Source organism: Papaver somniferum, chromosome 8 (genome assembly GCF_003573695.1).
Source record: "Papaver somniferum cultivar HN1 chromosome 8, ASM357369v1, whole genome shotgun sequence".
In the NCBI taxonomy this organism is placed as follows: Eukaryota; Viridiplantae; Streptophyta; class Magnoliopsida; order Ranunculales; family Papaveraceae; genus Papaver; species Papaver somniferum.
The window spans coordinates 95,106,578-95,178,666 of NC_039365.1; the positions used below are offsets into that span (position 1 = coordinate 95,106,578).

At 36.8% G+C, this 72,089-nt stretch overlaps 3 protein-coding genes and 1 pseudogene across 4 annotated transcripts; 2 read left to right on the forward strand and 2 right to left on the reverse strand.

Moving 5' to 3' along the window:
- The first annotated feature begins 18,467 nt into the window (after positions 1-18,467).
- On the forward strand, positions 18,468-25,908 carry LOC113302134 (annotated as a pseudogene).
- An 11,098-nt stretch (positions 25,909-37,006) lies between these two features.
- Positions 37,007-39,335, forward strand: LOC113303611 (seipin-2-like). The gene is made up of 2 exons (XM_026552652.1): positions 37,007-38,497; positions 38,602-39,335. Exons 1-2 carry the CDS (start codon positions 37,397-37,399, stop codon positions 39,097-39,099), a joined length of 1,599 nt encoding a protein of 532 aa, XP_026408437.1. The 5' UTR covers positions 37,007-37,396; the 3' UTR covers positions 39,100-39,335.
- Positions 39,336-44,971: 5,636 nt separating this feature from the next.
- LOC113302135 (aquaporin NIP1-1-like) lies at positions 44,972-48,155 on the reverse strand. Of its 2 annotated transcripts, XM_026550982.1 has the most exons (6): positions 47,887-48,155; positions 47,578-47,776; positions 47,004-47,228; positions 46,008-46,208; positions 45,523-45,584; positions 44,972-45,434 (listed from the first exon to the last, which is right to left on the reverse strand). In XM_026550982.1, the coding sequence occupies exons 2-6, from the start codon at positions 47,758-47,760 to the stop codon at positions 45,227-45,229; spliced, it is 879 nt and encodes a 292-aa protein (XP_026406767.1). In that variant the 5' UTR covers positions 47,761-47,776; positions 47,887-48,155; the 3' UTR covers positions 44,972-45,226. The 2 variants fall into 2 exon arrangements, with proteins under 2 accessions (XP_026406767.1, XP_026406766.1); XM_026550981.1 differs by having other exon boundaries at positions 47,578-48,154.
- A 205-nt stretch (positions 48,156-48,360) lies between these two features.
- Positions 48,361-52,071, reverse strand: LOC113305796. The gene is made up of 4 exons (XM_026554797.1): positions 51,039-52,071; positions 50,277-50,930; positions 48,984-50,190; positions 48,361-48,721 (listed from the first exon to the last, which is right to left on the reverse strand). Exons 1-4 carry the CDS (start codon positions 52,069-52,071, stop codon positions 48,361-48,363), a joined length of 3,255 nt encoding a protein of 1,084 aa, XP_026410582.1.
- Between the last annotated feature and the right edge of the window lie 20,018 nt (positions 52,072-72,089).

The following is a 72,089-nucleotide window of genomic DNA, read 5'->3' on the forward strand; positions in this document are numbered from 1 at the left end:
AAGGAAACTACAGGAAGGGGTTTGACAAAAGATGATAATGTCCTAAACACAGAGACAGGTCCTTCAGCAGCCAACGAAGGACAGAAACATACCAAATAGCAATCAAAGAACGTCACAGTCCTCGGGGACCCAAAGCCGGTGTTAACGCCAGTAGAGCCCGTAAAAGAAATCAATATAGGAACGGAAGAAAACCCAAAAATGATCAAAGTAGGGACCATAATGGACGAAAGAAGGGAAGATTCTCTAACCAAATTACTTAAGGAATACGCGGATATATTCGCCTGGAAACTAGGAGATATGCCGGGGATTGACCCGAAAGTAATCCAACACGAGCTACGCATCAAACCAGGCACGCCCCCATTCCGGAAGAAAATTAGAAAAGTTGCACCAGAGTACCATAAGGCAGTGGAAAAAGAACTTCGGAAACTACTAGACGCGGGTTTCATCAAGGAAGTCAAGTACCCTACATGGATCTCCAACATGGTCATCGTTCCTAAGAAAAATGGAGGGGGTTAGAATATGCATCGATTTTACTAACCTCAACAAGGCATGTCCAAAGGACAACTATCCCCTGCCAAGCATAGATCAGCTGGTGGAAGCAGTAGAAGGATATGAAGAACTGTCATTCATGGATGGACATTCTGGCTACAACCAAGTAGCCTTGGCAGAAGAAGATCAGCCACACACAGCGTTCTACACCCCACATGGCCTTTATTGCTACACTAGAATGCCCTTCGGACTTCGATACACAGGGGCAACATACCAAAGAATGGTCGATACTATCTTTAGGCCATGGATTGGTAGTACCTTAGAAGTCTACGTCGACGATATGCTCATCAAAAGTAAGATGCGAAAAGATCACCACCAAAATCTGAGAGATATCTTCGAGGCAGTGAGGAAACATCACATGAAAGTAAATCCAGAGAAATGCACTTTCGGTGTCACCTCGGGGAAATTCCTCGGATATCTGGTAACAAAAAGGGGCATTGAGGTGGACCCAGTGAAGATTCAGGCCATAGTAGAAATGCCATCCACGAAGAATTTAAAAGAAGTGCAGAAGCTCAATGGGTCCATAGCAGCCTTGGGCAGATTTATTGCCCGATCCTCGGACAAATGCAAACATTTCATCAATATTCTCAAAAAAGGGAGCAAGTTTGAATGGACCGCAGAATGCGAAGAAGCCTTCCAAAAAATCAAAGAACACTTAGCTTCAATTCCGATCCTGCAGAAGCTGGATCCTGATGAGGTTTTGGCATTGTACATAGTAGCAACAGAAGACGCAGTTAGCGCAGTGTTGGTCAAAACCAATACGAAGATAGAACATCCTATCTATTATGTCAGTAAAACCCTCAATTCTGCGGAAAGGAACTACACGAAGATCGAACAACTTATCCTAGCATTGGTATGGGATACTCAAAAGCTGAGAACCTACTTCCTAACTCACTTCATCCGGGTCCCATGCAAAGCACCACTGGAAGCAGTCCTTAAAAGCGCAGGAAAAGTGGGAAGAATAGCCAAATGGAACACCCACCTGGATCAGTTCAATATCATCCATGAAATTCAACATTCCCGAAAATCCCAAGTTTTGGCGGATTTCTTAGCAGACCTCCCCCTGGACGACGAGGAGATTGAGGGAATACCAGAAGCCGAGGAAGAAAGCAAGGATTCAATGGATATCCTCGAACCCGCGAGTCAAAGACAATGGGAAGTCTTCGTCGATGGGTCCAAAAATAAGGAAGGAGCAGGAATAGGCATCGTCATCACCACCCCAACCGGAGAAAGGATCGTACAGGCACTCAGGTTAGAATTCAAAGAGCATACTAACAACATCGTCGAATACGAGGCAGTCGTACATGCCCTCCGTTTAATAATAGAAATGGGGGTAACCGATGTAAGACTGACAAGTGATTCACAGCTTGTCATACGGCAAATAGGGCTCGAGTACAATGTGTACGACGACACCCTCTCAGCTTACATGGCCTTGGTCCAAACATTGGCATCACAAATTCCAAACATCAAGTTCCGGCACTTATGCAGAAGGGATCTCAGGCACGCGGATGCCCTAGCATATATATCATCCATGCTGAAGGACAAAAGCGTCGAAGCTATTAAGATAACAAGGGTATACGAGCCTTCGATTGCATCACAATTCTCCTTCGCTACCAATCAAGATACAGTGGAAGAAAATATCGAAGACCAGGTAGGAGAAGACATCCATAACGATTTTGACGAAGAAGACATCCTGTCAAGAGCAAATCAAGACGAAGATTTCAGCAACGAAGATGATTGGAGAAAGGTGATCCATGCGTTTCTCCAAGAAGGAACTTTACCCGCGGATCATAAACAAGCCAGGAAAATACTCTCCAAAGCAGGAAGATATGACCTTCGGGATGGAATCCTGTACAAGAAATCCTTCCTCGGACCGTTACTACGCTGCTTGTCCAGAAAAGAGGGGCATCGAATTCTAAACGACATCCATTATGGCGACGCAGGGAATCATAGCGGCATGAGATCACTGGCCGACAAAGCAAAAATGCAAGGATATTACTGGCCCACAATGATACAGGATGCCGCAAGAATGTCCCGACGATGTGAAGAATGTCAGCGTTTCGCCAAAAAGATACACGCGCCAGCAACAACGTTAAATTCTGTAGGTAGCCCGTGGCCATTTGCAAAATGGGGCATAGATATCGTCGGGCCTTTCATCGAGGGATCAGGGAAAAGACGATTTTTGATAGTAGCCACGGACTATTTCAGTAAATGGGTGGAAGCTAAAGCCTTAGCCAGGATCAGAGACGTGGATGTGTTTACTTTCATATTCCAAAACATCATTTGCAGGTTCGGCATACCAGCAGAAATCGTGTCCGATAATGGTAAGCAGCTACAAGGGAAAAATATAGACATGCTCTTCGATACTTTCAAAATAAGGAAGAACAAATCCACCCCCATATACCCTCAAAGCAACGGACAAGCGGAAGCCACTAACAAGACCCTCGCCCTTATCCTCAAAAAGCAATTAGACGAACATAAGGGGCGATGGTGTGAACAGTTGCACAATGTGTTATGGGCATACAGGACAACACGAAGATCTGCCACTGGGGAATCCCCGTTTCTCCTCACTTATGGAGCTGAAGCGGTCATCCCAACAGAGATCCTCATGCCAACCACAAAGACTGAAGCATGGGAGAAAAATCTCACAACAGACATGATGTTGGAGAGATTGGACGACCTGGAAGGAAGAAGGGAAGCAGCATTGCAGAAGATGGAAAATTATCAACGAAGACTAGCAAGGGAGTACAACAAAAAGGTAAAACTTCGAAATTTTGTAGAGGGGCAGTATGTGCTAAGAACAATCCCACAGTATCAACGAGAAAAGAAATGGGGAAAGCTAGCACCTACGTGGGGAGGACCTTTTATAATACACGACATTGCGGGGAACGGTTCCTACCATCTTCGCAATATGAAAGGCGAAGTTCTCCGACATCCTTGGAATGCTAAGTGGCTCAAACCATACTACCCATAGGTGCAACGCAGCTTTGCATCTGCGTGAAGAATCCCAGAAGAAGAAGGCAGCGTAACCGCTCTACATGTTTCTATCTCTGGACGAGGAGTAGCAAGCCTCAACCTATCAATCAAACAAGCCTTCTGAAATTCGAGTAAACAAAACTAATCAACAATATTGGGGAAAGTAGTCAACCTACAATCTCTCAGGGCTCTCCCATCAGTGTCCATAAGTGTAAGACCGGGGAGAAGGCACCCAGCAGAAAGAGATACCCAACCAATCTTAAGGCAACGGGTCGACGGAATGGGTGTATGTAAATATTTTTACCCCATATCCTAGAACGTTGCCTCGACCCCCACCGTCTGGGAATCCTCTGGCCAAGGGTTCGCCAGCGGGGTGACAGGTCTCAAGACGATCACGAAGGTACCTCCCTTCGGTATCGCACCCAAACACTTAAAAAACTCTTCTTTTGTTTTTAGTGTCCTTCCTCACAATGCTTAAAATAAACAACAAACTGATATTGCAGGTATATCAAAAAAATGATCCATTTCATAAAGGTTGGTTACAAAAAGCGGCAAGGCCAATACAAGGAATACACATCAAAAATATTCTTTTTACAAAATACTAGCAAAATCTAACGGAAGGCTAATGATGCGCGCGGTCTCTACTTAGATGATGCCGCCCCATCGGCAGGGTTGTTCCGAAGAGTTGAAGGGACGCTCCCACCGGATGAGGGTCCCGAGGAGCCAGGCAAGGAGGAAGGGACGGACGACCGGATAGCTCTTCACGAGGCCATGCTCGGTCTTAAGGCCAAGCTCAATCTTCTCCAGCATCTTGTTTGTCTCCTCAGCCAATTGACACCGAGCCTTATGCATAATAACTGTCGTCCGCTGGTGGGCTTGAGATAACAACGAAGATAGACGATTCACTTCTTTAGAAGCAGCACCAACGGCCTCCTCGCGGGATGCCGCCAAACTCTTAAAATGATTAGTCTGTTCTTCCTGCTGCGCTAAGGAAGATTGAGCCTTTTCAAATTTTTCATTTGCAACGCGGAGTTGTCCCTCGAGCTCTGAAAAAGACAACACAAGGGAGTTAGCACAGAAAAGACACAATCACACTCGACGAAATAGGGTTATACCTTCGACACAAGCCGAAGCCTCTTCATACTCATTAACAACCGCATCTCGCGCTTCATCAAGATAGTCATATTCCTCGGATAATTTCTTATAATCTAGTTGAAGGTTGGTGAGAGTAAATTGACTGGCATCTAATTCTACCTGCTTCATCGAATCCATGTGACGAAGGTGGTTGACTTCGTTGTTTATCTCTGATACCCCTTTGCTAAGTCTGTACATACATACTTCGAGATTTCTCTCAGACTCAGCCTGGCGGGCTATTTCAGCGCGAGACGCAGCAAGGGCTTTGCTTAGAGCCCCAACTTCGGCTCTGGCATCGTCCCTTTCTCTGGTAAGACACAATGCTCTCCTTAACTCCCGGAAAAGGAAGGGAGCGAGCCTTTCGTAATTCCTCTTCCAGAAGATGTATTCTAGACTCCAACAATGAAGTGCGCTCACGGGATTCCCGCAGATTCTCACGTGTCCACAGCAGCGTACCATTGAACAAAGTACGGTCATGGTTATACAGATTCTGCATATCAACCATTTGAACATGCCTTGCGCGCCATCCCTCAGCCCGAGCGTCCCACTTTTTGGCTTCGCTCTTAATTTTCTCGACCAGCTCTTTGATACGAGATTTTTGCCGTGCCCTTTCGTTTCGAAGCCATATCATCTCAGGGACGCCACCCACTGAAGATAGGGTGGGGAGACTCAGACAGAACAACAAAGTAGTAGAGAGGAATTACGAGAGAAAAAATGGAGAAGAACCAAACCTGTGAAAGCTGAAACTTGGCCGCGGGTTTGCTCTAACTCAGCGCGTACGGCGGCAAGCTCTGAACGAAGACCAGTCTCCGCTTCACCCAGCCTTTCTTTCTCTTTAAGGCTATTCTTCAGTTCTTCTTCTCCACCTCAGCCGCAGATAAGGCCTTTTCTCTGTGACGAAGCTTGGCCTCCAGCTTCAAAGATTTCGCTTTAAAGAATTGATACAACACATGGTTACAATGCTCACTCCTCATCATCTACACATCAAATGGCAAACATTATTACACCGAAGAGATACGTCACGAAGAGATATGTACGAAGACTTACCTCCAAGACACGCTGCTGGGGAAAACCGTATTGGTACCCATCGGCTATGGCCATCATGTCAGCAACAGAAGTGGGAGGCTCCGATACGAGGGTAGCTTCGGGAACACTCAAGCTTTTCCCCCACATCTCAGATACACGCGCCTCGGAAGATAGTTCCATCATCCGACGGGTATAAGCATCGGAATCCTTCTCACCAGCAACCACCGGGGCAGGATGGGGGACAAACACAGACCCTTTTTCTTGAGCCAATCCATTATGGCATCCTCACCCTCAAACGTCAGCGAATGAGGGAAATCCTCGGAAGGCGAGTCAACCACAGACTTCCCCTTTGCTGATATTGCCCCATCCACAAGTTTCGGCATCAACATGCGCATTGCGATCATCCGCGCCCTCATCCTGAACAACATCTCCCTTACCAGAACCCCCGAGCACATCCCAATCATCATTGGGGAGAGCAAAGAAAAGCCTTCGGGAAAATCGAGGGCATCGTCAAAGAGTTCCCCTGCGGAATAAATCCTGTCAAAGGAGAACTCTTGAGAAATGGTGGGGAGAGTTTCCGCAGCCTCACCAGCAGGAGCAGACATGTCCGCGATAACACTGCCGTCAGCCACCGCGGTATTATTTCTCACTTCAACACCATCACAACCCGCACCAATCTCTTCCTCGACATTAGGAGGGGAAGTATCAGTGCGCTCTTCCCCATCAGAGATTTCCTCATCCTCGGCAAACTCTTCGTTCACCGGACTGGTAACTTCTTCATGAACCTCAGCCTCACCCGTCACAATGGTAGAAGACTGCTTGGGCCCAATCTTCTTCTTTTTCGACACCTTGGCAGTAGTGACACTCTTCGGTGGAAGTATAGCACCAGAACCTTCCTCCTCATCTCCTTCAACGACGTCGAGAGCATAAGGAAAGTTCATGCCTTCGAAGTTTAAACGCCAGGGACAGAAATCTCCATAACGAGCAGGAGGAGATTCACGAGGCCTGCTACTCTCAGAAGGACGCCAACCGCGCGGACCGGGAATCCAACCATACGCCCAAGGACCAACAATTTCAATAACAGTGGCGTGCCACTCGTAATCATGGTCACGTTTGATCCTTTCGCGTGCGGGAAAAAGTTTCCGCTGACTCGACCCCTCGGTGCCCGGAACGTATTTCAGTTTGGCATCGCTCACCTCACTTAACAGACGAATTTCGCCCCAGGAGCAGCAAGGTTTCGAAGGCTAACACTCCACGGTTTACGGTTCCTACTATTGACATAATCCCCAAAGGAGTTGTTGAAGTTTTCAGGGTATACCACTCCCTCTCAGCGGGATTTGGAACGTAACATGTCATCGTCGTCTCCCCCTTACTCCGCAGATAACATTCCCTCAGTGCACGGAGATAATTCCCCGATAGTTGCGACACGGAACGACTGTGAGTATTGGTGGAAGAGCCTTCACGACCAGCCAGCACATCGTAATAAAAGGAATCACCAGACTTGTACAACGGCAGCATAAGACCCGCCTCGAAGGCTCCAACCGTAGTCAGCAGGTGAAACTCATCAAACTGATACTTCGAGATGAGCTCGTAAGTAATATCATCCTCAGGGGCATAGAAACGAACCTCGAAGGCTTGAAGCTCATGCTTTTCCTTGAAAACTTCAAGGTCAATGTGCTTGAACGTAACTTTCTTCTTGCTGACCGAAACGCTGCGTATCACCGGAGAAACCTCATCCTCTTCCGCGGGATCGAACGAATCAACAAAAGCTTCGGAAGCTCTTCTTTTCAAAGGAGGATTCTTAGAAGATTCAGCTCTCGTCGCACCACCTTTGGAGTTCTTCCCTTTGAAAGAAAGTACTGGAGGCGGCGGCAGAGGGTGCTGCACGGGCACTATGGAACGAAGAGGGGGAATATCGAAGGTACCACCGCGAGGACGTGTCTGCGTACACCCCGAGTCATCACGAGGGCAAGAAGCAGCACGACCGGCAGCGTTTCGAGACCCGGAAGGACTCTTCGATGGATCCCCTTTCCTAGGAAGAGAGGCCCTCGTCCCAGAAGAAGATGCAACTTTATTACCGCGGGGATCCATTTGAGATAATTTAGAGAAATCTCCCCCAGGTGGATATCTATCAGACTCTCTACGTGGAGGGGATCTCGGTAGACTATAAGCCGGAGCTTTATATGGAAGCCGCGGACGGTCAGACATGGCTGCAAAGAGGAACAACAAAAACAAGTTAGAAGCAAACACGAGGGAATCAACAAATATCAAAAAACAACAAAATTACCAGTTCATTTCAACAAACCCCAGAAAACCCCAAAACTAGCACACATACATGTACACCCTAAAACCCTAAAACCCTAAGCTTAAAAGTTCAATCAATACAAATGCAACAATGGCCTCCTTGACTTGAGAAGAAGAACAGAGGCAAACTAGCATACATACATCAAAAGGTGTTCTTCATCACAAACAAGGTATGACAGCAGCAAAAAATTTTGTTTCAGCACAATCAACACAACTTAAAACAACAGAGACGAAGAAAAGAAACCTTACCACCACAAATAAAATCCCAAAAGAAGACAACAAACCAGAAACAAAGAAGAAACGAGCGTGATTAATGCTAGGGCAGAGGGAATTTAATGGTTGAAGAACAAAGAATGAAGACTGACAGGGAGAATGAAATTAATTTTTCTCTCCTCCTTAATATACTCGAAAGAAAGAGAAGGAAGTTAATGGAGGAATGGGAAACGTGCCCATTAAATGAGCAGTTAATGAACGAGTGAGAAACGTGCCCAAGTATCTAGGAGAAGTTATTAGGAGAGAGGAAGAATATGTAACGTTTGTTTTCTTCAATGCTTCCACTAAACACTCAAGCCCAAAGAAAAGGGGCAAATTGTGTGTACATATTTCACCATCAAACACGTGTATGTAGGAAGACACGTGGAGAGCATGCGGACCAAGTCATCAAAACATGATGACACACGCCCACAGCCAAGAAGCCCATCCCGTGGACGTCGGATCTTTGCTCGAACAAATCCAAGGGCAGAAGATAAGAGATGTATCAAAAACACGATCTACTGCGGAGCACCAAATAACTCCCGAAGAGTTACTTTATCTCATCCCCAAAAGAAGCCAAGATCAACGGTGAAGAAAAGGTCGACTGACACTGACGTGACAGGGGCAGAAGACACTTGTCTGACACGAGCATGTGTCTCAACTACCCGCATTAAACACTCTGAGCAATATACGTGTCGATCAACCCCGTGGAATGAACGAGGATTACTCTGCGTGATTAAGTAATGAACGAAGACCTCCGCGTGATGGACACAAAGCACAAGAAGATAAGGTTCCAACGGCCCTCAGAAACGGGTCCCACAATCTAACCCTATAAATACCCCTTCTCCACCAAGAGTAAGGGGGATCGGAAAAAAGAGTGGAGAAAAGAGAGAGAAGAATTGTAAGTGTAAGTTTATCTTTTACAATTCACAAACCAATGTAGACTCCAAAGTCATTCGACTACCTCTGTAATCATCAATGCATAGTGAAAACGACAACCCCGTGGATGTAGGCCTTAGTGCTGAACACGTAAATCCGAGTCTTATTTACATTTCAGTACTATACGTTCATTTGATACTCCACGGATTTTACTTTTGTACCACGTTTTCTTTATCTTCCTCTATGTGAACGCCTCTAGTGATGATATTAGATGAGGCTATGATAAACCCGAAGGTTTTGAGCCAAGGAATCAGTAGTCATTTCATCAGTCCGAGTGGGCACATAGAGTGAGAACATTGTTTGTGAACATATAGATGCCTTCGTGATTTACGTGTTCACACATACAATGGAGTTACAACTTCATGAATTCTCAAGAAAAATGTATTCATTTTTGATTCTTTTGTTTCTTGGGTTAAATTGCGGGGAAGAATGCAAATCCGAAGCGCAAATTATACCAGAAGATGAAGGTTAGTGAAGTCTGAACTAACAAATGAACTGTTCTTTACTTCCAAGTATGGTATTTATGAAAACCGCTCGTCTCTTCTCTTCTCTTATCTTATCATCTGTTAACTTCTCGTCGTGATTATAAGTAGCTTGCTAAAGATTTGATGCGACTTTGCTTTACAATTCAACATTTTTAGTATAATACTCTCCTCAGACATCTATGAAGTATGAACCAACTTAAGAAACGTTAAAAATCTTTGTAATGTTGTCTTGATGTTAATTAAACTCAAACTTTGATGGAAGAAATAAATCCTGCTTTAGATATTTTATGTTAATCAAACTAGTCATGTCCTAAGTATTCCATAATCGGGTTCTTAATAATACTAATAAGATATAACTTAGCTACTACTGTTCTTACGTAGCTGTATGCTACTGGTCATCCCCACAAGATAGAAAATGACATGGCACTGACAAATTTTTTGATTCATCATGCGCAAGGACCAGGGTCTCTCTCACCTTTACTATCCTCGTGTGTCGTAATCGGAGTTCAATTATTTTTACACGGGTGATTCTAAACAAACCGAGAAAACAGACCACGTCAAAACAACATATCATTTTTCGTCTCACAATTATTTTTTGGTGTAGTACTGGTGGGTCCCGCAGAGGATAAGGGGTCCCATTTTTAGGTTTTGTTGTGTCTAGCGGTTTTACTGTGGTCTGTTTTCTCGGTTCGTTTAGAATTTTTGTTTTTACAGATACTTTGTTGTCAAAATGAGGATTCAATCATTCTTAGGCTGAGTCTAGTGGAGAACTTGTGCTCTAAAACCAAATAAAAAAAACCCCGTTCTCTCTCCTCGAAAGTAGGTAACATGGGAGGGATTCAGAAATGGACGAGGAATGAATTCTCGCCGGGAAAAAGGAGGAAAGCGAGGAAACAATTCTCGCTTTTATAAAGGAAGAAGGAAAAAAAGCGGAAAAAACTAGACGATGCATGATTTGAAGAAAATGGTAATGCAATGCCCACGCCAAAAGTTGTATGACAACATTTCACTTATACAAAAATATCCATAAACATCTTGTCAATATCAAACACAGATAGGCATTTTTATATAAGTGGGATCTTGTCAATGTAACTTGTGATGGGGGACATTGCGTCACTATTTTCTTCAAACCTTGTATCGTCTAGTTTTTTTCGCTTTGTTTCCTTCTTCCTTTATAATGTTTGCATGTTATCCATAACACTATTTTATTAACTAAGGTAGACACCCTTTATTGAATTTCTAACACAATCAACTTTATTTTTTTGTTCAATGCTTCCTTGAGTTGTCATTTGAGATATGTATTTTCTTCTTTTTTTGTTCAACGCTTCCTTTATAGTGGATATCAAACACAGATTGGCATTTTCATCTAAAACTTCTTTGACACTTGAACCTCATAACTCCGGTGGGGTATCCACAACACCATCAAAAGTGCCTTCATATTGCATCGAAAGACCAATGTTAAGATCCACACACATCGAATCATCTAACCGAGTGCCCAAACCCATATCCATATTTCCTTGATTTCATCTTAAACTAGCATATGATTGCTCTGCTTCATTAGCTCTAGCAGTATTTACCTTTTGTTAAACTTTATTATATTCAAAGCAATTTAAACTGGTTAAAAGATTTATTGCTTAGATTCATGAAAAACCAAAGTTTTGTAACACATTCAAGGCTTGCAGATTATTTCTCACCACTATGCCAAAATATTTCTTCACTTGAGTGCAACTTGTTTTAAATTGCAACTTCCTATCAGATTTGAAACTATCATTACTTCTATGTTCTACATCAAGCTAGACAAAATCTCAGTCGTTGTCATAGCCATAACCCACTACAATTAAAAGAACCACCAAAATATTACTCCCATGCTTCTTTATGATTATAAAGTTTCCACCTAAATTGAAAATTTTAAAAAATAACTCAAACTCTCTATGTTTCATCAATGGAACCCTAAATATAATTTGTAAACTTAAACATGAAATAAATACCAAAAAATATAAAAATCAGTGACAATTTATATGCATAGAGAGTTATCAAGTTTCATCTAAATCTAAATTGAAAAAAACAACAACAACAACAACCAATTTTATATGTTTCTCCATTGAGCCCTAACAACAATACCAAATCAAATCAAATTTATCATCAATCAACCCTAACAACACAAAATACTACGACAACATACATCAACAAACCTTCATCATGTAATTGTAAGAAAAAGCCAACCAATAATTAATTAACAATAAAATTATTACAAGGTTTTTGATTCCAAAACATACCTCTTTTAGTTAGTATTCTAAATCAAATCATTAAGCTACCGTATCCTCATGAAAATTGCATTTACAACAAAACCCCTTTACCGGATTCATGAGCAACATATCAATAAGCTCCAATTGATCACATGTTTAGTTTAATGTTTTAGGGTTAAGTTTTCTTCTGTGATATAGTGGGAAAGAAAAGATGGGAAAAAAAATAGTAGAATGGAGAAGGAGAAACCGAAGTTGGGTTTCTGTGTATTAATTGGGCGCGGATTGTCTCCTCGCTTCAACGGCATATTGACCAGTAAAGCGAGGTTGTCTTCTTCGCTTTTCAGTTTTCTGACAGGAAAGGACCGTTTCCTCACTTAGGCAATGATTACATCCTCGCATATATCCTAATCACATCTCTCGCCATTAGACTAAGACCTCCCTCCTACCTGACGTGGCGCGACTGTACAAATGCCCCCTTACCTCCTCCACTAGACTCAGCCTTGGAACCCATGGCTGCTAATAGGGGTACCAGTTTGCTTATGGGTGTACCATTTCAAAGGTATAAAAAGTTTTGTCTTATATAGAATTTGGTACACCCCAAGTAAACTTATACCCCTCATCAGCAATCTTGTTACAACCGACGCTCATACTAATTGATATTTATTTGTTAAAATATAATCCTTTTTCTAGAAATATTAGGTGGGAAATAGAGCGCGTAAGAACCACAATTGATTAGTCATAAAATGTAAACCAGGATATAGTCTAAATCAGACTATGTTCACAAAATAATATCACATAAAAACGTAAGATTTTTCCCGGATGAGTGTAGAACTATTGTGAACTGAATGCAACACATGCTGCTAAATTTTAATTTTTTTTAAAACAATTTCTATTTGATTATTTTTATTATTTACTCTCTTTCTTCTTTTTTTTTAGTAAACAAAGGCAAAAAAAAAATAGTGCAGACTGTTGCAATGAGAAAACCAATTGAGCAACAAAAAGCCAATGCAATAGAAATGTTGCAACCCAAAACTGCTAATATACACGACGCAAGTTTGTTGCTTCACGAGTAAATAAAAGGATTCAAAACTAATCCTCCTATAACTTAATGAGCAGTGTTATCCCGCACGACTTTATGGGATGGTTTCCCGCTCAAACGGCTTCTAAGACGTTATATTAGATATACTCCACAACTAAAACTCAGATCTGGAATCCTTGAACCCTTTAGGACCGTGGTGGGTCCTGAACTTAATGCGAATAATCAGTGCGAAAATATATAAAAAGTCCAACGTCTTAGAAGCCGCTTGGGCGGGAAGCGATTTGCAAAGTCGTGCAGGATAACAATTGCCTAACTTAAAAGGGGAGGATCCACTCATCGACATGGTTGATCTCACATTATCTCATAATTTCGGCACCAAAATGATACTGAGTTTCAAGCTAATTTTTGTGTGGTAAGTTCCTCTTACAAAGCCTTATATTCCTACCATTTTTTTCTTCTTCAAAATATCAAACCCCAATATCTATCAATTTTCATTTTGATCGTTAATTTTTTATGACTGGTTTTCAAAATGGTAGATGATGGGGTTTTACATTTCGGATTGTACTCCTTTTTGGTAAGAATCAAGAAGAACAAATTACCAGAATATAACTTCGAATTCATTATCGTTTGGGTTTTATAAGAAATTGGTGCCTAATTTATGAGATAATATGAGATTAACCAAGCTTCAAAAAAAGAAAAGAAAATAATCATGTGAACTTATGCTTTCCCTAACTTAAGAGGATTACTAAATTATAACAAATCGTGGTTTTGAAGAGGGAAAAAACATTATACTAAATGAACCGGTACATAGTTGGATATTAGTAATTTAAAATTAATAATCCATGAGTATTTTTTTTACACCGATATTATACCTTGCATATTATTTGTAAACATTACTTTACATGTGTTGTTTTTTTCTTAGCGGCCAGTAGAGTTGTGTCTATTATTTTCCAGGTGTAATACATGTCGACTCTCTAATTCCGCTTGTAAGAATTTTTTCTAAAATATTATGTCTAGTTTTATCTATTATCTTAGCATCAGAGGGAAATCCTAGATATAGTCCACTCCATTAATGGAGATTCTTCTCTTATCTTGATTTCTCACATGGTTTCTTGAATTTTTTGATTATTTGTTCTTTAATTCATTTCAATCTCACAATTTCTTTAAGTCTTGAACTATATTCTCTGAGAAATTTACTATTTTCAATCTTAAAGAGGGTAACTATCTTACTTGTAAATCGTTAGTTTCAAACTTTTTTATAAAATTTTGAATCACCGGGTACCTTGATGGATTTACAGAACGTCCAGTTTTAGTATACTTCTTGACCAAATAAAACCAACAATGTTATTGATCCAACATATATCAACTATAATTCTTCTTCCTTAGGATATTTTTAATTCCATAATTCCTTATCTCGCTGGTGCATTAACTTCATGCAATCTCTGGACAAATACCGCAACATGATTTATCAGGTTTCTGCAACTCGTACGATTCAATTAAGAACCAAGAATCAATCAAGTAAACTTAGCGATGATTCCATCACCACCAGTTACTTGAATAAAATCAAGAATGTCGTTGATGCTTTAGCTGATCTTGGATTTATAACTAGCGAGAGCGAATCTTTTGTTACAACTCTTTCTAGTTTATCTTCTGATTATGATTCATTTGATATATAAATTTGCATTAGGAATCTAACAGTGCCAAACTTTGAATTATATAATCTGTTTTCGGGTGAAGAAATTATCACTTCATCTAGATTTCGTTTCGTTGCTTCTGAGTATGAGAATAAGGCCTTTCCCTCTCAGTTTTATAGTTCATTATCTATTCATAATTATAGAATGCCTAATCCAATATTATATGAAGTCTTAACTATAAAGGAAATAAGTCATTCAATCCCAAATTTAGAGGTGGTTATACGTTCATTATGCCAAGATATGGTAGTATTACTCTTAAATTTGTACCTCCTCCAACTTATTTGACTGATGGCAAGCCTGAATATTAGATTTGTAATAGATTATGACATTTTTCTCACGAATGCACAAATAGGCTCAACTTTTCTTAACAAGGTCAAAATCCATCACATAATTTGTAAGTTATGCTTGGAAAAAAAAATCTTTAGTATGTGATAGTGGGACAAATCAACATATCTTTTCTGATGTTTATATTGTTGAGGACTATACATACTTCTTATGATGGTTATGATTACATTCAAACTATCAACGATGAAGGTATGTTAATTTCTCATGTTGGAAATTCTGATATGCATAATTCTATAAAGGAGTTTACTATTCAAAATATATTTTATGTCCCTGAGGCATCCACAAACCTTCCATTAGTTCATAAGTTCACATCAAACAATGATTCTACTCTAACCTTTTTTTTTCTTCTTCCTTTTTTCTTGGTTAAAATGTGTAAGATCTTCGTACTGGGAAGATTCTTTTACATGGACCACATTATGATGGCCTTTATCCAATTATCTTCAACACCAACCTTCATTTATTTTTTCTTTCATATTATTAAAATTACGATATCGGTATAGCATAACATATTAACTCATCCATGTTTTTAAACTCTTCGAAGGTGTAAAACTCTTTTCCTCATAAATAATGTAATAAAAATCCTTTATTCTCTGAGAGAAGTCAATTAACAAGATCATATAAATATCCTTTTCCTTTGTCTTCTGGTTGTACTACCAGACCATTAGAGCTTCTGCATATAGATCTTTGGGGTTCTTCTCTTGTTGCTTCTAATGGTGGTTATCTCTATCATGCAAACATCATTCATGGTTTTATAAAGCTCCACTGGCTTTTACTATAACATGTTAAATTTGATTTTAAGTCGTCTTCTTTAACTTCAAAGCTCAAATTGAGAATGCATCGTGCTTTAAAATTACTACAATAAGAACTGATGGTGGTGGTGAATTCATGAATTTCCCAGTTTTATCACTTTTTTTTGAAGGAAAAAGGTAGTGCTTGATAATGTCATTGATATGAAATTTTCGTTACATGATCAATTACATCAGAAACAAATGGAAAGAAATAACTAGTACAAACATTACAGATTTCAAAACTTAACAAGAAAACCATGTATTGTACTATTTTTCATTCCAATGACTTTATATCTTTCTAATGGTTATAGTTTTGAACCATTGTGATTTTTGATCTTTAGATTCTTGATCATCAACATCATGTATGTTATATGCTTCCACGGTGAAGAAGTAATAAGTCGAAATCGACATCATCACATCGATATTAATTTCCTAAGTAGATCGTCGTCTTCCATAATGTACTTGATAATAATGCAACAACACCATCAGAAAAAGCCATTATGACTATCATATAAAAAATCTGAATGGTATTGAAACACAATCAGATCTATACAAACAAAGAGAGAATCCCTAAAAGTTGTTGGAACAACAATTACTTTTATTGGATATTTGCATAAAACTAAGATAAATAACCTTGATTTTCCCGGAAAGATTTGAAAAATCAAATCAAATCCGAGAAAATCAAGGAGTTTGAACGATAAAATATAGTTAGTTTTTTTTTTCTTTTCTTCCTGTGAGTTTTGGGAGAGAAGAGAGAGAAATCTTAATATGTTTTCTGGTTATGCGAGTTTGAATTCGAGTTTACCACACATGGTATTATTACTTTCTCACACACATCTGAACAAAAAGGTGTGGTTGTGTCTAAGCATAAATATGTGTTGGATATTTGTATGTCTTTTTTGATTCAGGAAAAATTTCCAAAATATTTATGGGTTGGATCACTATTAACTGCCAAATTTATCATGAATGGGCCTCCTACCAGGTAAAATTAACTTTGTGTCTCCTTTTGAGATGCTTTTTGAAAGAAACCAAATTACACCATTCTTAGAAGTTTTGGTTGCTCTAAATAAGGTTTATGTATATAGATTCTAGACATGTTGTATCTAGAGAGAATTGTTTCCTTGCTTATTTCTCAACCTAATCCTATTACACACAAGATTCATTCACCTGTGGAAACACTACATTGCCAACTATCACTACCACCTCACAGCTTTACCAAACTATAGTATTGTTGCAGAACCTTCTGAAACTTCCACTGTTACTTCTATACCAACATCTATCCCTAATGAGCACAAAGTGAAGACTGGGGAAAAATCTGGTAATTTTCATTCTAAAGATATTTCTAGACTACCTGATGCTCACTTGTATAAGAAAATTCCTTCTACTTCTACTTGCGTTACAAATGCTAATTAGATACAAGCAATGACAAATGAGTTCAATGCCATACTCTCTTCTAGTACTTGGTCTTCGGTACCACCTACTTCTTCTCAGGACATTATAGGTTGCAGCCCAGTCTATAAAATTAATTAAACATAAGGCAGATGAGACATTAGACATGTATAAATCCAGGCCGGTGACCAAGGAATTTCATCAACAAGCTGGGTTAAATTATAATGATATTTTTAGTCCAGTTTAAACCTATTATAATTAGGCTTATTTTTACCTTATTTGTTCATTTTAACCGGAAGATCACCCAACTTTATGTGAGGAATGCTTTCCTACATGAAATATTGGAAGAAGAGATATCTTCATGACTTAACCTCAAGGTTTTGTGGATCCTTCTCATCCAGATTAGTATGAGCTTGATATGATAAGCTTCACGTTACACTCTCTGAACTTCAAGTCTTTTGTTGCCGATACTTCACCATATGTGCAACGTTCAATCCAGTACATTACTATTGTTTAGTTTATGTGGACGACAGTCTCCTAACTGGTTATTCCGCTTTTCAATACACGTGCTCAACTTCTGGGAACTTTAACTGCTCAATTTCATATTAAGGACTTGGGTAATCTGCACGTTATCCTGGGTCATGAGGTCGGAAGAGATGTATCTGAGCCTTTTTATATGTCAAACTAAATATGCTCTTGATTTTTTCACAAAAAGAATTATGCTTGGTGCAATACCATTCTCTATTCCGATTTTCCACGGTAGAATGAAGTATACGGCCCTTGTTCTCACTCTAAGGGCACTTATGATCCTAAGTTATTACTTGTTAAAGGTAAGTTTGTATGTGTTTGGTTGGTCTTCTCATCTCAATCAGCTCAGCTTGAGGGTGTTACTGTGGTTAGCTTTCTTACACCTGGTCATTTGTTAACAATTATTTACACGTGTTGCCTGTCTAGTGGTCTGTGGAGGTGTGTCCGGCCAGGTATAAATTCCCGTCATCTCTTTACTCGCAAAAATGATTGACGCACCGAAAATCTGCACCACAAGATGTACCGAGGTGTACTTTGTGAGAGGGGAGTGGGGCCCACTCCTCCCCACTCCTAATCCCAATGTTGAGAGATGCTCCCAGGATCATTGGATTCCCCCGAAGTGCACATTAAAGTGCAAATCTTCGGTGGGTCTATCATTGCTGCTTTACTCGAGTCTGTGAGAATCGTTTCTAAAATTCTCTACTAAATGAGATCCTTTCCTTTTATCAGGTAATCCTCTCGCGCATGTTTACATAATGCTAATGGGTTGGTGATTGTATGTATACACAGTGCGAGCACTTAATCAAATATCTACAAAGTTAAAGATCACATATTGGAAGAATGTCGACAAAAACTCTTGCAGTCGAAGTGAGGACCTAAACGTGAACATAAGTTACAATGTTTTCAGCAATGTTGTTTGCGACTGTTCTTACAATTCGTCCACCATCTGCCATATCACAAACATGTAATGTACCTCTTTTCTTCTTTACTTTAGACTTTAAACTTTCTTTGCTATTGACCAGTGACTACTCAGTCTTTCTACTCAGTCTTTCTGACAACGAAGAAAACGTTTTCTTTGAAAATGCAGCCTGCTTAAAGGCTTGAAGTTAACAGGAGAATTACCCGGTGAATTTGCAAATCTTCCTTATCTGCAAGAAATGTAAGTGATGCCTCACTCACTCACTCTTCTGTTTGATAATATGCGCCAGTGAGTTTAGGCTCTGGCCAACTGAGTAGTATTGAATATTTGACTGTTTTTGGTTAAACAGAGATTTCAGTGTCAATTATCTCAATGGGTCTTTTCCTAAGACTTGGAAAACTCTTCCACTGGTCACTCTGTAAGTTATTGATCATATCATTGGTTGCTTTTACAGTTCTGAATGCCTTCCTATAGATTAAGGGATATAAGTTTTGTTGTTATTGGCATATTGCAGGTCTCTCTTGGGAAACAACATTAAGGGATTAATTCCAAAGGAAATTGCTGACACTGTTACTTTAGAAAATTTGTAAGACGTGCAAATATTTTTTGTCTAGTTCATCGCTAGATGTATATGTTTCTGAAAATTCATTTGTACCTGTACATTTGTCTGTTGCAGGATCTTGTCAGATAATCAGCTTGAAGGACCCCTTCCTCCAGAGCTTGGAAAACTTACCAGATTGAAGAGATTGTAAGACAGTTTTCTATTCTCATTCACGTGATATTATTTGGAATGTATTTATTTTTCTTCTGTCAGCTTCTTGCTCCAAATAATACAGTTCATTGGAGTCTATATTTTTTCTTCAAAGCATGTTAACAATACTAGCATCATAAGCACAAAAGCTCAAGGCATTACCGTGTTGGTGTGCTACACTTTCAGCAATAACGCCAGTTAGGATAGTATTTCAGGTCCAAGTTTTGGCCTCTCTAGCATATTACAAGTATATATATCACCATTATTTGCACATACTATAATTTCACTATGTGCGGTTATCAGCCATCAGTTTTTAGTTTTTCATTAAGTGGTAGCTATCTCTATGCATGATCGTGTTCCCTCTTGGGTGTAATGGTTACTCCCTCCCACATTGCTCTACAATCAACTACCTTCAACTTGGGTTGTTTTCTTTCTGCTGCAGACTTCTTTCAGGGAATAATTTCACGAGAACACTGCCTGCAACATTTGCTAATCTGAAGAACTTGACAGATTTGTATGTAATTTTTATTTGCCAAATCTTATTTTGGTTACTATCTCTCCACAGATGGTTTTAGCATCTGCGTCTGTTATTTGAAGTAAGCAATATCTGATTTAGTTGCTTTCTGCAGCAGGATAGACGGGACTAATATCTCTGGTCGAATACCTGATTTTATTGGTAATTGGACAAAAATTAATCGATTGTGAGCATCATTCTCAACTTTTCACTCATTAATTTATAACTTCTAATTCATTCCTAATTGATTAATGCACTTCTTCTTAAGAGTATCCTATAAAAGTTGTTCAAACATTTGCAGAGATATGCAGGGCACATCAATGGCGGGTCCTATTCCTTCCACCATATTCCACTTGAAGAATGTGACAGAACTGTTAGACCACTAACCTCTATTTTAAAATTTTACACTTAAATGGTGGACTTCACTTCACTTCAGATGTAGCTTTTTAGATTATATTGCATACACAAAAAGCATGCATTAAAAAGTAGTTAAAAAAAGACTTCGGCAAACAAAAAGAAAATCACTTTAACTTCTGTGGAAATAAATTCTCCTCGAGTTCCATCCTATCTGTTATTTTTACTTTTTTTTTGTTTCTGTTAACATTTGGTTTGGGCAATTTTATCACTATACAATATCCCCTAGTTTAGCAAACACTAGAACCGCTTCTACTTTAATACTGTCAAAGTGTTTTCATCTTTTTGTCATAGGTACCATGTAAATTCAAACTTCATAAGTTTTGGCTGATATGTGTTTTGTTTCAGGAGAGTGTCTGACTTGGTTGGTCCAGACATGCCTTTTCCTGATTTGCGGGATATGAGCAACATGGTGCAATTGTGAGTTTAAACATAGTTCTGGTTCCCTGCATTGTGTAATTTTAAAAACACGCTTGTGATTTACTCATGTATAAAAGCTTAGCTTTATATATGTACTACAGGGTTCTAAGAAATTGCTTGATCACTGGCTGAATCCCACCGAACATTGGAGAGCTGATGCCCGGACTAAAGAACCTGTAAGTTGCTTTCAATGAATGATCGTGCCTTAGATCCCCTCAATCTCTTCTAGGTTCGTTAAATATGTAAACGGTTGGTTTTACTTCTCTTCATTTTAACGGATTAATACCGAAAGCAGATAATTAATGAGTTGATCGCAGATGATCAACAAAAGTACATATACCATAACCATCCTTTTGTGTTTGAACTGATAAATGATCAGCTCTAATACTTTCATATAACCAGCACTTTGTGATGCCTGTACAACTGAAACAAGTGGGTGGCAGAACTTGGATTGATATAATCCTTCGTCAGACCGCATTATACATGTTGTGGAGACTATTTTTTCTATATAATTAACTTAACCTTTCCTTTTTAGAGACTTGAGCTTCAATAGACTCACTGGTGATGTTCAAAGCCTTCAACAAATTCCATCTCTGTTATTCCTGTAAGTAGATGAGCAATATACAAATTAATAATTATAGAACAAACACAATTTTAATACCCTCGGAGTTCTGGTCATCTGTTTCTTCTATTATTATTGGTTCATATCGCGTTCCTCACAACATATTTTTTTTTTTTAATGTTTTGTTTATAGGTATCTCACCAACAACTCACTTACTGGACAAGTACCCTCATGGATAACAAACACAAAACATAATTTGTACGATTAGCATATTGATTTCTTTATTTTTCTTTCTAGTGCGCACCTCGACTTTTTTGTATATTTGTTAGTATGACTCTGTTGTTACTCTGTCTTGCAGTGACCTATCTTACAATAATTTTACTGGGCCATCTCAAGATAGTTGTCAGGATTCAAACTTGTAGGTCTTTTTTAACTGGCAGTATTCAGTTCTGAAGTTTTTTGTTTCTTTGATTTTTTTCCTACAAACCTTCCTCTGACTGTTGAACAGGAACAAAATCTCAAGTTACTCAACTGAAGAAGACCAGTCGTAAGTTCCTTGAAACTTGGGTTCCCTCTTCTCCACATAATACTCTAAAACAATTTGAACTAAAAAAAGTCGTATGTAGAATTGCTTGGTGCTTGAAGAAGGGCCTGCCCTGTTTCACAAATTCCAAATGTGAGTATCTAAACTTTCCGATAAACTGAGTCATAAGGTGTTATACTTAGACTATGTCTTACTGACAGCTTAATATAAACTGACTTTTCATGAAACAATGAATGATGATTTATGACCATTACATTGTAGATTATTCCCTGTTCATCAATTGTGGCGGTCCGGTGTTGATTATCAAAGGAGAGAAGTATGAAGCGGATTTATCACCAATGGGGCCATCATCATTCTTCTCGTCCAGTGACAAATGGGCATGCAGTAGTAGCGGAGACTTTGTTGGATCCCGGAGAGCTAACTATTATACTCAAGCTAGTCCAAACATGACAGATACATATTTATACTCGACAGCTCGTATTTCTCCTCTTTCATTCAAATACTATGGCCTCTGTTTACATTCAGGAAATTATAAAGTGAAGCTTCACTTCGCTGAAATAATGTTTCCATTTGAAAGAAGGGCTCGCGGCATTGGGACACGCATATTTGATGTGTCAATCCAGGTGAGTGACTGGTAAAAACATCAGAAACTTTTATCCTACTCGTCAGCAGTTGATTAGTTTCATATATCAGTAACCTTCCTGATTTTGGATGATAGTTAACTAGTTTTTTGTACAATGAAATTTCCTATGCCATTGTTTTGCTCCCTTGTAGGGTAGAATATTTTTGAAGGATTTTAATATCGAGGAAGAAGCCAAAGGTGTTGGTAAAAGCATTGTTAAAGAATATGATGTAGATGTTACTAATAGCACTCTAGAGATTCACTTATACTGGGCGGGCAAAGGAACTACTTTCATTTCATCAGACATTGTATATGGACCTCTTATTTCAGCCATTGCAGTCACACCGAGTGAGTTAATCCATACGATTTAGTTTCTCCATTATGGTAATTCTTTCTTATTGTTATTCATCACTTGTATTTGTCTTGTTTCCTCTTTCTTTTTCAGATTTTGATCCTAATACAGGTCATATTTCTGTTGGAGCAACCACCGGCATTGTAGCTGCTTTGAGTGCTTTACTCTTACTGGTCCTGGCAGTTCTTTGGAAGAAAAATTGCTTATGGAAGAAAGACCTTGAAGACAAAGGTTAGAAAAATGAAAAAAATAATTTACTCTATCTTGATATTCGCTATGGAGACAAAACTAAATAGGAAAACATTGACCTTGAAAAGTTACACTCTGCAATCAAAACTGTAACATTTCATCATATCTGGCACATTGATACCGGTTTGCTTTTTTTCATATTTATAGAAGTTATAGAAAATTGAATATGTGCAAGTGATTTGCATTTCTCATCACCTAAAATGTACAACAAAACTAAAAAAAAAAAAAAAACGAATAAAAAATGTTAACATTGTCAAAGGTATACTACAATGTTTGCATATGCATAGATATCACTATCGATATTCATGTTCGTAACTCGATAAAAAAAAGGTGATATTCATGTTGGTGATCATAAGCTTGTTTGTTGTTAAAGGATAAGTGTCTAAAAACAACAATAACTTGGTATTAAAGCAATAAAAGAATGCCTGAAAACTGGTGAATGAGATACTCAATTGTATCCAAATCTCTCGACTCTCATTATGGGACTAACATAAAATTTACATCTTAAGTTTTCCATCACAGGGTGTAATATTGCTTTCAGTTCCTTTGTAGTTCCGAATATTATTTTGCACATTGCCCCTCTTCAACAGAACTTCGCGAATTATTACAAGCAGGCTACTATACATTAAGACAAATTAAAGCAGCAACCAAAAATTTTGCTGTTTCAAACAAGATAGGTGAAGGTGGGTTTGGTCCGGTTTACAAGGTAATTTCAAGATTTTGTGTTAAAGTTTCATTTGATCATTTCATGCTCTGGGCCACTTTGGTTATGCACACGACAGTATCATATGGAACTATATTTCTAAACTTTTTCTGTATATGGGTATGTCAGGGCATTCTCCCAGATGGTTCAGTAATTGCTGTCAAGCAACTCTCAGCCAAATCAAAGCAGGGCAACCGCGAATTTGTTAATGAGATAGGCATGATTTCGGCTCTAAAACACCCTAATCTGGTGAACCTTTTTGGATGTTGTGTTGAAGGAAACCAGCTGTTACTTATATACGAATACATGGAAAATAATAGTCTTGCTCGTGCTATATTCGGTAATTGCCACTTAATCTCATATCTATTCAATTAAAGTATCTCTTGAATCAGTAATCTATCTTTTCGTTTCCATTTATATAAGTCGAGTAGCCAACTATTTTACCCAGCTAAATGTAATCAGAGATGTCACAATTTTAGGCAGTGAAGAGCAAAGACTGAACTTGAATTGGCCGACAAGGCTAAGGATTTGCTTGGACATAGCCAAAGGGTTAGCTTATCTTCATGAAGAGTCAAGGCTAAAGATTGTTCATAGAGACATAAAACCAACTAATATTCTTTTGGATAAAGATCTTACGGCGAAGATATCTGATTTTGGTTTGGCTAAACTTGACGAGGAGGAGAACACCCACATCAGCACACGTATAGCAGGAACCATGTGAGTCAATTTGATCTCTTTTTACCTTTTCTTTTCCAGCAATAACTTGGTAACAAGAGGACTGGTTAACATAGAGTAGAATGTGAGAGAGGGATATTTTTTCGTAATCACTAAACAACAATCTTATAAATTTGGTGGTTTAGTTACATATAAGCATTTTCACGTAGTGCTAATAACAAGTGAAAATTGCTTGTCTTTTTGGACGATAATTTATAGACCGATACGTTGTGTCATGTCCTACTTGTAGAGGTTATATGGCTCCAGAATATGCGATGAGGGGTTACTTGACTTACAAAGCAGACGTTTATAGCTTTGGAATTGTTGCTTTAGAGATAGTCAGTGGAAAGAGCATCACAAAGTACAAGCCAAAGGACGAATTCATTCATCTCCTTGACTGGGTAAAGTAATCAACTATATCTAGCACTGATACATTATGATGGTATACTTTTACCGCTCATCAGCTCTGTTTTGTTTTTATAAACTTCGGGCTGTTGATTTCTCATAGGGTTAGTACTTCCCACAGGAGTTCAAGGGGGGTTGGACTTTTCGTTCTCATCTCCAGCTGGGACAAGTACTACTCTCCTTGAATGCCCCGCATGTTAGGGATTAACTGCACCTTCAGTGGAAAATAGTCACATGCCAAAAAGATGAATATTTTGGGGTGAAAAGATCATCCAAAATGCACAAGGATATGATATATATCACTTGATTCACTTTTCTATTGGAGCTTATGAAGATTTGTTAACACATTCAATTTGCTAATTTACCTTATTAGTTAAGAAAAGCATTTACATTTTGTGTTTATATATGATATATAAATATGCAGTTCTATGGAATACAATGACCCATGAGAGTTAACTTTCTTCTTGGTGTAACTGCAGGCTTACGTGCTGAAAGAGCAGGGAAATCTTCTTGAGCTCGTTGATCCAGTTCTCGAATCAAACTACTCAACTGAAGAAGTTTTGAGAATGTTAAACACAGCTCTATTATGCACTAACCCATCACCTAGTCTTAGACCATTAATGTCTGCCGTCGTGGGCATGCTCGAAGGTCAGATCCCTGTCCCAGAACCCCTTGCGAACCGTAGTTCGAGGGCTGGTGATATGAGGTTTAGGGCATTTGAGGGAATCTCATATGATAGCCAAACACACACGTCAATATCTTTATCGCCAGAGACTACTCAAATAGAGAGTAAATCATTAATGGAAGATCAAAGACACGTTAATAGCAGGATGTCTCTCTGTAGCGATCAAGAAGAGCAAGAAGAGAAAGAAATTGCTTGAAAACATTCCTCAAGTGGATAACTTCTGCCTTCTTTTTTTCAGTCGAAAATTTCTGCCTGCTCTCATTGCCATTGATTTAAACTTATTACAAACATTATGAACATGAGGTAGGAAAACTTCCCTACTTGGAATTCTTCTGTCAGAATATGATACACAACCACATTAATATAACTTGCATTTGTGGATGTGGTTAGCAAATTGTTGATGATCATGATCATTAATATAACGGTGATTTTTAAAATATAAGCTAGATTCTAGTCACAGGATACTTATTCCAGTGTCATTGCTCAGGTGGCCCTTGCCACATTAGCAGCACCACTGTATTACTACTTAGCTCCTCTATTTATCTTCAATGACCTCTGCCTTCATGTTGGTCTCGTCCCATGACTACATTTATTTTCACCGCTTTAACACTACACCAGACGGTTATTTTCACGGGCAACAAAGCAGTGACTATAAAATTTTTCAACCTTAACATTTCTTTGGATTCTTGAAACCATCCCTACTACAATTACATATCGCATTTATTGATTGCCTACTAGTCAAGTTGGCCGATACCCCCACATTGGTTTCTATTCAACGAATCACAGCACTCTAATCCCATACACTCAGCGGGCATGCATGCATGCATGTAATGTTCTTTGTTTTTCAGAAGAAGATGGAATATTCATTACCATATACCACAAATAGCAATGAAGAGAGGAAAATCTCGAAATGAGCACAAAAATAAAATTCAGACATGATTGTCTGTGAAGGCACAAAAAAATGTAGATGACAAGTTGATGATAACTTATCCTGACATTGGTACGTAGTTCTAGGATCCTAATAATAATGCACATTGATAAAGAAAATAGAATGTGATAAGCCTTCAGCCATTCACCGTTCATATACTACTGACGTTCCTTTCTCTCTCCCACTATATGGCTCCGCGGACCCCACACTCCTAAATCTCTTGAAACGGAGAAGTGACAATCTGGATCCTAGCAGGTTTTGAATCACTAGCGTCGCCTGGGAGCTAAATTAGTACTCCATTCTCCAAGTTATACAGGTGAATATGAGATTTTTACTTGTCCAACTAGATAGACAAGTTCATAATCCAAGGTTATTTTTGACATATATGCTTGTATTGATGTTGCATGGATATCTTTTAATCAGTCTAGTATCCGGAATATATGAAGGCTAAATTGGGAAAAATGATAGAAATGTATGAAATCTAAGTTTTTATCTTTGTATAAAATATTTGAATATCTTAGGTTGGATTGACAGTTAAGATGTATATGTCAAAAGCCTGAATTGATTGGCTATTTTTGACAGTTATTCTTTGGAAACTTGGATTTCGTACTGATTGATGTACTATGATTTTAGAATATATTTGTACAGTCTTTGCATATGTTCTGTTTGATGGTTCACCATGTCATGTTTTCTATCCTATGAGGGGGCTTAGACAGGAAGATCCCTTGTCTCCATATCTATTTTTTCATTGTAATAGAGAGCTTATATATCTAGATTCTTGATTAAAGCTAAAAATGATAGAGTGTTATAGGTTATTTCTACAACTAGTTCAACTACTATTCATTTTTTTTTTTTACAGATGATTGTCTTCTATTTGCTAGAGCTAATCTTCAAGGAGCCAGGCAGCTGGACAAGATCATTAAAAATTTATGTAAATATAGTGGGGAATCTATTAATCTTGATAAATCGGTATGGTTTTCGGTTCTAAGATAGATAATCAAATTAAAAGTCAAATTGTAGGCATTCTTAACATTAAGACTCTTTGGACTGAAAGATAAATACTTAGGTGTATCCATTCTTATATTCCCTTCGTACCTATAATATAGGCGGAGAAGTAGTATTCTCTTAGAATAAGAAAATGTTTAGTTTTCATAAATTTCCTCTACTTTCCAAATTTATCCTTACCTTGTTCCAATACAAATATTATTTTATATATCTCTATCTCACATGTAAAATTAGATTGTATGATACCCATGCATCATTAATAGGGGTGTATGTGGAAAAAACAACTTTGGAAGTGGAGCTCCGCTTATCTAATGGTACTACAAAAATTTTAAACTCTGCCTATATAATAGGTACGGAGGGAGTACAACAAAACAAAATGGAAACCTTTGGTCATCTACCAACAAACTTTCAGGGTAGACTTGCTAGTTGGAAGGGTAAGAATATGAATCAACTTCTAGGACTATTATTGTTGAATCTGTACTGGTTCTCTAGGTTCAAAACATATAGCTATATTCCTCATGCCAAAAAAACTTACAAATGAATTATATAGCATTCAAAGGAATTTTTGGTGGAACAAGAGACAAGGTGAAACATGTCTGGTTTTAAAATTGGGACTCTGTTGCTAAGTCTAAAGCTCCAGGAAGTCTTAATATTAAGAAAACAACTGAGTTAAATAGTGCTCTTCTTACAAAGCTTTCTTGGGGAATGCTTACCGAATCAAAAGCCATATGAATCAAAATCCTAAGTCATAAATATTTTCATGATTATGACCCTCTCCATATTAGCAATAACAATGGGAGTTGAGTTTGGAGGGATATATATAGAGGACTAGACTACTGTTGGGAGCTGGATAATGGAAAACGTATATATGTTTGGAAAGATATTTGGGTGCCAACTATTTCCAATCCACTTTCTTCTAGGTTCAGATATAGCAATATAAAAACATATGATTAATTGATGCATCCTAATAGTAACAAATGGAATATAGAGGTATTGAATGTCCTACTTGATAGTAATACTATTACTGAAGATAGGGGTATTGAATGTCATGTTTATCCTGTTAATAGTGCTTAAAATATGTTGTTGATGTTGGAGGAAATATCCAATCTTCATCTGAAGAACCTACTAATTTTCCCTGAAATCAGTTCTAGAGAATGAATCTCCCTCCAAAAATTCTATATTTTCAGTGGAAATAGATTCATGGTTGTCTCTTAGTTATCAAGAGAAAGGATTGCTAGATACATACCTAATGTTGATCCAAAATGTGCTTTATGTAACAGGGAAATGGAAATTATAGATCATTTATTACTAAATTGTAGTGTGTCCAAACGGATATGAGTAGCTATGGATGATCCTATGGAAGAATAATACGTGGCACTAATTTGCTCGATTGGATTAGCAGTTGGTTTAACAATAGTACTGGAAGTAATATGTCTTCTAATCAGACTATGTTGATAATTATCAATCATACATTATGGCATATCTAGAAAATGAGGTGTGCAATCATTTTTGATAATGTCCAATTACAGGTGAGGCAATACTTAACATATTAAGAAATTTTATCCAAAACTAGAATGAGAACGTAACTAGACTCATTTCTAGACATGGAAAAGTTGCAAGGGATAGAGCTTGCAGTTTAATGGCAGACCCCATTAATTAGAGGGTTACAATAAAATCAATTTGATGGTTTTTTTTTTGGGTAAAGAGAGTAAACGCATGCGAACTGGACTAATTATAATAAATAATGTGGGTTCTTTCAAAGGGGCATGTTGTTTGCCAACAGTAGCAGATGATACAGAACAAACATCACTTGAAACAATACAGGTATCAAAAATGAAGGAAATTACAAATATTCACACTGAAGGAGATTGCACCAATGTTATCAATACTCTGAATGGAAGTGTTGGGCTGTTAAATGGAAAAACAACTATATTGTTAGAGATTGTGTCGAGTTTCTTAAGTATTTTAATAAATGGGTTATCACTTAACAAACTGTCCATTAAATTTATTAGCAAAAGATGCAAATAATATGGCATCAAGTATCAGTCGGGAAAATGAAGCCCCTCTTTGACTAGACTCTCTTAGAAACTCAATGTACAACTGGTTTAATGATTAATATAATTCTATTTTTCTATTAAAAAAGATGTTTGAGTATTTCGCTAAATAACTTTGATGGAGAGAGTACGGAAGAACGATAGCTTGCGGGAAATTCTACTTAATACAAGTTCTTGTACAAAATTTTAGAATAGAACTTCGCTAAGGAAAAAGGTAACATGAGTTCGAAACTCGTCAACACCAAATTCTTTACCGAAAAAAAGGCGTTAGGAAAAGAGAAGAAAAAAAAAACAATAAGCAAAGTCAAGTTACCGTGCAGATTTTTTGGTCCTGAAATTTTTCGATCACAACGCTAATTTTGTGTCACGTGGCAATGATTTTAGTTTGTGATGCAAACTTTCACTACACGAAATCAGGGAATTTGCAACGCCAGATATTCTAACGGTTATTTATTTTGTAAGTAGTATCGACATTGGTAATTTTGTAACGTTGAATAATCGTTGCAATAATTGGAATCTGTTACTAAGTTTCGGGAGGGTTATGGGAAATTACCTTCCTATCCTCAATTTAAATTTCCAAGTTACCTTGTTACCCTGCATTACCCCTATTAGCGTCTCTATTATTACTATCAGCTCTCAGTTTCTTCTCACACTCAAGGGCTACCCATCCTCCCAACGATTCTAGTTTTTTCCTCCAACATTTTCCCTCATTATAACTCTTCTTTTTAATTACCGAAAATCAAAAAACAATATCAAAATGAATGAAATTAGCTTTTCATTTTTTTTAAAATAAGGATGAAAATAGAAGAGAAAAAATATGTCGGGAACAAGTGAGAGCCTGAGACATTTCTCCATCCATTTCTCATTTCCGCTCTATCAATTTATATTCAATCGACTTGAGATTCGGAAACTTCGAGATGCAGCTGTAGAAAACTTCATCAACAACAATGAATCAATCAATTCTTTTGTGAATCATTGATTTAAGCCTAGATTTAAGTTTAATTGATCTCTCATAGAAGTGTTGACACTAATTCATAATCTTGGAAATGAAAATTTGGTTTATCTTCGTCTAAAGTATTTAATTCATTTTTCTCTAAATCGAATTTTTTTCAACATTTTGAGGTTACAAACTATTGATTTTGAATGTTGTTATTTCTCATGATGATTATGAACATCTTTATCTTTCTGATCTGTATCGGATTGTAGATTTTAGGTTTATGGTTTTTGTTTTTGTTGATTGTGATTGAGAAGATCCGTATTTATGGTTCTAGATATTGTTGTAAAATCACACTCATATATACTTAAAATGAACAAGCGAGACGGTATTGGCCTTACAAAGCTGTACAAGCGACGGATGAACTTGTAACCAAGATCAAATTTCTTGAATTAAGTTTATCCCTACCCTTGTATTGCGTTTCAGGACATTGATGGAGAAATATAATTAGACATGTTCACGTGCAGGAATACCTTTACATGTGGACAAATTAGAAGACGTGAAACAATGTTGGTCTTGCGAAGCTATAGAAGTAGCACAACCGAGAAGTAACACATTCTCGTCTCTAATTCTTTTGGTGAGTAAACTCTTACTACAACTATTCATTCTTTTTCATATGAACCTTGTATATAAATTGCTAGTTACAATTCTGTCAAATAAATCCAAACTTTTGATACTTCGGTTGTATGTCCAAATTATTATCACTGAATGGCTTTTTGATGAGATCCAGAATGAAATAAATGTTGATATTCAACGATGAAAATGTAGAAATCCAGAATGAAAAAATGTTGATATTCAACAATGAAATTGTATCAAAATCCAAAATGATAATGAACATGTAAATGAATAATTTTTTGTCTCTCCTGCAAACATTGTTCCTGATTTGATTATCACTTTCATTGTTTGCAGAAGTATCACATCTTAGCCAAGCTGCGACGTGAATCAACACAACCAAAATTTCTTTTAGAGAGGTATATCTTACTAAAATTCATTAACTCCATATGCTTTGATTTTGATTGTCACTTTTGCTTGTTGTACTTGTGAGTTCATTAAATCTATTGCAGGGTTTGTTCTTACGACCATCCTTGTTATTTTGTCAGGATACTGGAACTGATGGTAATAGCTGAAGTCAAGAACTGGTTAGGGCTACTCTGATGCCAATCGACAACTTCCTTTGGCGGGTGAATTTTTTTGATCCAAGGTATAATGCAGAACAACACTTGCATATATTAGAAATTGCCGAAACACACAACCTTGTCATTTTCTTATAACATATGGAACCATATTGTTTTTTTCCTTACTCAGTCCTTTCAATGTAAAAATTGCACTCATATATACTTAACTACGTGAATGAATAAGGAGGAAATAAATCTTGGTTAAATTGGTTGGTCTATGGATTCCAGAATGAATAAATGCATGAATTACTCGTGTTGCTAGAATAATAATGTATGTATTGCAGAATGAGAATGCACATATAAATGAATTTCCCAAATTATTGAATGAATATTTCTCTCTTTTGAGAGATGTTTCTAATTTGAGTTTATGTTTCATTTTTGTTGTTTTGTCAGGATACTGGAATTGATGGAAATATCTGATGCAAAGAGATGGTTAAGGTTACTCCGATGTCAATGGACTACTGCTTCTGGCGGATGAACATTTTTTTTTTGAGCCGAGGTATAATGCAGAACACTTGTTTATATTAGAAACTGCTGAAAGTTACAACCTTGTCATTTTCTTACAACATAGGAACCATGTTGTTTTTTCCATACATAAAGGGTGGGCGAAATTCTAGCTTATAATATACTACCATTTTACCATTTATGGTTGCGAATGCACATTACTGTGATTCCAATATATAAATTGGTACACACTTCTTGATGTAGCCTTATTTTTTTGGTGTAGTCTTATTTTCTATATTCTGAACTTCAAATACCCAGTTGATTTTAATTATGTTGATTGGTGGTGATAATTTCTTATCTAATGGATAATTAAGGTCTAGGGAATGGAGTTTAACGAGTATGTTGTGTGAACATTTTACGAGGATTGAATATAAAAATGACACTCATATATATACTTAGATATGTGAGTGAATGAGGAGGAAATAAACCTTGGTTCAATTGGTTGGTATATGGAATCCACAATGGATGAATGAATGAATTACTTGTGTTGCTAGAATTAGAATGTATGTATTGCATAATGAGAATGCACATGTAACTGAATTTCCCAAATTAGTGAATGAATCTTTCTCTCCTATGAGACATGTTTCTAACTTTAGTTTTTGTTTCATTTTTATTGTTTTATCAGGATACTGTAATTGATGGCAATAGATGATGGCAATAGTTGATGACAAGAGATGGTTAAGGCTACTCTGATGCCAATGGATGACTTCTTTTGGCGGATGAACAACTTTTTTCAGCCAAGGTATAATGCAGAGCAACACTTACTTGCTTATATTTGAAACTGCTGAAAAACACAACCCTTGTCATTTGATTATAACCATATAGGGAACCATGTACATTTTTATCATGAAGCAGTTCTTTCAATGTAAGAATTACACTCGTATATACTTATGTATGTCAATGAATGAGGAGACAAATCTTGATTCAATTGGTTGTTGTATGGATTCCATAATTATTGAATGAACGGATTACTTGTGTTGTTGTAATGATAATGTATGTATTGCATAATGAGAATGAATTATGGATTTTAGATACAACATTGCAGGTTCAGAAATGAATTGCAATGCAACTTTAGAAATGAATTGCACTGCAGATTCTAATACAATTCAGATTGAATTGCATTACAGGGTCCAAATATGGGAGCTTATTTAAAACATTTTTTTTTTTTTTTTGAAAACTATATTTTTTTTATCAACGTCGAATTGACATTATAAAATCTGTTAGTAATTTAGGACACATGGCAAATTCGTTACCATTACAATCAATCGTCAACGTCTAAACCGTTAGTCTACATGTTATAAACGATAAACATGTAGAAAACGTCAAATGTTTCACTCATGCTATTACGAATCGAATCGTTACAGCAAGATGTTATATTTGAAATGTTACAATCAATCATCAACGTCTGAAGCCGTTACTTTACACGTTACAGACGACCAACACGTGGAAGATGACAGCCGTTACACTGAGCTGTCATAGTTCGAAGCGTTATGATAACTGTTACATCCGATCTGTTACAATGAACTAAACGACGAATCGAAACGTTATTGTAGTTGTTACAAGGAAGGACGGGTGGCAAGAAGTCATCCGTTACACACGATATCGTCGTTACAACAGTTGTTACACAGAACTACTACATGCTAATTGTTACGATATATGCGCAATAACGACTATCCGTTACAACAAAATGACATCAGATTAATCTTGTGCTCACTAGATAACCGTTGGTGTATTTATTCCAATAAATGAAACCGTTATTTGACAATTTTTTGTTATAGCGATGTTAACTGTTGATAAATTATTCTAACACGAATAATAACGACATATTTCCAACGTTTTTTTGACGGTACGATAAATAGATAGTTACAAATTCCCTGATTTCGTGTAATGTTTAGTCTGGCAAAATTTTAGGATACGAGGCAATTCCCGCGTCACGAAGGAAATTTTGGGTCACAAAACTGGTTTGGACCATGTGCCAAAAAATGTTAGGCCAATAAAATAGATTTTAAGTTAGAAGACACATTTTAGGTCGAGTGGCATAGTTGAACTACATACTCATATCGTCAGAATTTAGATTACAGTACATATTAGATCCAAGCGACTTTTATGGTATGATTTTTAGTTTGTTTTAGGCAAATTTTGGGTTCTATTCAGTGATAAATTTCGTATCATTATACTAAATAGCATAATTTAGGTTCATGTGCTCGTTTAGGTCAAAAAACATTATTTAAGTTTTATGGAAAATTGATGCAAATTTTAGATCTCGTGGCAGCTTCCAGCCCCATGGTATTTTTTTGGGTCTAGACGAAGATGTTAGGTCACTGGCACATTTTAGAATATAATGACATTTTTTTTTCTTTTTTTTTTTACTCGCAACACGAGGCTAATAAGCTTCGAACTCAAGTCGCTGGTGTCATCACCCAACAACTTTCGTCATTGTACCACAGTGACACCCGGTAATGACAAATTTTGAATCAATAATAAACTACATGTCATAGTTGCAGATTATGGGTCAGAGGTGCGATTTACTAATTATATTATTGAAATCATGACAAACTATTGAATCTCTAAGATTCAATGTTATAGTAAAGATTAAGTCCTACTACTTTTTACATCAAAAAAAAAAGTCATACTTTTACGAAAAGGAAGTTGGCTTGGGTTTTTTCGGTCCAGCTGAAAAATTATCTGCAGATATCTCCATCAAATTCATTTTAGGTGTTGTTGTAGAGAGTTCAATTCCTCGGTTGACTGTTTAGCAAAGAAAGGTTCCATTTCTGGATTGGGGAAATGTTTTACATTGTAATTTAAGGCCCGAGATTGTCACTAGACCTGAAAATCCTGATGTCCTTAATTTATATTAAATTTTTGTAAATTTTTGTTGCGAACCTTCAGATTCCTTTTTTCTCAAGACATAGTTGTAGGCTGGTCGTTTAATATGATTTCACTATCTTAGGAGAGCTTAGTATTTGGAGAAATGCTAAGTATTTGGAGAAGTGCACAACACAAGGGCTCGGTTTTGGGGCTCTTGCTTTCACTACCTTAGGAGAGCTTGGCGATGATTTCATAGACTTCTTGAAGCGGTTGCGTCTATATATTGCTAGATATGATGCTAATGCGCGTGCTGGAGAATTTCTCTTTCATAGGTTAGGAGTGGTCATTCAAAAAGGGGTTGGAGCTCAGCTTGTTGCTAGGCTTCCGACTAATTTTTTACCAGATGATGATCCTTGTGAGTCTTTGTAAAAAGAGTTTAATAATTTTGCTTTAAAAAATTAACCTGTTAATTTTTGGTTTAATATTAGTATGAATTATTTTGCGAACAAATAATAAAAATTTATATACTATTGTAATTTTTTAGTTACGATAGTGTATATCTTAGGGTTACGAGGAAGACTTTTGAATCACGTCATTGGATTTGGATACTATGATAACTTTTGAGTTATAGTAGTGCATATTTTGGGTTACGAGCCAGGTTTTGCGTCACTTTGCACATTTAGATCACAACATTATTTTAATAAATTAGATGTGGTATTTTAGAAACGTGCAATTGGGGGATATGATAATAGGATAAAATAGGGATTTAAATAGTAAATCCGAGTTACCCATATCCATATATTTTAACTAATTCCTAATATATCCCTCACTAATCAGATTTAGTAGTTAATTATAATTAGTTAAATTAATATATTAGTTTGATAATGATTAGTATCAATCATAATCATTTTACTTGGATGAGAGTAAAATGAAATTTTTTGAGGTGATAGGAATTTGATTAAAAAAATGAGTACTCCCAACTTACAAAACGCCGACAAAATCAACGCCGACAGATGTTACAAAATGTACAGAAAATTGGTACTCCCAATTTACAGTGCCGGTATTGTAAGTTATTTGTCGAGCACGTCGGCATCATTTTTCGGCATGGTATTCATCACTAATACAATGTCGGCGATGTAAAAAAAAACCACTTCCGGCATGGTCTTCATCACTTCCGGCGTGGTCTTCATCATTTCCGGCATGGTCTTCATCACTAATACAATATCAGCTATGTGGAAAAAAATCGTTTTCAAAATGAGGATCCGGCAGAGAAGGAGAAGAGAATTTGAAAGAGAGTGGGAGAATATTTAGAGCTTCTCCAACGGTTGTTGTATGTATTTCCTATGTGGCAACACAAACAAGACATCTTTATTCCAAATTTTCCTTAAATTTAGGTGAAAAAAGTTACCCATCTCCAATGGTGTTGTTTGTGATCATTTTTCTTATTAAATGTAAATTTTATGTTTAGTAATTTTAAGATTTTATTAGGTCTAAAAATGATTATTTATTGTACTAGAATTAGTTTTAGTAAATACAATATATTTTTAATTTAAAAATGCTGACTAGGATGGTAGACAATGTCAAGGGAAATGTGGAAAACTAGACATTTCCCTTGATATTTTCTACCTAAAGTCATGTATACATTGATTTATGACATCCGGGTTGGAGAATGATTTTAGAGAAAATGGATGTGTATTTTAGGTGGATTTTGACATTTATCTCCACACACATGCTATTACAGAAGCTCTTAGTTTTAATTTAGTTTTTATTTGTTTTAAAGGGTAGTTTAGTATTTCCACCCCTAAAAAATGCCCCTTAATAGAACTATTGGATGAGAATATTAAAAAAATGCCACTTAATAGAATATTCATTCATATCCCCAGATTAATTTCCGTATCCCCAATTGCCGGTTCCATTTTTGGGACATGGTTGTGCTTGGATCGGGATCAAACGGTTAAATTAGCCAAGCAGGAGGGAACCTATTACTACCGACTTTATTATTTGTCACCGGTATCATCACCGTTACCATTGCGGTACATCGGCCTACCTAGTTCATTTTATATACAAAAATACAATGACAGCGACAATGTTGCAAAGAAAAGATTAGATAAGTGTCATCGATCAACGTATCTTCTCAATCCGAGTGCAAACTTGCGCGCTTCATGTCTTCATGCATGTTAATAATGCATCTCAACGTCACCACCATCTTCTTCCTATAAAAACACCATTTACGTTTTTCTCATCACTTCATCTTCTTCCTCTTCTCCAAATCAAATGAAAAACTCATCTTTCTTCCCTCCTCCCCCGAGCTTTTCATCCTAATGATGAAAATTATCAGAAATCCTAACCTTAGATCAACATTTCCTCATCCCCATTAATGGAGAATCTAAATATAGTATATAACTATAATCACTCTGTTCCATTCTTCGACTTCCTAGACAATTTTCTTTTCAAAGACAAAAGAATCATGGCCAAAAAGGCTAAAGCATTATTATCAGAAGATGAATCATTGCCGTTGTCGGATAATCTTTATCGTCTTGAGTTCGTCGAAAATGGAGCTGATGATGAGGTAATTCTGTTCAAACTCAAACAATCCTCCGAATCTCCACCCTTCACCAAAAGTACTTTTAGACGTCGTTCTTCTTCTCGTTCTAGCCGAAGACAGAGTTTTGATGATATGAAGGATTCTTGTGGTCCTAAGAATTCCGTTCTGATCTCGGAAATGAGTAAAGTTGATCAGATTTCTAATGAAATGGCATTCCCTTCTGAAGAGAAAAAGGGAAATTTTAACCATTTCGACGATGTAGACAAATACCAGAATCATCAAGAAATTAACCAAAGTTCTTACCAATTAACAAACACCAAGTCATTTGATGATTCTTTATCAAACTATGCTCTGGACATGGTTTCAGGATTAGTGATCAAAACCATTGGATTTCAATTCAACTTATTTATCAATTTCTTCACTTTTCCACTTTGGTTCATGTATTGTTCATTCATGTTTGTTACGAATCCATTAGGCTTTGTCAAATGGATTTTGAAACGAACAACTCGCAAGTTCTTGAATTTGGGTGGTGGAGTTGTTCCATTTTTGTTTTACAAAGTAACCGGAGAAAAGTCCATTAGTAAATTAGCAATAAAACTTGCATGGGGACTACTCTGGTCAGCTTATGTATTTGCTGTGCTGTTCGGAATTTTGCTGTCCGGATTCGTAATCGGTGGAATTGTTATGAGGCACATTGTTGAAGAACCGATCAAAACGACCGAGGTCTTGAATTTCGATTACACAAAGAGTGCGCCAGTTGCTTTGATACCAAGTACTGGGTGTCCTAGTCATGAAGGTGACAAGTTTGAAGTTGGAAATTACGTTGTAGGCGAGCCTTCGTCAAAAGTAATTCCTTCTCATCGGAACTTGAAGCTAACAGTCTCATTGACAATGCCAGAATCTGACTACAACAGGAATCTTGGGGTCTTTCAGGTATGCTTTCTTGCACCAATATTTGAGTTCGGATTGCATTTGTTCATTTTTTCGTACTAGAAACAGACTGATTACGGACTCAATGATGCTATTTGTGTTTGTAGGTTAGAGTAGATTCATTATCAGCAAATGGTAAAGTTACAACAAGTTCAAGATACCCCTGCATGTTGAAATTCAAAAGCCAGCTCCTGCGATTTCTTGGAACATCCATTAAGAGTCTTCCCCTCCTGGCAGGCTTTTCATCGGAATCTCAAGTTCTTGACCTTGAGATGAGGCATTTAGCTAACGAAGAAAATGAACCAACATCTTGCTTAAAGGTGGTCCTTGAACAAAGAGCTCAGTACAAGTCTGGCGCCGGTATACCTGAAATATATGCAGCATCCATGGTTCTTGAAACAGAACTTCCTCTATACAAAATGATGATTTGGAATTGGAGGAAGACGTTGTTCGTCTGGATTAGTTTGGTTTCGTTTATGACGGAGTTGGTTATGATTCTTTTATGTTGTAGACCTATTATTCTTCCAAGAGGAAAGCCAAGGTTTTCTAGTTCTGCTGCTAAAATTGGCGCTGGAAAAACTATACCTCTTATTAAAGACTGCTGATGAGAAGACAAAGTAACCAGGGGTTCGTTCACACAGGGAAGGACTGCTTAGTGCACAACGAAGTTTATTGTCAGCTGCCACAGGCACCCTAGATTGTTTGTTGTAATAATTTATTTCGACTTGGCCAGTATGCAATTTGTACTTGTCTTAGCTTTTGTTGTTGTATCATTTATGATCACTGAAATGTATGGTTGATCAAATTTAATCGAATAAAAGTGCTAATTAGGTTTGAGCAATCCGCAGAATTGAAGTTGGCTTAGGTTGGAAGATTATTTTCTATATATCTGATAGTATAATTGGGTGTCTTCAATCTTCATATCCCTTTTCTGCCAGCGCTGACTCTGCTTAACTGAATGATAGTAATGCAAGGTACTCGAGCATTTCTGCATTCTGCACATGTCCCTGTTCTGCCAATTGTAGCCTTGTCTCTGTCTCTGCTTGATGGAAAGATATCCTAGCAATGCAAGGTACTTAAGCTTAAGCTTAAGCTTTCAGCGCCATAAATCACAATCTGCATTTTTGGCGTCCTTTATGCTCTTACTTTTGCAAATAGACAAATTACTTGAAGTGAGTAAAAACTTAGTAACACTCACCGATACCGTGGACCTACGAGGCCCAGTACACAGCAATTAGTGCCCAATGGCAATGTGGACCTAAAATGCAAAACTTTTTTCCAGAATGCTTCTGCCTTGTGTGTATAAGTTTTCCCCTCCAAAGGTTGCTAAATCAATGTGAGAAACTTAATCACAACAATGTTAAACGCTATGCCTTGTCTAGTGACGGTTCACTGGTAGCAAATCAATTTGAGAGCATTTGGAATTTGTTAAATTTTTTTATTGTGGATAACTTTTCTCTTTACAACATTGGAGGAGTGTATATCCTTCATTGTCCATAGTATGAGTGTATTATTCATTCTGTGTCTGCATTAATCATTTCTTTGTATGCCTTAATTTTGTTTACCTGAGACAGGTATTACAGGTTTTATCCGTACAGTTCTTGCTTGTCTATCAGTCAAGTCCAACTGTCTTTGACAGCCTATCTTGTAAACTATCTCAGCCTCTTATATAAGGCTCGAGTCTCCGTTGTTTGTGTGCGTTAATAAATCATTCTCATCCACTCATTTCACTAAGGTATCAGAGGCGATTAGGGCCTGATAACCTTCTTTAGCTTCCGCCATTAAACCTGCAACTCAAAAGCTTCTACTTTCTTGATTTTTCTTTTGATTCGATGTGGAATCAAGTATTACTAAAGTACCTTTACATACTATTGCTAGTATAGTTCCCTCTAAACCCCAAGATCAAAATTTCTTACATGGAAATCATTACTTCTTTCACTTTTCAAAAGATACAATGTATTAGGTTATATAGATGGTTCAAAAAGATGTCCATAATTAAATATGTCTATGCTATTAGAGGATCTGATCTTGAAGAAAATATCAATCCTGAGTGGATCAAATGGAATGAAGAAGATCAAACATTAATCTTGTGGATTCAATCAACAATTTATGAAAGTGTCATCTCCTATATAGTTGGTCCGACTACTTCCTATGAATTGTAGAGATCAATTGAAGAACGGTTTTCAGCAATCTCTTCAACTCATGTTATACAACTCAGAACAAAGCTTTCATCCATAAAACAAGGTAATAACATTATGGTCAACTATCTCAATGAAATCAAAAAGATTTCAGATTCTTTATCTGCCGCTGGATCTCCTATATGTGAATCTGAAATGATTGTTAGTGTACTCAAGGGTCTTAGATCTGCTTTTGATTCATTCTCTACATCAATTCGAGTTAGAAATACACCAGTTACTTTAGTGGAATTACGTAATATTTTGCTCAGTGAAGACATTGTCTTGTATGAAAGGTCTAAAAATGTCATTAACTCAGAAAAAGCAAAAGCTTTTGCAGCTTTTCGATCAAGCATATCTTATTATCACAATAATTCAAGACCTAACTACTCATCAAGACCATAATTCAGACCTCACTACTCACATCCTACTACATCCTCAACATCTCATTTTCCTACAAGAAACTATACCACAAATATTTTTATTCAATCACCTAGTCCATCATCATTACCTACTTCTTCTGGTACTTCAACTACTGGTATGAGACCTCATAGACCTACTTTCCAAATATGCTTCAAGTTTGGTCACTTTGCTATTGAGTGTAATCAGCGCAAGGATTTTGCTTATCAAGGCCGGCCTATTCCACCTAATATTCATGCCATGATGGCTTCAACTGATGTTCTTGGATACAATCCATGGTACTGTGATTCAAGTGCCATGGCTCATATTACTTCAGATGCATCATATTTGTAGGATTGTCATTCTTATACTGGAAGTGAACAAGTCACCACTGCTAATGGTGAAGGTATGCCAATTTCAGAAATAGGTAATTCTACCAAATTTTTACACTCTAATTCTGTTAGCTTACCTACAATTTTTAATGTTCCATCTGCATCTCATAAACTATTGTCAGTGCACAAGTTTACAAGAGATAATAACTATAGTATAACATTTGAGGGTGACAACTTCTTTGCGAAGGATCTCAAATCTGGGAGGAACATTTTCCAAGGGCAGAGACATAATGATTGTATCTATTCACCTAGCATCCACAACATCTTTATCTTCAACTTCAGTGGATTCACCTCATCCATTTACCACCCTATCTGCAGTTCAGGTTTCCCCACATCTCCTCCGTATGAGGCTTGGACATCCATCATTTTAGTGAATGTAGAGGATTAGTCATTTATTTCCTGTAGGTCCTATGTCTATTTCAAAGTCTTTTGTTTGTAAAGACTGTCAGTTAGGAAGAGATCATAAGCTTCCCTTTTCTCTTTCTAGTTCAGAATCCACACAACCATTGCAATTATTGCACATGGACCTTTGGGGACCTTGTCATGTTACTTCTTGTAATGGATTTACTTACTATTGTAACATAATTGATGATTACAACAAGCATTGTTGGGTATTTCCTTTAATAAGAAAGTCAGATCTTTAATAACTTTAAAATATAAGTGGTGAACTATTTTGATCTGAAGATCAAAGTTATTAGGACTGATGGGGGAGGAGAACTCATTAATAATGAACTTAGTTCTTTTCTAGCAACTCATGGTGTTGAACATCAATATTCTTGTGCTTACACTCCTGAGCAGAATGGAGTGGCTGAGAGTAAACACAAACATTTGCTTGGTATTTGTATAACTTTACTTATCCAATCAAATTTACAAGATTGCTTCTGGGTGGATGCTCTACAAACAGCTAACTACTTAACTAATAGACTACCTACTTCTTCTATATCTTTTAAGTCTCTTTATGAGAAGCTTTATGGGAGTGCTCCAAATTATACTTCTTTGAGAGCCTTTGGGTGTGCCTGGTATCCATGGCTTAAGCCTTATACACATTCAAAATTGGATCCTATAAGTAAGTTGTGTATTTTCATTGGATACTCTTCACCTCGGAAAGTTTATAGATGTCTTGAACCTTGCTTTGGCAGAGTGTTTATATCAAGACATGTTACCTTTAATGAAGCACATTTTCCTGCTCTCACTCAAAGAATATTTAATGTCTCAGATATTACTTCTCAAAGCTCTCAGCTGCATTCACATGATTTTACTAATGGCTCACAAGATACTTCTGCTACTATAACTGTTACAACTCCAAGTATTCACTCAATTGTTACTTCAGTACAAGAAGATATATCCACTCCAGATGCTACTTCTACTACTTCAACTTCTGTTGCCACTCCTTCATCATCCATTCCATCATTACCAGGAGATCCATTCATCAAATCAATGACTACAAGGGGCAAAAGAGGTATTTTTAAACCAAAACCACCAAAAGCTTTATTTTCATCCAAATATCCAGTACCTGCTTGTTTACTTGCTTCCACAAAAGATTTTGTTCCACATCTGTTGATCAGGAAGAAAGACATCCCAAATGGCTCAACTCATTAGTCATTGAATGCATAGCTCTCAAAAATGTTGGTACTTGGACACTTGAACCTCCTCATCCTTCACAAAACTTAGTTGGCTGCAAATGGGTGTTCAAAATAAAGCATAATCCTGATGATACTGTTGATAGACTTAAATCCAGGCTTGTTGCAAAAGGCTACCATCAACAAGAGGGTATAGACTATGAAGAAACTTTCAGTCCAGTTGCCAAACCAACTACTATTAGACTTGATTTAGCTCTTGTTGTTCATAATAACTGGCATGTTAAACAACTTGACATTAGCAACGATTTTCTTCATGGAGATCTCAAAAAAGTTGTCTACATGACTCAGCCTCCAGGTTTTCAAGATCCCGACAAACCAAATTATGTATGCAGACTTCATAAATCCATTTATGGTCTTAGACAAGCTCCAAGAGATTGGTATGAAAAGCTCGTGGAGTATCTTCTTTCTCTTGGATTTGAGACTTCTCAGGCAGATACTTCTCTTGTTACCTTCAAACATGGATCAAATATCATCATTATTCTTATCTTTATGTTGATGATATTATCATCACTGGGTCTTCAGCTGTTGCTTGAAATAAGGTTATATCTCAACTTTCTGCATCTTTTCGAGTGAAGGACTTAGGCCCTATTCACTATTTCTTGGGCTTAGAGATGCTAAGCCTTGTTCTTCCCCAGCCATTGCTGACACTAAAATGAGCAAACATGATGGCGTACCCTTAGCTGATGCTTCAGATTATAGATCTTGTTGGTGCCTTACAATATGTGACATAGACTAGGCCAGAGATTTGTTATGATGTGAATCAGGTTTGTCAACATATGAGCCATCCCGATACTATGAATCTTGTAGCAGCAAAGATAATCCTAAGGTATCTCAAAGGCACTCTGGATTTTGGGATTGTACTTCAACAAGTTTTAACAGCTTTGTCATCATACTTTGACTCTGACTGGGATGGTAATCCAGATGATAGACGCTCTACTAGCAGCTTCTGTGTGTTTTTTGGTGGTTCTCCCATTTCTTGGTCCTCTAAAAAGCAGCATATTGTTGCTCGGAGTTCAACAGAAGCAGAATATCGTTCATTGGCTCATACAACTGCTGAAGTTCTCTGGGTTTGTCAGCTGCTCAAGGACTTTAATATTTTTCTTTCTTCCTCACCAACTCTTGGTTGTGATAACAAAAGCTCAATCTCAGTGGCTTCTAATCCCACACCGCATAGTCGTATGAAGCATGTTGCCATTGATTTTCACTTCATCAGAGAGTTAGTTCAGTCCAAATTTCTTCGTCTTCACTATGTTTCGACTGATCATTTAGTGGCTGATGTTTTCACAAAGGGACTTTCTGTAGCAAGATTTGAATTTTTGCGTCACAAGCTGCGTGTTCTTCCACTGCCACAGCTTGAGGGGGGATAGTACGAGTGTACTATTCATTCTGTGTCTGCATTAATCATTTCTTTGTATGCCTTTAGTTTAGTTTACCTGAGACAGGTATTACAAGTTTTATCCGTACAGTTCTTGCTTGTTTGTCAGTCAAGTCCAACTGTCTTTGACATCCTGTCATATAAACTATCTCAGCCTCTTATACAAGGCTCGAGTCTCTGTTGTTTGTTTGTGTCCTTTAATAGATCATTCCCATCCACTCATCTAGTCCAACCGTTCTCATCCGACATCCCAATGGATTATTATTTCAATTGTTAAATATTGCATTCGATCGGGTCCGATTTCATCAGTTGGATGGCTAGGAAGTTGACCAAAACTTCACCTCCTGGTATTTAAATTTTCAAAGACACTTTAAGAGAAAACAAAGTTTTGGTGGGGAAGATACGCAATAAATCCTTTTCGAGTGCGCACTTATCCTTGAAAATTTATTCTATAAGCAACAACAAATAGAACTACCAACTGAGAAACAAAACAAAAATGACGGTTAACTACTTAACTAGATAAACTATATCTTTAACCATTTAAGGCAATCCTATGAACACAGGAAAGGATTACATACAAGAAAACCAAACCGAAAGAGCACTTTAAAAGCTAAAGACAAATGATGATTATTACATCCACTCATAAGCTAAGAAGAAACAAAAATGAACAAGTAAAAGGAACCCCCCAAACCCTTCTAAATATGTAGAGAGTTGTTACATTACGTATATCATCGCATCGGTGGTTGTCGATGTCATTTTCTAACGCTTTTAAGGAAAGAACCACTTCTAGTAATCTCCCGTAATGGCTTGTTTGTAAAACGAATTATATTGTATGCCCAAGCACCACCTATTGCTCCAACTGTAGGTGCAACCATGTAAACCCAAACCGATTTGTACTGTCCGTAAACTATAGCTGGTCCCATTGTTCGTGCTGGGTTCATTGACGCGCCCGTAATCGGCCTGCACCAAAATTGAGAATACACCTAAGTTAAATTTTCAACAAAAGAGTTTTCTAAACAAGATTTTGATTGATTTAGGGGGAATATACCCGGCAAAAAGCACGTTTAGCAAGACTGTTGCTCCTACTGCAAGGCCGGCAAGTTCTCCAATCTGCAGTACAGATGAACACAAAATAGTGTTGTAAACTACTATATATTTGATTCTATTTGATACGGAATTCTGATTTTATTTCATTTAGGTTGCAAACTAGGATTAATCCTGGAATACTATATCTTTACAAAGTCTATCTACTCTAGTATAATACAAAGCATAATACACGTGAAACAGGGTTCTACATGTGAAAATGAAGACCATTTTTGTTCTTTCTTTTTTATTAGGATTGACATGTGAAAACAGTGATGTTTGACTAATACTACATGTGAAGTAGGAAGTTTGGTATGAATACAATCTTGATAAGTATGAAATCAGCATGGTTTTCCTTTACTTAAAAAACTTGTGTTCACATCAATACAAAATTTAAACTGTAACTTTCAATGCAAGTGAAAATTTACAGTGGAGTAAAAAAGTACTTACTGCACGATTATCAGTGGCGACACCAGAGATCACAAACATGAGGTAAAAGGTGATGATGAATTCAAGAACCACAGCTTGAAGGTCTGATCCAGCGGGTAAGGTACCGCAGAAAAGCTCATGTTTCCCGCCTCCAAATATCAGTTTTAAGGTTCCGCTTGCTAATGTTGATCCCAGAACCTGACAAATTATATATGCTGGTACCTACAGAATAGATATTCATAACTATATAACCAACTTCAAAAGAAATTTCTGTTAAAAAAACAAAAACATCCACAAAATGAACGTCATGAAATCAAAAGTCACCGGGTTGTCATGAATTTAACCAAGTACAAGGAGTTATTGCTGACTTACCTAATTTCTTTGGTGACCATATGACAACATGAGTTGTTCATCCCTACCACGGTTAATGGGGCATATGACACCGTAGACACATTTGGATTAATCCAGGCGACAACAAGGCTATCATAAAAATAATACAGAAATTATACATAGTCAAATATGGGGTATGGCCTTGGATATTTAATCCTATGATGTTCACAAGGTGGGACTTGCAGGTCGCAACAACTAACAAGCCAACAACCAGCTACTTCTCATTATATGCCTTTTTATTGTGGATTTCGTATGTCATATATCTGACTAAACCCCACCCATATGTACATTATACAATACACTTGCACCCCCAAAATGCATGTTATGGGACCTTTAATTACTATGGGGTACCCCAATTAGGAATATACTGAAAGGTTGAATATTCAGTAGCCCATCCCTTATGAATGGGACGATAGCAAGGATCAATGAAGTTCTTAAATATTTCCAAAAATCACAAAACTTAAATTAATGCAGATGAAATCACGTAAAATCAAGCAAGAAATCCTTTAAAATTCAAAATCCTTCCTTGTTTACTACTATTTTAGTCAACAAAAAACCAAATCAGAGGACCCAAAGATATTGTCGATTCATTCACGCATCCAAAATAATGCTAGTTAAACGACATACCTGTTTCCATGGGAATCTCCGGACGGTTGCAAAAGCAATAGTAACGGCCGGATTGAAATGAGCACCCGAAATATGACCCACGGAGTAAACCATGACCATCACAACCAAACCCCAAACTATGGATATACCGGGAAGTGTTACTACTCTGTCATTGCTAAGATTCACTACTACTGATCCACAACCCGCAAATATTAGAAAGTATGTTCCAAATACTTCTGCAAGCATCTGTTTCAAAATTTCGCATGACCACCAAAAAAAATGTCAGATATGGTTATCTAATGATGATATTTTACTAAAACTGCTGTGCACTTTAACAGAATTTAATTAAGGAGAAGATTTTGTTAATTAATTGCATGCATGTGACCAAAAAACACAGCGGGGGCTGTAAAGATTTTCGGTCATGATTGCGGAAGTACATCACAAATTCCAATTTCACAGGAAAGAAAAGAGACAATTTTTCTGAATTCAGATGAAAAATCAAACTGTGTTTCAAAGGGTTTGTGTAAAGATGAATGAATTCAGCAGAATCGTAGTTACATATATAAATTAAGATGGAGGAGAAGAGAAGACGAACCTTCTGTAAGAAAGGAACACAAAGAACAGAGTTTGATGATTCTTTGAAATCAGTTTGAGAATTAGAATGATCAAGTTGATGATTTTGCTGAATTTCTGAATCTTTAACATTGACAACAACTGATCCACTTGACTGGTGATTTCCATTAGTACCATTAGGGATCTGATCTTGAGTAGTAGCCATTTCGTAGTATTAGAAACTGAAACTAATATAAAGTCAGTGAAGAAGGAGAGAATAACAGGATAAGTGTAAAGAAGATACAAATCTGAGTTGGTATTTATAGGTACGAAGAAAGGAAAGAGCACATACGGCTTGTGTTCAAAAAGTACAACTTATGGAGACAAAGAAAACTCAATATTCAAACAAAAAGCGGAATCGGTCACTCATGAGTTTCGGGTCTCTGGGGGTTGTTTTTATTGTCGTTGGTTAAAGAAAAGGTCGATCTCTTTCTTTCTTTCTGAAGTTTTAAAAGGAAGGATTCTAGATAGGGGAAGGAAGAAGAGGATTATGATGAGAGAGTGGAGAAGATGGTTGAAAAGTGTGAAGGTGTCATTCAAAGCCCTTTCAACAACCCACCACTGTACAGAGGGAAATGTCATTTATTTTTAAGCAAAACACTATAAATGTTATGTTTAATGGATAAAGAAAATGTTATACTTGGAGTGAAAACAGATGCATTTACATTTTTAGAAAAAATTCCAAGTGTATCATCATCCGGTCACAATAGGGTCACTATTTGTTTTTTTTTCTTGTAATAGGGAAGATGACAGATATTAAAAAAGTTTATACGAGAGTTTTATCCTGTTGGATCAAAGTTTGAATCCATTCAGGAGTATCTGAGAAATACTGAAAGCAAACAGATTTGGATCTTGCAAACTTAGCTAGAATGTCAGCTAAATGATTTGCATCCATGTGCACATGTGTGCACAACCAAACTGAAAAGGAATTAAGAATGTCTACTACATCATTTATTAAGTTTTGTGTTGTCCATTTCACTGCTGAGTGAGAACCATTTACTGCATTGATCACGTTCAGGGAGTCTCCTTCTAAGTGCACCTTTGTCCAGCCTTTCCCTTTAGCCCATAAGACTGCATTCAACAAAGCATGCGCCTCAGCCTGCAGAGGTGTTACTTGTTGGAAAGAACTGGCACACCCGTTAATGCAAATAAGTAGTTAAGAGCAGATTAAAAAGACTAGTATCAATCTTGTTCCAGATATCTCTAGCAACAGTTCAAGAGACAAACAGATGCTGGGTAGTTTCAACATTTTGATTACACATAGGACAGAGATTGCAATGGTACTTGGTGATTCTAGCAAGTTTGTACTTAGTTGGCAGACACTTATGGAGAAATCTCCACATGAAATGTTGTATTCTAGGAGGTAGTTTATGTTTTCAGAAGGAGCACCAGTTAATACTCATATTATTTTTGCTGGATTTGTGTAAGAGTCTGTCATTTAAAATGACTTTGTAGGCAGATTTAACTGTAAAGCTTCCATTACTAGTTGGTTCCCATCTAAGCTTATCTTCTCCATTGAAAGGAATTCTAATCTTTAGGATTTCAGATACAGTATTCCTATCAAATAGAGCATTAATGGTTTCCAATTTCCAGCACTTCATATCATGATCAATTAATTGAGTTGAGGGTGGTCTGTGCATATTTGGAATCCAATTGTCTTTCCAAATATGTATAGATTTACCATTACCAATTTCCCAGACATAATTTTTTTTAATTATGTCCAGGCCTGTGCAGATCCCCTTCCAAATCCAAGAGCCCTGTTTAGGCACACTATCACACAAAGGATTAGCATTCATAAAGTATTTGCCCCTAAGAATACAAGACCATTTATCATCTGGATTCTCTACCATCCTCCAAGCTAATTTAGCTAGAAGAGTAAGATTTAAAATATCAGTTTGCCTGATATTCAAACCTCCTAGCTCTTTTGGAAGAGCTATGTCAATCCAACCCTTAGGAAAACAATCTTTCTCACCATCTTTTTTACCCCACCAAAATCTCATTTGAATACTGTCAAGCTTATCAGTAAGCTCCTTTGGCATAGGAAAAACACCTAAGTGATGGCTAGCTAAGCTTCCTAACACTGATTGGTTCATTACAGTTCTTCCTGGTGGTGCTAGATAGGTTGGTTTCCAGTGAGCAAGTCTACCCTTAGAATTGTCAATCAAATGTTTGAAAGAATCAAATTTTATTTTTTGTAAAAGAAGAGGAACACCTAGATATTTTTCATTTAAAGACATTCTCCTAATTCTAAGAATATTGGATATCTCATTTTTGACATTGTTAGGTACTTTCTTGCTAAAAGCTAGAGCTGATTTCTCAAAGTTAACAGCTTGCCCAGAAAATTTGCTAAATTGATCAATAATACTAGTTAAGTTTCTAGCATCTCTAATTCTTGCCTTTATGAAAATAAGGCAATCATCAGCATAGAACAAATGAGAGATTGAGGGGCAATGTTTATTGGCCTTAAACCCATGGATGAGCTTATCATGTTCAACTTGAATTAAAATTCTAGACAAAGCTTCCATGCACAGAATGAAGAGGTGTGGAGACAAGGGATCTCCTTGTCTCAATCCTCTTTGGGGATAGTAAACTTTACCTGGAGCACCATTGAGCAGGATGGAAGTGGAGACAGTTGAAATGCACTAGTTGATCATACTGCACCAATCTGAAGAGAAACCTAACTTTTTGAGACTATCAAGGAGGAAGGACCACTCAATTCTTTCAAGGCCTTTGACATATCAAGTTTGATAGCTACACAACCATCTTTATCCTTAGTTTTCTTCATAGAATGAATAAATTCATGGGAAATAACTATATTATCATGTATTAGCCTACCAGATATGAAAGCAGTCTGAGAAGGAGATATAATTTTGTTCAAAACTTTCTTAAGTCTAGAAACTAGCAACTTAGATATAATTTTATAAGACACATTGCAGAGGCTAATGGGCCTAAAATCAGCAGCATTTCTGGGACAATTACTCTTAGGAATGAGAATAGTGAAGTTGTGATTTAATTGCTTAAGAATGTATTTAGAATGGAAAAAAGATTTTACCATTTTAACCACTTCAGGTCCAACTGTCTCCAACATTAACTGATAGAAACCAGGAGGAAAGCCATCTGGACCTGGAGTGGTCCAAGGCTTCATATCAAAGACAATTTTCTTAATTTCTTCACTAGAGGGAATTTCAGTTAACATAAGATTATCCTGATCGGTTATGATATTTTCAAGTCTATCAAGATAAGTATCAGAGCTAGGGGGATGTGTAGTTCTACTCATGTCACTGAAATGTCTAAGAAGCTCAGTTTCAATATCATGTCTATCATCAAGCCAAATACCTAGATTGTTTTGAAGAGACTCAATTTGGGTTCTTTGTTTTCTAAAGTTTGCTTTTTAATGAAAATATGCTGTGTTCCTATCATCTAAGAGCATTGCATCATCCTTACCTCTTTGCCTCCAAAAATCTTCTTCAACATCATACCAATACTTTAGTTTCCTTGTTAGCTCCACAACCCTGATGTCATTGTGATTACTAACAGTTCTAGTAAGATTAGACAGTTGAAATTCCAAGTTAGAAATCTGAGAATTAATATTACCAAAGTGTTGATAATTCCAGTTTTTGAGACAATATTTGGTGTTGTGTAGACAATTAGCAAGGATAAAACTAGCAGAGCCATTAGTATTACCTTTCCATTCAGCTTCGATTAACTCAGAGCAAGTAGGGTCTCTGAACCAGGACCTATTCACCCTAAAGGGTTTCTCTGTGTTGCATTCCAGTTTGCTAGTGATTAGCATTATAGGACAATGATCACTCCCTAAGACAGTTAAGTGATATAAAACAACATTTGGATAGATATTAAACTTGTCATAAGAAATAACAGCTCCATCTAATCTTTCAAGAATTAGATTATTATCATTCCTTCTATTGGTCCAGGTAAAAGGATTTCCTATATAAGGCATACTGAAAAGGTTATTACTATCCAAAAGTAGATTATTAGCATCAATATCACTTTGACCATGTGGATTTCCACCTTCTTTTTCATTCTGATGTAAGATGAAATTGAGGTCTCCTATAACAATCCAAGGATTAGTATAAGTTGTCCTTAAGTTTCTAAGGTGGTTCCATTGATTCTCCTTGTCACTGGGATTAAGAGCACCATAAATACAAGTCAACATGCTACTGTTATTTTGACTATCAAGTTTGACAGTGCAGTTTATCATATTCATTTGAGCATCAATAATCTGCAAATCAATTCCATCTTTCCATAAGATACATAACCCTCCTGAAAGGCCTATAGAATCTAAAAGGGTTATGTTTGGATACTTGAATCTCTTTAGTAAGTAGCTCATTCTCTTTGACTGATTTTTGGTTTCACACAAGAAAATTATGTCAGGGTTTTGAGTTTTAATGAGCATGTTAAGATGATTTCTAGCATCCTTGTTTCCAAATCCACAAACATTCCAAGAAATGATTTTCATATTTGTAGAAGAATAAGAGTAATTAGTGAGAAAAATAGCAGATTGATTTTGAAAGAGATAACTAAGGTAAATATTATGAAAATGATGCAAGATATTTAAAGTTATAAAAAGTTTTTTGTGTATTACCTTCTGTATTCCCTTAGTGTTGTCAGATTGATTCTCCTTTGTTGTGAGTCCTTCTGCAGCTTGTGTATCAAATTGTCCCCCATCATGAGAATGTTTGCTTGATCCGGGTTCATCTTAAGGAGCAGTGATTCTTAACCTTTTGCCTAATCTTGTTGCATCATTTTCATCATCCATATGAGCCGGGGTCTCAGACCTTGGTACCAGCAGAATGCCATCCTTTGGAGGGATGAATCCTATCTTCTTAGTCTCTTTATTCTTTGGGCAGCTAGGAATGGTACTGTCATGTCTTCCATTCTCCAGAGTCTTCTTATTTGCAGTAATACTAGCTCCAAGGAAGTATGGCTTACTATGAGCTTTTGTTAAAAAATCTTCAGCTGCCTTGCAAACAGCACCTTTGGTGTGCTTGATAATGTAGCATTTTGGACAGATGTTATGAGGCTGTTTTTCAAAAAAGAACTTAATCCGTCTGGTACATCATGCATTAGTCTTTGCCATCACACCTCTTCTTAGAGGAAAGTTTATATCTACATTGACACAAACTTTGACTCCTTCTTTATCCACTGGAATTGCATCTTTGGGTTCAATTGCAACTACTTCACCAACCAGTTTTCCAATCTTTGTGACAGAAATAACATTCAAATACTCAGGAAGTAGTTTCTTTAATTGGAGCCAGAAGCATTGGTGATTCCAATCTAATTCCTTATAGATAACCTCAGAGTTATAGTGGTGCAGGACGACTAAGTTTTTGTTTAAACTCCATGGCCTGGTTATGAAGATATTGTACTTTGTCTCTTCATCATTGAATTTGAAAATCATGATGTTTTTATCAATTTCCACTACCTTCACTTCTCCTTCTGAGATGTGTGACCAAGCAAACTTGATATGATGTTCCACCGATTTAAATCCCATGTTTCCTTCTTCCATGATAATCATACCGATTAGACGGTTATCCCAATTTGTTGTATCTTCATTAGTAACTTCTTCCACTTCATCCTCTTCCTTATCTAGATCAAGGGCTGCTTGTTTAAATCTTTCAGCTAGGTCAATCACTTGCTCATTATTCTCCTCAGCCATTATACTTTTGTTCATAGAACAGTTTCCTTGTTCCTCTGTGTCTTCAATATCTTGATTTATGTATTGAGTTAACCCAATGAAATTAGGGTTTTTTTTCCACAATCAAAGATATTTCTTCACGATATTTTTGGAATGGATATATTCTATGGTTATTGATAGTATATCTATTTGCAGTAACAAACCATATCGCATAAATTCCAAAAAGAAGAGTCGAGAGATTGTTACCAAATTTGGAATGACGTTTTTGAATTTCAAATTTTTTCCTCTTCCGCCTTTTTTGCCTTTGACTTTCCAGTTGAATGAGATTGGATCGGTTCTGACTGAGTCGAGAATTCTCATGATGGATCAACAATGGTGACAACAGGGCTTCAAAAAGCCACTTAGCTAATAGAGCAAACGCTGTAAACACAACAAATCTGGAGGCAAACGCCATTAAGGAGATAACAATCTTTAAACACATTAGGGAAGATTGAAAGTTAGTTGAGATACATATTTAAAAAAAACTTTGTTGATGGGAAAAACAAGAATATGAAATCAAAATTAATCCACAAAAGATGCAAAGAATTTCAATGTCTATGAACCAAATGGGATTGAGAGATATGCATATGAACCCAAAGAAAGAATTGAATCATGAAGGATAGTTTAAGATTTAGAGACAAGGATTAAAAATCAAAATTTTTTGTTTACTGAGTTGACATTTCAAATTCACCGATTCGCCTGATAATAGCTAGACCCTAATTCACTTCTCGGGTCACTATTTGTAGAAGGTCCGTCTTTTGGCTCTTCACAAGGCTGATTCACAGACTTGCTAAACTTGTAAGTTAAAGAGAAGTTTTTAGTTTTTGGATAAAGCCATCAAGGTGTAATAAATGGGGTGTTTTCATCTTTCTTGATTTGATAATTTTCACGGACTTTGATTTTCATCGTTTAGATGGAAATTAAGGCATTTCCCATTTGGATAAACATATCATTAATGACCCAAGGATTATACTCTCCAGTCTAGATCATCTTAGGCACTTGTGAATGTGGTAGTGGTAAGATTCATCGGTCCTTCGTGCATAATATCATCCAGTTGACAATTTGACACTTTTTACTGAGTTTAAATGTCATTAGATTAGATTAGATATTGGCTTAGATTCATAGTTATGGATTATGATGTGTTTGACATTTTAGAGTGACGCTATCTCCAGTCCACCGTTTGGTGCTATTTTCCATGACACTCAAATGAACCTAGCTAAATTGAGGCCTATGTCACTTAATTGGGATCTATAGCTGCATGACAAAATAGGATCATTAAGAAGTAATTTTTAGAGCTCCTAATTCACTATTTATGTTAATGCCTAATATGCCCTTATTAAATTAGTGATGATTAATTAAGTTAATATTTATTAAATTAATTAGTGTTTGAGTTTGATTATAGTGTTAGGATTAGAGTAGAAATTCATTTCCTCTTTTAAGGTTTGGAAGAAAAGAAGAAGTAGAGGGAAAAAAGAAAAAACCTAGGGTTTGTGAGTTGTAATTAACGATCTACAAACATGTATTTGCATGTCCCAATCGCCCAAAAAGGGATAATTTTTCAAAACTATAACCCAAAATCGGTTTATTTGATAGCACCACATAAACCGATTCTGGGTAAAATCCCCAAATTGGGTACCACAATCGGTTGTTGTTAGTCACCACATAAACCGATTGTAGTAAAAATTTGGGCGCGATGGGTACCTAACGAAATCGTTTTTTTTTTGGTGATGTGCATAATCCGATTTCTTCACTTGAATAATCACATAGAATACAAAAAGTTCACAATCGGTTTATTTACGTGTATATGCAATCCAATTATGGAGAAAAAAAGTTCCAGGAGAAACGAGAACAAAAATCGGATTACGTAATACGCGACATGAACCGATTGTGAACTTTGAAATTTTTGCGTTTAGTCCTTAATCAGACTTTATTGCTGCACATATAAACCGATTACTTACAATCGGTTTATATGTGAGGCACATAAAGACCGATTCTTGATTTCTCTGCAAATCCAAACTTGGACTCAGAATCGGTTTATGTGTGCATTAGCATAAACCGATTGTGGTTGATGTTCATCACATCAACCCAGAATCGGTTTATATATGTGTACACCAAAAACCGATTCCTGGTAACATCAACTACAATCTAGTATTAGGAATTATTAAGAATGTATAAGGGTAATCTAGTATTTTAATACACTTTAGACACCCCTTATCATTCTCTATTGGGTGGATGAAGAAATCCATAGGCCCCAATTTAGCCAGGCAAATGAAAACTGATCATAAGGACTACATTTTCCCAACTAGCGGATCAAATCAGTCAATCATCTTTAACAAGCGAATCAAATCAGTCAATCATCATTGACCTTGAATATTGATTTGTGAGATTGTCAAACGGAGATGTTGGTAGTGATATTTCCAACAGATTTTGTAAAATACAAGATTGGACTCTCCTGAGAATACACGCTTAAAAAATTTCTATCAGAAACAACTGAACTTTAATATCTAAATGTTTTTTTAATGAATTTATATAATCTAGGAACAAATAAATCATAGTTATAACATATTTGGCCATTCTTTATTGAATTGGGGAAGGTACCTATATACTATGTTATGTTTGTAAAGTAAATAATTTCTAATAATACACACAGTTATATGAAAACATATCGAATCATATAGATTAAAAAAAATCAACAATATTCCAACAGAAAAGATGAAGAAGAAAAAAGATATGCTCAAACAAAGTCCGATATTTAGTAATATGTGGTTGTTTATTAACAAATTTGGCTGAATATTTATTTTTGTTTTCGAACTTGAAACACTCAAATTAAACAAATGTACAAATATTAAATTAAAGCAAGGGTTATGGCGTGAGTGTTCTCACTCAAATTGAAGGAGTTCGCCAGATTTGATCAAATTTGGTGTCACTGTGGGTAGAGGGAAGACCGCCTCTCCCCTAGATTCTACCGAACACTCTTTCAATTGAAGGAGTGTATGAAAATAGAATCTGAGCATGTGATCATCAACTTCTTACAGCAGTTCCTATGGAATGAACAAACTATAAAGTTTGTTCATTTTGCACCCATTATGGACTCAACATACATGAAAAATGGATGTTCAAACCAACAAATTTGTTGGTTTGTTCATTGAATTGGAACATATGTAGAGAGTGTTTGATGATAGGCAGGGCGAGCTTGTCTCAAACGCTGGCGCTTTTCTTTCCAGCGCGCGGTTTTTACTAAACCGCCAGAGCTTGTCCTTCTAGCGCCGCGTTTTTCATAGAAGCGCCAACGGCTGAATCTGGACGGCTGAAAACTCTTGTGATCTAAGGCTATAATTTTTGAGTTCTATAAATACTCCTCATTTCAACTTCAAGTTCACATTCACACATCTAGTCTTCTTTACTCTTCTCTGAGCTTAAAAAAATTCTTTAACTTCAAAAAAAATTTCAACTTCTTGAACATGTCTCGGCCCTTGTTAGTTCGGCGCGCTTCGTATACTAAAGAAGAAGATGAATCTATTTGCAGAAGCTATGTTTCTTTATTTACTCAGCTTGCTTCAGCAAACTATCCATGGGTGAATTTCTGGGCGGTTATTCACGACGGGTTCTGCAATGACACCCGTAATCCGAGTCGTCGTGCTATATGCGACATAGAATATCGTTTTCGTACAATTAATAAATAATTAAGTGAGTTTGTAGCTTTACCCATACAGGCCAATTGATATAGACTGAGAGGTGAAACTGATGCTGACATGGTAACAAGATCTTTGGATGAATGGCGAAGATGGAAAACTGTGGCTTTTCCTTTCGAAAAATGTTTCGAAATCCTTAAGGTGTTGAACAGTTTAAACCCCTTCTTTGAAGCTAATGTAGTCCGACGTAATTCAATGAAGCTAACGTAAAACGCTTAATCTTAAACATATGTAATTTTATTTAATTAAGACCATCGTATTTTTAAAACTAAAATTACAAATGTAGCAGAATTAAAAATTACAAACAGTCTCTCTAACGTCGCTCATCGCTATCTCTTACATTGTTATCTTCTGGAGTCAAGAATTCTCCAAGACCTGGGGATAGACCTGCGATATCCCCACTTGCCAACATATTAAATAAATTTCCATAAGGAGATAAAGATGGTTGAAGAACATTAGACGATTGGGAAGCACTAGGCGATTGTTGGAAAGCACTCGGTGCACTCGGTCCTCCAATCATATAAGATGTTTGTGGTTGTGGTGGTGGTGGTGTATAAAAATCATTTGGGTTGTAGGGCGAGAATGATGATGAAATGCGCCTAGGATCTAACCTAAATACTTGAGGCTGAGATACATGCACAGTTTGTGGTGGAGAAGTATTGTGTCGTATGTCTGGTGAAGAAGAACTCTGTCGTACTTGTGTTTCTCCCACCACTGTATCATCACTTTCGTGCCATGATCTGTTGCTCCTGGTGGAATCGGAAGATTGTGACCGCCGACCATCATCATTTACAATTGGACTCAATCCAGACCGCTGCCTATCATCATTTTCAGTTGGAATCAATCCAAAAATTGTGTTCTCGTGTCATTTCCGACACACATCCAAGTGTGTAGCCATCATTTTCCGAGTCAGCCAATGCAAATCGTTAAGTTGGATCCTCAACTCTCCCTCACTGGCAGTCACATTGTAGTAAGGATAATCACGTTTCATACCTTGAGAAACAATGGGGATCGTGGTTGGCTCACCCTGTGAAGTAATACTTGGCATCTCCCAGCGAATTTCGGGAAAATTTGATGAAAATGATGAATAACTTGCACCCGTGGTGGGGTAAGTCATAAAGCATGGCTCTTTTGGAGGTGGCTGACTAGGAACGATATTTGCATGATAACGCTGGGAGATCAAACCCATAGATGTGAGTGTTGGGTGTCCAATTACAGGATCCGAAATCGACGCGTACCATTTAACATACTTCGCTTCACTAATATCCATATTTGTATTTAGTTCATACCTCGCCCAATTGGTTCCTCTCAGCCGTTCAAAATATGATCCAGAGGTTTGCATCTGTTGTGGAGGGTTAATTGCAATTGCATATATACCTTGCATTTGGTACTGCAGTATTTCTCCCAGGTACCAAACCCCTATATCCAATGGTGGAGTGTAAAAAACAACTCTACGCAGAGAATAATCAAGAATACTTCATCCAACATCAACATCATACTCAGGAAAATCAATGTAAGAGTGAACAACGAAGTTATTGTGGCTCCGAGTCATCTGATGAAACCTCTGAAAAACTGGAACCTGAGATGTCGCTGCCAGTGCCCTTCGCTAAGTTGGTCGAGATGTACATATTCAACATTGGAAATCTTTGGGTATCGTCGTTAAGGATTGGTTTACCAACACGGAAGTAGGTATACCACCAATACTGCAAATTACTCCATAATTTTAGTATTTTGACTTAATATACCTTTGCTCATAAAATTTATTTAAATTTTAAAATAATAATTTTGATATTTACCTCTAAGATGCCACAAAAACCAGTGAAGTTATCTCCACCCATGGACGCATGATCCAGTCCATAGTATAATTCTGCTAAAATTGCAGATCCCCAGTCATAATCTAGTGCTTTGTCAAGATCTTCTAATGCTTGAAGCCAACCAACATGAGCAACAGAAGTTGAGTTTGGAAATAACGTCTGACCCAGTACCCATAAGATAAACATCCTTTCGAGTTCAGGATAGACATCTACATTCTCTGGGTTTCTTGGTTGGTTAAGGAAAAACTTCAACGCTAAAAATTTAATCCCACCTCCTTTCAATTGTTTATAACCTTCAGGTATTCCTGAATCTATAAACGATGGAAAAAACGTCTCCCATTTACTATTGATATCCATTCGTCTTGGTTGAACGCTGGCGGCTCTCCTATTCCACTCGGGATCCCATAGATGAAATACAAATCAAGGGGCGTAATTCCTATTACAAGTATAATATCAACTATGATTAATTCTCACTACACCATATTGAGCAGATAGCAACTCAAATTCACAACGGAAATGTAGCTGTTGCGAATTTTCAGTTGCGAATTTTTGTTGCTAAATATTCGCAACAGCTAAGTGTTGTTGCTAATTTGGCAACTGCTCTACCTCTGTTGCTATTCGCAACTGATTTCGTTTCACGCATGCCACTTACGCGTGTGGAATTAAATACCTGAAAATACCTTATTTTGGAGCATGCGAGTTTCGCATGTGCACACACGTTTTATCCTTTAAGGATATACTTTAGTCCATATCCACTCATTCTCACCTCTCTCTTCTCTCTCTCACAAAAAAGAAAAAACCGCTCGGAAGAAAAAATTTCCCGCCATTGGAACACTCTTCTTCTTGAATCAAGTAAGGTATGGATGATGATTACTAGGGTTCGATTGATGATGCTATTTTGATGATGATGCTATTTATGTTAGGGTTTGGTATATCGATGATTTTATTTCTGTTAGGGTTTAATAGACTGCTAGTTAGGGTTTTGTGTTTTTTTGTTTAAATTGATTCATGATTTATGCTATTTTTGGTATTTCTTTGTTTAAATTGATTGATGATGTATGTTATTTCTGTCAGGGTTTGGTTGATAGTTAGGATTTGAAAGTTAGGGTTTTGTGTTTTTTTGTGCAAATCGATTAATGATGTACTTTTTTGTGCATTTTGGTAGATTGATACTTAGGGTTTCATGTATTTTGAAAGTTGGGGTTTGTTAAATTTGATAGTCAGGTTTTGTATCGTCTTACTTTATATTTTCTTTAATTTTTATTTGGATAGTACCTGGGTTTTGCAGTATAAGGTTTAGACCCCTAAAATTTAAACTATATGTTCATTGTAATATTCATTGATTGTGTCTCTCCAGTTTTGTCCTATCATATGCTTCAATTTTTGTTTCCCTCCAGTTTTGTTTCTTGATGTGTAAGGATTCAGTTTGCTATGATTTATATTATGAGTCTAAGCAGTTATTATATCTTATTTGAAATTGGCCTGTAAGGTTGTCCAATAGCCCAGAATTCTCTACTCTTAATATCCTTCAGGCTGAAAATGATTTGCATGTTCTTTTGATATCCTTGATTATGTATCTTTAAACATAAAAGGTGTGAGTATTTATGTTTTCTCATGGTTTTCTTTATGCTATTTCTGCAGGTGGAAGATTTGAGATTTCGTAAGGAGTTACTACAGCTGTTATTGCTAATCAAGTATGGTCCTCTTCTTTATCTAGTTTTCTGTTTTGGGTTTGATTTCAGGGAAGTTTAGATTCTATTTTGTGTTTATACTATGAATAAAGTTATGTTATATTCTGGTCATTGTTATAGTTTATTGAAACATTTTATTCCATGATGAAGTATTGTACAGTTACTGAAGTATTGAACTGTTATTGTAGTAAATGAAAAGCTTGTTTTGGTGATGCCTAATTTAAAAACACCAATTATATGTTGTATATTGATTCTCACATGATATTCTTGTACTTGAACCAGAGCTTACATGATAAATTATTTATGGTAGTATGAATCAATAAGATCTTTATGTATAATATTGTGTTTTTCAAGTTTTTGAGTATGTTAATACTAGGGTTATGGTATGTTTCAACAAAAATTGGATGTTATAATCATCTGTACTGTTACTATCCAAGTAATATTTTTGATGTTTTGTGCATAGATTACTATCAAATATGTCTTCTACTTTTGATAAGGAATGGATGAGTTGTACCATAATTCTGGTAAATACATACAAGGTGTAAGTTCATTTATAGAGTTTGTCCGTAAAAATGGTGGTGACAGTATGTTGTTCTACTGTCCTTGTAAACGCTGTAAAAACGGTAGAGGAAAGTTTCCATTTAAAGAAATTAGTTTTCATTTGCTCAAGAATGGTATTGTCCCAACGTATACAATGTGGCGTTTTCATGGTGAAAGATCAGGGAAGTTGCTGAGAATGTGGGAAATGTGGCCGAGAATATAAGAAATGTAGATGAGAATGTGATAGATGTTGGTAAGAATATTGGTGAGAATTTTGATCCTAATGTAGATGAGAATCCTAGTGTAGATGAGAATGCTAGACCACACATCAGCCACAATAGAACAAGGCCTTTTTATGAGTGTGCAAGAGAACCTTTGTACCCATCATGTCCTAAAGGAAAGACTGCACTGTATGCTGCTATACAACTGAATAACATAAAAACCCAATATGGATTTTCAGATAATGGTGTCACTGCACTATTAGAATTGATGAAGGAGTTGCTTCCGGAAGTTAACACACTGCCGTCTAAGTATCATGATGTAAAAAAGATGATTCAAGAAGTGGGAATGGATTACACAACCTATGATGCTTGCGTTAATGACTGAATTTTATACTGGTAAACTGTCATGTTTGTCAAGAATCTAGGTATAAGAAGGTATTCAATGATGAGAGGAAACTTACGCAAGTTGCTCAAAAGACTTAGAGACATTTTTCATTGATTAAGAGGTTGCAAAGGTTTTACAGTGTTCCGTGGATAGCAGAGGAATTTTATTGGCATCATAGAGCAAAGTCAGATATAAATGTTGTGCGCCATCCGGTAGATTCTTCAGCTTGGCAATGTGCATATAACTTTTCTCCGGAGTTCGCCAAGGAGCCAAGAACTGTGACACTTGGGATTTCGATAGATGACTTCAACCTGAATGGGTGTTTCGAACTTAGTCACAGTTGTTGGCCGGTTATTTTATGTCCGTACAATCTTCCTCCTTCGATGTGTATGAAGCGAGGGTTCTCGATGTTGTGTTTCTTAATTTCAGGACCAAGAGCACCTGGTAAAGACATTGATGTGTATTGACATCCATTAATAGAGGAGTTGTTGCATTTATGGGATGAAGGTGTTATGACATATGATGCTTACAGTAAAACTGAATTTATGATGAAAGCAAGACTATTATGGGTTATTCATGATTTTCCGGCATTAGGAACTTTATCTGGGTGTGTTACACATGGATATTACGCTTGTACAACATGTGGAGAAGGGACAGTTTCTGAATATCTGCATTTATTAAGAAGATTTGTTACATGGGACACATAAGGTGGCTGCCAGCGAAGCACATGTATCAAGATGATAAAACACATTTCAGTGGAGGGGTAGAGCATGGTTCAGCTCCATGGACGCTTACTGGGCTACAAATTCAGGAGATGGTTGCAAGTATCAGAACCAAAAAGGGTAAGAGCAAGCCGCCATCAGCAGCAAGTCTGAAACATAAAAGGAAAGCTGAGTAGGGAATGAAGTTGTTGCTGATGTAGAAGATCAGGTTCATGACCACTCACTATTTTCTAGAAGATCTATTCTTCATGATTTGCCATATTGGGGTTCAAATGCATTCCGGCATATTACAGACGTTATGCATACAGAGATGAACATGACTGAGCATCTTATTAACACTGTTATGGGTAATATCAAGTCAAAAGACAGTCCTAGTGCACGTAAAGACATGGAAGCCATGGGGATTAACAAGAAGTTATGGTTGAAAGTAGATGAAGTGACAGGGAAAACGACAATGGAAGATGGAACTTTTTCCATGACAAAGAAGGAGAAAGTTACATTTTGTACTGTTTTGAAGAATTTAAAAGTGCCTTCTCGTTTCTCTTCCATTCTCCGCAGCAGCGTCAGCATCGATCTCCCTGAGCTAAAGAATTTCCAATCTCATGATTACCATGTTGTCATGCAACATTTGTTTCCTTTGCTGGTTCATATGGCGACTTCACTTCCTAAAGATCTACGGTTTGCTCTTCATCGGATAAGGTTATTTTTCAGAATGTTGTGTGCGAATTAACAGAGAACATATTTTAAGAGCAAAATCTACTATGGTGGAAGCTATGTATGTTTTGGGAAAACATTTTCCTCCTTATTTTTTCGTCATCAGTATATACTTGATGGTACATCTGGCTGATGAAGCTCTAGTCTGCGGTCCGGTCAGATATAAGTGGATGTATCCCTCTGAGAGGTAATTACTTCAACTTATTCTATTTTTTGTAAATTTTTATGAAAACTCTAATTAAAAGTCTAATTTGTTGATGTTACTGGTTGTTTACGAACTGCATTTGTCGAGAATTGTCATTGCTGGGCATTTATTTCAGATAAAGAATAGTGGTAATATTATGCTATGACCATAATGATGCTTTCATACAGCTTCTCACGGTCACAGTAGTCAGGCATTATAGAATTTCAGGGGTTAGTTGTAATCTGCGTTACATGAACATATATAAGAAGTTTTACTTTCATGAATATAAGTCTAGCATTGAAGACAATACTTGCATAGTTATATAAAATCAGATTTTTGATAATATTGCTTCCAACAAGTTGCTCATAATAGGCCAGTAGTAGGTGTTAGAGCATTGCTCGGTCGAACTCGCATGCGTTGCTATCTCAAGCATGTTTGTCAATATTAGTGATCAAAACTATATGTCTTGATTTCTAGTTTACTTATGACTAAGTCTCGGTCTAGGATATAGTCAAGTGTAGTTGAAGCTCCAGACTCCATGGCGATCATCTTACGAAGACGAAGAACTACTCGAGGAACCGGTGGAACTTCATCCGACTAAAAGGTATGTGGATACTTGAACTTATCTATCACTCAAAAGTCTATTTTATTTCCTACTCTTGAGACAAAGTCGTATAAGTATGATAATTTTCATACATACACATTTGTTATTTCGAGCCGAGTTTACTCGCCTATCTTTTTCTCGAAATATGTGTTGGTAAGCTTTCGCTTTAACCATTTTCATATTTACCCGTGACGAAAGTCATGATGACGTTTCAATCTTGAAAATAGCTTTGATGACGATAGTCGTGAATAACGATTGTTATAACATTATAGAAGAATGTTTCAATGATTGAAATATAGAGTTGAGATTACCATCTATGGATATAAGCATATATACTGTGTTCGCACATTAGTGTATAAATCCATGTGCCTAAGCCAAGTGCGTGCATATGTGTGCATGCGGTATTGGTGAAGGAGACAGGTTGAGTACGCGTACCCACGAAAGTTTTCATACCGAAAATTTTTGCTGGAGTTTGTAAGTTTGCAAAATAGTAAACCAGTCACCTTAGGTACGCGTACCCATACGCGTACTCACGGAAGTTTTCGAACCGAAAATTTATGCTGAGTTTGTAAACTGAAATTCGATATCTAAGGTACACATACCCGTACGCGTACTCAAGCTGGTGATATCTCAAATCGGTAGTTCATGAACTTATAACAATAAATTATAAGGAATGCAATCTTTGCAAACCGTGGCTATATTGTTTATGAATTGATTCAAGTAGATCAAACTGATATTGTTTCAATTGTGTATATGAATAAAGACCTAAGCAATTGAACAACTCTTCAACTAGTTCATATGAGTCATTTGAACTAGTTATGAGAAAGATGAATACGGTTAATATGAAAGTGCTCATATGGCTAACCATTGGTTAACTATTTGTGAACCAACTAAGTGTACACGTTTAGGTACGTTTACTCAAACCTAAATGAATACATTTCATTTATGTGTGTGACAAGATAAATTTTGATCTAACGGTTGAAAGATATTAGCTTGGTTGAATCGGGTTTTTCATCTAACGGTGAATATTGAATGATTTGTTACCAAGGTAACTTAGATTGCAAACCCTGATTTGAAAACTATATAAAGGAGACATTTAGCATTTGGCAAAACTAACCTCCACACCTCCTTTGTGATACTAGTTGGTTTGCTAGAGTCGATTCTCCTTTAACCTTAGGTTTCTTCTCGAGACCCTGTAGGTTAACGACTGAAAGACTTTATTGGGATTATGAAGCCAGACGAAACTACTTTTCTTGTAGTTGAGCGATCTGATCTTGCCATTTTCTATCGTACGAGTTCAATTGAATAATTGGCTTGAAATTATATCTCCGATAGGGCAAGATAAAAAGAAATCACAAACATCTTCGTCTCATCGTTTGTGATTCCACAATATCTAGTTTCACTACCATACGATTTAGATTATTGTGAGGTGATTGATAATACTAGGCCTTTCTTCGGGAATATAAGTCTGGTTTATTAATTAGTTCCTGTTCACCTTGATTTATCAAAAGATGGAACAAAAACTCTTGGGTATTTTTGTGGGAGACAGATTTATTCAATTCTATAGACTTTTCTGTGTGAGACGGATTTGTTTATCAAGTCTTCGACTTTGGGTCGTAGAAACTCTTAGTTGTGGGTGAGATCAGCTAAAGGAATCAAGTGCGTAGTATCCTGCTGGGATCAGAGACGTAAGAAGCGAAACTGTACCTTGAATCAGTATGAGATTGATTAGGGTTCAACTACAGTCCAGACCGAAGTTAGTTTGTAGTAGGTTAGTGTCTGTAATGGCTTAATACAGTATGATGTTCAATCTGGACTAGGTCCCGGGTTTTTTTTTTTTGCATTTGCGGTTTCCTCGTTAACTAAATTTCTGGTGTTTCTGTTATTTCTATTCCGCATTATATTTTTTTATATAATTGAAATATCACAGGTTGTGCGTTGTATCGTGTCACATACCTAGTATGCATATCTCAGCCTCTGGGTTGATTATTAGTTAGCTTAGGCCCATCGTCCTACGGTTATTTTATCTGGGCTTGTTGTTGCAGGTCAAACCCATGGGTGGTGTTTGACAACTGTTTATTTCCTTGTTTAGGTTTAATCATTGGTTGTTTTATACCCAATGGGTGAGCTGATAAATTGACGGCTATTTATAGCTAACGTCTTGTAAGAACTCGGTATTAGAAATTAATCAAAAGAAATTCAGGCTCCTCTTTAAGTTAGGAAGAGAAGGTATTGTGTTTAGTTGATCTTCAATCTGTTTCATGACATTTGGTATCAGCCAATTTCGATCCTCATTACATGAAGTTATGGCCGGAAATGTCGAGAAATCTACCACAATAAAAGAGGCTGTAGCTCAGTTGCAGGCTCACTCAGATCGTTTACTTGCTTTAGAGGAGGCTGTTAAGAACATCTCTTCCGACGTTCGTTCTCTATCCAGTGATTTGACTCATGTTAAAGACTCTCTCACTACCATTTCCTTATTGTGTAAGCGAATGGGTATTCCTACAGAACCAATTTCAGCTGAATCACCAGATCCGAAGGATGCTAACAAACATCATGAGCTAATTCCTCAGTCTGGTAAATTTTCTAGACATGGTAAATTTTCTAGACACCCTAAAATCGATTTCCCACGATTTGATGGTACTAACCCTCGAGGTTGGATTCGTAAATGTGATCGATATTTTTAACTTAATTCTATTCCTGAGCTTCATAGAGTAGATTTGGCTTCTATTCACTTTGATGGAAAGGATGATTCGTGGGTTTTAGACTATTAAGAGGGTAAGAATTTTATATCCTGGTCCCAATTTTCATCTGATATTTGTTGTCGCTTTGAGGATGTAGCATATGATAATTATGTCGGAAGTTTTAATAAATTATCTCAAATAACCACTGTTGAAGAATATTACGAGAGATATGAATCCTTAAAAACCTTAATGAAATGTAGAAATCCTAGTCTATCTGAGGATTATTTCACTATGAGCTTTTTCAGTTAAAGGAAGAAATCCGTAATTCTGTACAAATGTTCAAGCCTGCTACTGATACAGATGCTTTTTATTTGGATAGAATGCAGCAAGCCTCTGTTGATTTTCAACATAAAACCTCTAAGCCATTTTCTAGACCATTTCAGCCCTCTTCCACTCATTATTCACCATCTCTTTCTACTTCCAAACCAACTTTATCACTCCTCACCACTCCATCTAGACCATTATTTTCAAATGCTAAACCACTTATCACCCATCCTCTTACCCCTACCAGGACTGAACCCTCTATACCTCCTATTAAAAGACTAACCCCAGCTCAAATGAAAATAAAGATAGATCAAGGCCTATGTTATAACTGTGATGAGCTTTATAAACAGGGTCACATGTGCAATACTCAATAATTGTTCATGTTGGTATCTCCAGAAGATGTTACTTCTCCTTACTCTGTTGAAGAAATTGAAGAAGAGGTTGCTTCTCCTGAGTTACCTACCATGGAAATTTCTTTACATGCCTTGACTGGCCTGGTAACTCAGAATACCATTAGGGTACCTGGTAAACTAGGGGTGTCAACGGGTCTGGGTCCTCCCGGGTATCACTAGACCCGGACCCGAACCATACTTATAAAGGTCGGATCCGGGTCCTAACGGTTCCGGGTCCGGTTCTTACACTTGTGGACCCAGAACCGGACCCGTTTAAATACCCGGGTACCTGCCGGTCCCGGGTAGCCATTGGGTCTTAAGAAAACTATTAAAAAAACCTCAAAAACTTAATATTTGTCTTTTTTTGGCTTGGATTTAAATAACTTTTACAAAATTTATTATTATTTCTTATTAATGTACTAAATAAAGATTAAATGTAAGAGAAAAATTTAAAACGAGTAAAATATCAAAGCTAAAACTAGCAAAAACATGAATAAAAGTATGAATAAACGGGTACCTGATACCCGCGGGTACCCAACGGGTATTACCCGTTTGGACCCGTTTAGATTCGGGTCCAATCGGGTAATTACCCGTCGGGTCCTAAGTTGCTAATGGGTCCAACTTTAGGACCCGGACCCAAGTCTACCGGATCCGGTTTCAGTTTCGGGTAATGGGTACCCATTGACAGCCCTATGGTAAACTAAATTCACATGATATCCTTATTCTAGTGGACACAGGTAGTACACACAGCTTTGTGGATGCTCAGTTGGCTGAAAAATTACAACTCCCTATTGAATCTACTGGTCACATGCTAGTGACAGTTGCTAATGGTGATTCAACTATCAGTAAAGGTGTTTGCCATCAACTAGAGTGGCTCGTGCAGGGCTACCACTTAACTGGAGATTTGAGAGTCTTACCTCTTGGTGGTTGTGACATGGTCTTGGGTGTAGACTGGCTTAAACAACTTGGTGATATCACCTTAAATCTAGCTGATCTCACACTTTCCTTCTCTCACCAGGGACATTACATCACCTTGCAAGGTAGTTCTACATTACCTTCTTGTAACTTGATCAGTGGCAATTCCTTTTTAAAATCTTAAAAAACTACACACCAACTATTATAGGCCAATTCTTTTCTATTTCATCAAGACCACTAAAACCAATTCCTCCTACCATCTCTACATTGTTGGAATCTTTTTCAGATGTCTTTGATACACCTACCTCTTTACCCTTCAAAGAGCTTTGGATCACCAAATCCCTTTAAAGCCAAATTCTGAACCCATTTCTCAGAGACCATATAGATGTCCTCATCTATAAAAATCAGTGGTGGAGAAACTAATTCAAGAAATGTTGGACTCTGGCTTCATTCAGGACAGTCACAGTCCTTTTGCTTCTCCAATCTTATTAGTCAAGAAGAAAGATGGCTCATGAAGATTCTATGTTGACTACAGAAAATTGAATGACATTACCATCAAAGATAAGTTCCCCATTCCATTAATTGATGATTTATTGGATGAATTACATGGTGCTGTCATTTTTACAAAAATTGATCTTAAATCTGGTTATTATCAAATATTGATGAATATAGCTGATATTCACAAGACTGCATTTAAGACTCACCAGGGTCACTATGAATTTAGAGTGATTCCATTTGGATTGACAAATGCACCAGCTACATTTCAGTCTCTTATGAACAAGATTTTTCAACCCTTTTTGAGGAAGTTTATTCTTATCCTTTTGATGACATTTTGGTTTATAGTAAATCTTTGGAGGAACATGAAGTATACCTAGCATATACCCTGAGCTTACTTAGACAACATTCTCTATTTGCCAACAAGAACAAATGTTGTTTTTCTCAAACCAAGTTAGATTATTTGGGACATTTGATCACTTCTGCAGGAGTGGCTGATGATCCTGACAAAATTGCTGCAATGCAGCATTGGCCACAACCAACTACATTAAAGCAGTTGAGAGGATTTTTGGGTTTAACTGGTTACTACAGAAGGTTCATTAAAGACTATGGCAACATCAGTAAACCCTTAACTGGTATGCTTAAAAAGGATTCTTTCTCTTGGTCACCCTCAGCATTACAAGCATTTACTTCTCTTAATGCTGCTATGACAACTACTCCAATTTTGGCTTTACTAGATTTCTCTCAACCATTTATTCTTGAGACTGATGCTTGTTCTACAGGTGTAGGTGCAATGTTAATGCAATCTGGTCAACCTATAGCCTTCTACATCAAGCCTTTGGGACCACAAGCATTAGCCTTATCCACTTATGAAAAAAGAATTGTTGGCCATTGTTATGGTTGTTCAAAAGTGGAAACACTACCTGTCTCACCACCAGTTTATAATCCACACAGATCACCAAGGTCTAAAGTACTTTATGGAACAGAGGATCACTACTGTTTTACAACAAAAATGACTTATGAAACTCTTAGGTCTTGATTATGTCATCAAGTATAAGAAGGGGCTTGAGAACAAGGCTCATGACACTACGCCAGAGTTAACCATTTTTGACGGGCCAGATCTGTCAATAATAGAGATTATTGACAGACCCTGCCCGTCGGATGCCCCGTCGTTATTTAAGGTGTCAAAAACCTTAAATGATGGTATATTACTGTCAATAATGATCAGCATTAAACGACGAACTTTGACTGTCAAAAATTATTGACGGGCTTTACTTGTCAATAGATTCTTGACCTGTTCATTTTCAATCGTATACAAAGTCTTTTCTCATTGCTTTAATTGTTTATAAAAGTCATCTAAAAAACTAAGAATATTTTAAATTCAAAACAAATCATATATATTATAAAAACCCAATTTCACGAGTATTCTTTGTTCAAGTAACATAAAAGAAAGGAGACAACATTCAAGAAAAAAAAAGACAACAGATGTCTCAAGCAGCTGCGATGCTGGTATCCTTCATCCAGTTCTCTCTTTCTTCGACTCGGTGAGTTGATCCTCAGCACTGCAATTCTCTGCGAGAGAGGATAAACCCCTGTCATCCAAGAAAATGACATTCCAATAACTCAATCAAACCCTTCTAGACCAGGAACTAGGAGATACTCCATTTGTAAATACCTTTCAGGTTGCTCCTGCTTCATCATACCCAGTGCCTGAGTTTGTTGAAAATACGTACTAAACAAACACAAATTCAAAGAATACAATGCACAATAACATACAACCAAGGACTTGCGACATTCAGTTAGCACTTTTCAACTGCCCGAATGTATTCTGAGAATGACATAACAAGAGGAACAAATTCAAGTTACTACGACAAGTCGACAACTAAGTGTTTGTTCTTCGATGGCAATACCTATAGGATGCGAACATCAAGAACATCCACAGTTCTCTAAGTTGTGATACCAGAGAAACTCTATCTCCATATGTAACTAAGTTATGTTCGTCTCCATATGTAACCCCAGTTCAGAATATCCATAGAAACTTAACATTTAGTATGTGTTTGTTAAAATAGACTAATTAGGGAAAAATCAAGTAGGGGAAATTGGCGAAAAACAAACACACTATCATATTTCCATAATGGTTATCAATTAAGACCAATTCATAAGAATCTATGAGCTACGTCCATCCATCCCCCAAATTAGAGCAAGCTAATAAAACTTGTTAAACTAAGTATGTGAAACTTGGGAAGAACAACGTACATACCAGTAATGGCCAATTGGACCAAAAAATCCAAAATCAAACCCACTTATGATAGCTGCTCTTTTCCAATTGACCTTGAATTTTCATCCTCATCGTCATCATCCTGTTACAAAATCAATCAAACATCAAAAACAAAGGCCAGAAAAACCCAGTTGACCAATTGAAAGCACAAAATCAGTAGAAATACTTACATGGGTTTTTTCATGTTGTTCTACTTCTACTTTTATCCTTCTAGAATGAGTGATTCTATGAGAAGCAATAAAAAATGATTTAGTCAAAGAGGTATCAAGTCTGAAGAGCCTCATAATTTGGTTTTGGATCTTTTTATAGATCTATAATTGAAAGTTGGAATCATTCAAATAGTTATAGCTTAAAAGTTAAGATGTTTCACATGACAGACATTCATCAGTTGATAGCTAAAGAATATTTGATGTTATCATGCATCAAGAGTTTGGATACTCACCATTATCTGCTTAACATTTATAAACAACATCGATAGCTACTACAAATAGGTACTCCCACATTGCTCGATCACCTTCTTGCTTTTGGAGAAGATCCTGAAAAGATTTCTGCAAGCCAAAAGTTTGAGCACTTAGTTAAGTTTACATGAATAACAAAAGAACAAAGACACTGATAAGAGTACAAAATGGAATTATTTCTTCAAGATCCAATTAGAGAATTGGAGAAGCGAGGATGTGAGCATCACACCTTTTATGACCTTTCAAAGAACAATAAATTCATCAATGATATGAAACCACCACCCTTTATGAATGGAAAAGACCATTCGCAGATTCAGTATACAATAACATACAAGACACAACAAATCTATAAGCAAACAATGTAAAACAGAACATACCTGAAGTCTGTGGGGGGTCTTTTCCTTGTCAGGCCATGTTCTTCCATTGTTTAGATGCTAACTCATGAATTTCTTCGCCAGGATATGAAGCATCACACAAAGCCCTCAATTTCTACTGAAGTCATATAATTGCAATAAGAAATAGCAGAAAAAGACTTCGCATAAGACCATAAGTGGATATGTACATCAGAATCAGACACAGGGAAAACCCAAAATACTAAGATTAAGGGACTAGGCATATATTTAAATACAAGATACAAATGATTCAAGTGTCAGCCTTGCCACTTAATGGAACTTTCAAGTGACTTCT

Excerpts from the sequence above, each read along its gene's own strand:
- LOC113303611 (XM_026552652.1), top strand. The coding sequence starts at position 37,397 with ATGGAGAATCTAAATATAGTATATAACTATAATCACTCTGTTCCATTC. Across the intron at positions 38,498-38,601 it reads GGAATCTTGGGGTCTTTCAG|GTTAGAGTAGATTCATTATC; the intron begins GTATGCTTTCTT and ends TTGTGTTTGTAG.
- LOC113302135 (XM_026550982.1), bottom strand. The coding sequence starts at position 47,760 with ATGGCTACTACTCAAGATCAGATCCCTAATGGTACTAATGGAAATCAC. Across the intron at positions 47,229-47,577 it reads GTGTTCCTTTCTTACAGAAG|ATGCTTGCAGAAGTATTTGG; the intron begins GTTCGTCTTCTC and ends ATTTTGAAACAG. Across the intron at positions 45,585-46,007 it reads TCGCCACTGATAATCGTGCA|ATTGGAGAACTTGCCGGCCT; the intron begins GTAAGTACTTTT and ends TCTGTACTGCAG.
- LOC113305796 (XM_026554797.1), bottom strand. The coding sequence starts at position 52,071 with ATGAAAATCATTTCTTGGAATGTTTGTGGATTTGGAAACAAGGATGCT. Across the intron at positions 50,191-50,276 it reads CTCCTTGATAGTCTCAAAAA|GTAAAGTTTACTATCCCCAA; the intron begins GTTAGGTTTCTC and ends ATGGTGCTCCAG. Across the intron at positions 48,722-48,983 it reads AATAATATGAGTATTAACTG|TTCTTTCCAACAAGTAACAC; the intron begins GTGCTCCTTCTG and ends CGGGTGTGCCAG.